Source organism: Rhineura floridana, chromosome 3, assembly GCF_030035675.1.
Source record: "Rhineura floridana isolate rRhiFlo1 chromosome 3, rRhiFlo1.hap2, whole genome shotgun sequence".
In the NCBI taxonomy this organism is placed as follows: Eukaryota; Metazoa; Chordata; class Lepidosauria; order Squamata; family Rhineuridae; genus Rhineura; species Rhineura floridana.
The window spans coordinates 216970849-217042937 of NC_084482.1; the positions used below are offsets into that span (position 1 = coordinate 216970849).

General features: G+C 45.0%; 2 protein-coding genes across 2 annotated transcripts; both read left to right on the forward strand.

Annotated features, from left to right (window-relative positions):
- The first annotated feature begins 4184 nt into the window (after positions 1-4184).
- On the forward strand, positions 4185-15654 carry LOC133378969 (vomeronasal type-2 receptor 26-like). Its single transcript, XM_061613583.1, has 5 exons — positions 4185-4276; positions 5908-6199; positions 12495-12722; positions 14230-14356; positions 14744-15654. The coding sequence occupies exons 1-5, from the start codon at positions 4185-4187 to the stop codon at positions 15652-15654; spliced, it is 1650 nt and encodes a 549-aa protein (XP_061469567.1).
- A 2709-nt stretch (positions 15655-18363) lies between these two features.
- On the forward strand, positions 18364-30808 carry LOC133378970 (vomeronasal type-2 receptor 26-like). The gene is made up of 5 exons (XM_061613584.1): positions 18364-18510; positions 21520-21759; positions 28950-29177; positions 29277-29403; positions 29898-30808. Exons 1-5 carry the CDS (start codon positions 18364-18366, stop codon positions 30806-30808), a joined length of 1653 nt encoding a protein of 550 aa, XP_061469568.1.
- The last annotated feature ends 41281 nt before the right edge of the window (positions 30809-72089 follow it).

The following is a 72089-nucleotide window of genomic DNA, read 5'->3' on the forward strand; positions in this document are numbered from 1 at the left end:
AATGCATATCCAGCGTGGCCGGTAGCCACTGATAGCTTTATACTCCATAAATTTGTCTAATCCTCTTTTGAAGCAATCCATGTTGGTGACCTTTGCTGTGGGAGCAAATTCAGTAGTTTAATTTTGCGCTTCATTAAAGACTTTCTTTTTCTCTGTCCCCTACCTTCAAACATTCCATTTCATTGGACGGCCCCAAGTTCAAACAAACAAACAAACAAATAAACAAGAGAGAGGGAGAAAACCTTCTCCTATCCAATTTCTCCACTCGGGCATAATCTGACAATCTTCTCGCATGCCCCCCCCATCAACTAGGCCCACCATGGCTGCTCTTTGCTGAACTTTGTAAAATGGGCGATTCCTCAGGCCAGGCAGGACCCAGATGGACAGGGACATCTGTGAGTTCTTGCAAACATGTTTTTCTCCTTGCAGGTTGCAGAGAAGGGGAACCTTCTTCTCCTTATAATTATGAAAATCTCTGTGATTTATTTGTCTAGTCCAGGGATTTCCCCAAAGACCCTGAGACTGAGAGCATAAACATCAGGATCACAGGCAGGATGAGGTAACATCTTGTAACGAACCTGACAGAAGAACTGGGGCATAAATACGCCTGTGCCACTGAGAACCGGGCCTGAGAGATTTGGGGCAGGCGGGGACCACGTCAGTGGGAGGTTCCCTATTGCTGCCTTTGCTTCTGAAGCTGCTGCTGGACTCCAGTTGTGCTGCTGCAGTCACTGCTGGCACAAAGGAGCCAGAATGATATTGGTGCTTCTGCTTCTGCTGATCATGCCCTATGGAGCTTGTGGGATGCTGAAAGCAAAATGCCCAGTGGATATGCTGGGGCAAACAGATCCACTGAATTATTACAGGCCAGGAGACCACCTCATTGGCGGGGTCATCGATGCAAGAAGAGCTTATTATAGACCATATGACTTTTCCCAACCCCCCTTAACCAAGATTATAGAGTAAGTGACCTTCTGCTTCCCAACCAGCACTTCTGATTTTCTGTAGTTACCAGGGACAGCCTCTCATTTACGGCCATCTCTGATAAAACACTCTCCCTCCTTTGTCCCTGTGTTGTCTTTGGAGAAAGATTTAGGGATTTAGAGGCAGCATCTGAGTGCATAGCTGGCCCCTTGGTGTCCTGCGGTTGGGGAGGGTAATTCTGAAAGAGAAGGATGGCTTTTTACCTTAACATCTGCCCTCTGTGACCTCGGTTGACTATCATCTACTAGTTCCCTAATTTTAACCACAAAGACTCCATATACATAGCCCCCATTTTCCCTTCTTGATTTGTGGTTACAAACAGTCCTCCTTTACCTCCATAGCAGATTTTACAAACAATGCTCAACTTACAAAGCATTTCTAACCAGTTTAAATGGACTTTCCCTTTGGGATTCCTGGCTCTCCCCTCTCAGAATATTGGCGGTCTGCTACGCCCTGCCCACAAAGTGTTCCTTGAGCTTAATGTTTGCCTTTTGCGGGCACCAAGTCCTTTACACACCACTGGACCTCTGTCCAAGGTTATTCTGATTTTTCTTGACTCCCACTGTGTGCCTGCTTTTATGGGCACCCATCATCCTGTCTTTGTTATTTATCATTTATGAGATCTCCTTGATTTATGACTATATGAGGAAGCCTAGACTTCAAGTCCACACTTGCTGAGCAAAATGTCATGCATTGACCAAACACTGAAGCCATCTTCCTGGAAAGTCTCTATTGTCCCTGGTTTAGCTAAGAAAACAGCAACTGTGGTTTTATGCTCAGCACATCTCCTTAGCTGGGTCTATTCCAACATCATCTGGCACGGTTTCCCCCCTACCATCTTTGTCAAATTGAACACAGTGGTACCCAGCTGGCTTCTGTGGTAATAGCTAGAATGCATTTGTTAGGTTTCCTACTACAATATGATCTGGTGAGGGTTTTTTGAAAATTTAACAAAAATTATAAAGGTGTCAAATACTCTATTAATCCTAATCCTATGCTGGGAGCGGAGGAATGAACTGGTGTTCATGAAGCCTTTCCTGCCATCTCATTTCCTTGCAGGATAACCTTCTTCTTTACTTATTTATTGGTGGGGGCCTTTCCTTATCCTTACTGATTTGAAATCCAATCCTTTCTAATTTTATATCTATAAAATCAAAATATTAAGTTTTGATAAGTGCTGCACCTAGTCTTCTCTCATTTTCAAAAACAATAGCTGGTAACCAATAAGTTGCTTAAGGGTATCCATGCACTGCTAAACATTGTGGTTTCTCTGTGTCTGGATGTCCCAGACGCTTCTAGCTAACCACAGACAGCTGTTTGCAGAATCTTTTGCAACACTGTATGAGGTGGTTTTAGCTCATCATGTAGCCTTCTGCTAGCTGACTTTTACTCATGTCAAGTTGAAAACCTATGGTTTACTGCTTAATATGCAGCCTTTCAATACCTATTGATATTAACTTAATTTATAATTTAATACCTGCCAACATAGAACCTGTCTGCTCAGAGATCGGCACTGATTGCTGATTTGTTACTGAGCAGGGTTCATGTTGGGTTTTATTAGATAAAAACAACTGTAGTTCCACCTCTTGTTGTTGTTGTTATGTGCCTTCAAGTCGACTACGACTGATGGCGACCCTATGAATCAGTGACCTCCACGTGCATCTGTCATGGACCACCCTGTTCAGGTCTTGTACTTTCAGGTCTGTGCCTTCCTTTATGGAATCAATCCAACTCTTGTTTGGCCTTCCTCTTTTTCTACTCTCTTCTGTTTTTCCCAACATTATTGTCTTTTCTAGTGAATCATGCCTCCTCATGATGTGTCCAAAGTAGGATAACCTCAGTTTCATCATTTTAGCTTCTAGTGATAGTTGTGGTTTAATCTGTTCTAACACCAAAATACTTGTCTTTTTCACAGTCCACGGTGTGCGCAAAGCTCTCCTCCAACACCACATTTTAAACGAGTTGATTTTTCTCTTATCTGCTTTTTTCAGAATACCATGGTCTCAATGAATCTGACTTTAGTGTGTAGTGATACACCTTGGCATTTGAGGACCTTTTCTAGTTCTCTCATAGCTGCCCTCCCCAGATTTCTTGACTATTGTCTCCATATTAGTTAATGACTGTGCCAAAGTATTGATAATCCTTGACAAGTAAAATTGGCGAAGCAGAATTGAGAATTAAACAGCTCACCTTCCCTGCACCAGCTGAATAAAGAAACAGTCTTCATTAGCAAAAAAAGTAGTAGTCTTTACCCACAGTGGAAGCTGGCACGGGAGGGATGTGGAGAGCCAGCAGCAATGGTTCCTGTGGCAGCTGCCACAGCAGCATCACCATCTCTGGGGAACCATGGAACATGGGGAACCTGCGGGAGATGGGAGAGGGAGGAACAACCATCACTATGAAGCCAACACCACATCCCAGAGACACGCCGAGGTGCCTGCCTCAGCATGTCTTGAGTGCCCACGGTTTTAGGGAAGCCCCTCCAGGTGATGGTAGCCACGTGCAACTCACTGCCTGGGGGCAGGCCCAGTTGGAGGGGTGGTCCTAAAGTGGTGCCAGCATGGGGATCGTCAGGTGGGCAATGGGCACCTAGGCGTGGCTTCTGTGGGTTGGGCAGGCACTGCCAGTGGGAGGGGCTATGGAACTTCCATAGCTACGTCCTGGTGCAGAGATCCCCCCTCGGGCTCTCAGGCATGGGGCGCCTGGTCCGGCTGCTCCTCAGGGACAGACTGGCACTACTCAGTGTTTTCCACCTGGAATGCTCATCTGTGCATCGCTGGGAGCTCCCTTGTGCTTGGTGGGAGGGGTCGGCTGAGGCCGCTGCACTCGGCTGCCATCAGCGGGCACCTCTAGGGCAGGTTGGACATTGGGAGCTGAAGGATGGAGGGGGGAGGGAGAGGATGGTCAGGCCTGTGCCAATGTCTCGGGCGGCCTGCCACCCTCAACCACCCACCAGCCCACTGTTGCTCATGGCCATCTGTTAGGGAACACTCCCATTCCTCAGATTGTCTCAGTTGGCAGTATTGGGGCAAAGATCTCTTCCTTTGGGGCGGGAGCCTGAGCCGTGGCCTCCTGATCTTGGCCATAGGAGAGGCAAACCAGCTGCAGTGCCGCCCCTTCCCAGCACCCGCTTCCCAGGTGCAGAGCACTGTGGGAGCATCAGCCACCACTAGCTGGTACAGGCGGGATTTTTCCTCAACATGCCAGCAGGGCTCATGCCAGCTGTGGCTGCCAGCCAGGCCATGGTCACCCACGCCAGAGTGCCTTCCACCAGCAGTCCCACAATGCCCCCGTAGGTGCCTCACATGCCTCCCACATGCAGGGTCCCAGAGGGAAGCAGAGGCCTTCCTCAGTGCTCTCAAGGCCACGGAGCCTGGCCAAAGCCAATAAGGGTGTGTGAGGAATGTGACTCTCTGCCCATTCACAGGCCGTGACTCCCATGGATCCCCTCAGGAGGCTCCCCCTCCTTCCTCAGGGTATGTCTGCGCTGACAGCCAAGGCCACTCTGGAGTGGGGGTGGTCGGAGCTGTGCTGGGGGCTGGTGTCTCATTAGGCTTCCTGGGCCTTGGAGAGCCAGCTCACTTGCCTTTCTGCTTCTCCTCATGTTCTGCCCAGGATTAGACTAGATTGCTGCAATGTCTAGGCCCAAAAGGTTAGGCACATCCGCCAGATGCAATCATAACACAGAGGCTGGCTGAGCACTACATGGGAGGGGGAGATGTTCTGCAATGCATCACAATACTGTCCTTCCTGCCTTTTCTTCTTCCATTGCAAACCCTGAGCCTTGTCAGCTCCCTCCCCCATCCATCAAGATTTGTACTCACTTCTTTCACATCTTTAACTCTTATATTTGCTGTGTTGGCTTTCCCTTGGTAACTTTGCCCTCCCCTCTCTTTGGATGCCTAAATTGTATTTCTAAATGCTCGCCTGAAGTTTTAAGTTACTGCAATGCTAGAAATTTGGGGACTGAACGAAAATTTCAACTGGGGGGGCATAATTATCATTTGAGGGGCAATGCCCTCATTTGCCCCTCTGTTGCTACAACCATGCGTTGCCAGTGCTTCCAGACTTGAAATGTGCTAGAAGTAAATAGATTTTCCTCTTTGTTCAGTAATGACACTGAAATACGACCAAAAGGCAGTGCCCACAATTGGCCTCAACCCAAAGTATCTTCCTCTAAAGTTATCCAATGTTTAGGCATTTTCATGATCATGAAACACAGTTTTCACACTTGGAAGGTGCCATAGTTTTACCCCCAACACTCTCAGGTAAGTGGGGTTAGAATCACAGCCTAAATTATTCTGCTTCCAGTGTAAGAGGCTGAGTGCTCAGGAGCAGCCCAGGGGCTCCACACGTTTTTTCAAGCTGCCAGGACCACCAAAGCTGCTGCAACCTTGGCAGCTATTTGCCAATATTCCACAAACCTTTCAATACAATGTTCTTTAAAGATTGTGTGCTTCTCCTTTCCAGAAATAATAATAATAATAATAATAACAACAACAACAACAACAACAACAACTTTATTTATACCCCGCTTTTTTTCACATTGGAACTCACAGCGACTTCCAGATAAAAAACATATACAATTAAAAACCTACCAAAGTTAAAAGCATATAATACATAAATGATAAATATAGACAAATTGTAGACATAATTAAAAATGACTCTAATTTAAAATAGCATTGGAAATAGAAATGGAGCATACATCTCCCAATTTTTGTTCTGAAGTGACACACAGATATTTATCTTGCAACAAAGGTTGGTCTCTTCCCATCCTACCCCATAGAAACATAAAGATATCATGGATATCAGCTCTTCTGATTGATGCTGCCCAGGAATGGTCCTTAAAAATGTGACACATTGTTTTCATTAAATGGAGGAAGGCAGCCGGACACCCCTGTTTTATCATTTCATTATATGCAGTTGGGCTAATAAGGAGTACTGGCAGATCCTGTCCTTCTTGTTTGCCATCCAGGAGATCAACCAGGATCCCAGGATCCTACCCAACATTACTCTCAGTTACGACATCTATGAGACCTATTTCAATGCAAGGATGACCTCCGATGCCATGCTAGACTTCTTTGCTGGTGGAGAAAACAACATTCCAAACTACCATTGTGGAAGATGGAAGTACCTGTTGGCTGTCCTTGAAGGAACGAATTCTGAAATTTCCAACCAGATTTCAATCATGTCTGGCCTTTACAAAATCCCACAGGTAGGAACAGGAGGGGAGAGGAGTCAAACTGCACATAATCTTATTATGCTGATAACAGACAACAGATCAAGGAATGTAACATATCAAGCAACTTCTCGAGAGATAGGTCCAAAAGATTAAGGAGGAAACTCAATGATAACCAGGCAATCTTTTTAACATAAAGTCAGTTAAAATAATTGCTTGTAAAAGGAACTCATTATATATGCTCTTGTGCAAAAAATCTTAAAGCATCTAGGGAATGGTGGTGGTGAATGAAATGCATAGTCATAGTCTCAGGCCTCGAGAGGTCTGCCGCACATACAGTTTAGGGCATAGCGCATGATGATATATATGCATGTTCTGAATTACAGTTAGTAAATGAACTGAAAACATATTTATTGTTATCAACAAGTTTTATGAATTCTTTAGCTATAAGCTCCCTTGGCAACAAGAACAATGCCCACAAGTAAAGTGATATCCTTAGGACGAGATATTCTGTGGATCAAGTCATTATGGAGCAATCTGGTCCATCTAAGAGCAATCTAAGATGTTCTCCAGATCCCTGTAAATGGAACCTTACCACCACCAGATGTTCTCCCAATGAGCAACACTCAAAGGGAGGAAGGAAATGAGGGGAAAGGAAATGGGTCTTTAGGACCCCAGAAACAGGGCAGAGGAGAGTAGGGAATGAGAGAGAAGCAGGGAAAGGAAGACTTTGCAGTTAACAGATAATGGGAATGAGCTCCGGGGACTGGAGCTTTTGCCTTCCCTTCCCCTCTTGTGCAGGCTCTCCAGTGAGAGTCTGCCAGGCCCATGAGGGAGGTGTGTGGGCTACCACCACTGTCTTTCTACCTCTCTCTCCTCCTTCCAGGTGCAGCTCTAGGTTTGGCACCCTCCTCAGCACCATCAGACATCAGCAGTGGGGGGTGCAAGGGCTCAATCTGCTGCTCCCCTCAAAGCCTCCTGAGGTCTCACCTTGCCTCATGGCAGGGCTGGCCCAGTCTTTTCCTCAGACTCATCTTTTATAAACACAGGTTTAGATATTTGTGCTTCTCTAATTTTTATACATCAGGGTCTATGGAACTCCCTGCCACAATAATTCAGAGTTCCTCAATGTGACCCTTTTCCGTTGCCACAAATTCCCTTAAAATGCCTTTAAAGCCTCCTAGTAGCTTCGTAGAATAGGATTACGTGTGAGATGGACACCAGCACTGGAGACAGGATAAACTATTGACTATCTTGTACATAAGGAGATACTGAGGACTCCAAAGCAAATCTTACATGTGCCTTGATGACAGTTCCTAAGGACTCTATTGCTAACTCCAGCCTCTCCTTAACTGGCCACCTCCCAATCCAGTCCAGGTCCTGGAGACAATCTGCTTCGGGCCTCAAAGCTCCTCCAGTTGAACTTCTGACTGCTTGGGCAGTCCAGTTGATTTTAAAAATGTGCAGCCTTCTTCTAGTAAGGCCTTTATACACAGCAGCCTTTCAGAACTACTCAATCAGTGGCTCCTTTTTCTGACATTCACTACAAATTAAGACACTGGGAATGAATGGCTTAATATTCAGGTCTTGGCTGTCCACTTCCCTCCAGTTTATTCTAGCCTTTGCCTCACATCTCCCTCATCAACTTAAAACAAAATTAAAACAGCTTTAAAAACATATTAAAACAAAACAGCTTTAAAAACATCTATTTAAAAAAGCTTTAAAAAGATCTTAAAAAGCAATTCCAACACAGACACAGACTGGGATAAGATCGGTACTTAAAAGGCTTGTTGAAGAAGGAAGGTCTTCAGTAGGCTCTGAAAAGATAACAGCGATGGTGCCTGACTAATATTTAAGGGGAGGTAATTCCAAGGGGTACATGCCGCTACACTGAAGGTTCACTTCCTATGCTGTGCTGAATGGACCTCCTGATAAGATGGTATCTGTAGGGGGCCCTCACCTGCAGAGTACAGTGATCAACTGGGTATATAAGGGGTAAGATGACCTTTCAGGTATTCTGGTCCCAAGCTGCATAGGGCTTTCTACACCAAAACCAAAACCTAGAACTTGGCCTCATAGCTAATAGGCAGCCAGTGTAAAACTTTCAGCAGCAGGGCGATACTCTGCCCCAGTGAACAGTTGCACCCCCACATTTTGCACCAGCTGCAGCTTCCAGACCAACCTCAAGGGCAGCCCCACATAGAGCACATTACAGTAATCCAGCCTGGAGGTTACTAGTGCGTGGACAACAGTGGTCAGGCTATCCCAGTCCAGAAATGGCTGCAGCTATCTTGCCAGCCAAAGCTGGTAAAAGGCACTCCTAGCCATTGAGGTCACCTGGGCCTCTAGTGACAAAGATGGATCCAGGAACACCCTGAGACTAGGAACCTTTCTTTCAAAGGGAGTATGACCCCATTCAAAGCACTCAACTGACCTATTATCTGAACTCAGGACCACCAACCCACAATACCTCCTTCTTGCTAGGATTCAGACTCAGTTTATTGGCCCTCATTCAGACCACCACCGAGTCCAGGAAGCGGTCTAGGGCTTGCACGGCCTCTCCTGATTCAGATGTTAGAGAAATAGAGCTGGGTATCATCAGTGTATTGGTGACACCTCACCCCAAATCTCCTGATGACAGCTCACAAAGGATTAATACAGATGTTAAACAACATGGGGGACAAGATGGCACCCTGCGGCACCCCACAGCACAACTGCCAGGGGATTGAAAGACATCCACCCAATGCTATTCTCTGAAAATGACCCTGCAGGTGGGATTGGCACCACCGTAAAACAGTGCCTCTGATACCCATCTCACCAAGTCGGCCCAGAAGGATACAATGGTCAATGCTATCAAAAACCACTGAGAGATCAAATAAGAGTAACAGGCTCGCACTCCCCCTGTCCTTCTCCCGATAAAGGTCATCCATCAGGGTGACCGAGGCCCATTCAGTCCCATAATCAGGCCAGATGCCAGATTGGAATGGGTCAAGATAATCTGTTTCACGCAAGAGTACTTTTCCAAATGACAGTTATTTCTCCCAGCTGATTGTTAACTTTCTTGCCCTTACTTCACTGACTAGAAACTCCAGATTAATCAGAATGAATTTCCCAGGACAGTCATAACGATTTTACCAGATTCATGCCCCATCTATACTTAAAACAATGTCCTCTCTCTCCTTCTTCCCACTTTCAGAGCTGGTCTCTAAACAGCTGCTACCACATAGGCCTGTTCAACACAGTAACAGAACAAGTTTTCAGACTTGGACACTTACACTCTGACGTCAACAGAGGTCATAGAAATCTATTTTTCAAAACACAAAACATAGACAGGCAGTCACAACCAATCTCTTCCTTTCCTCACTAGGTCAGTTTTGGTTTTGATACGCATATTTTTAGTGATCAAACCCAGTTTCCTTTTGTCTACCGGATGATCCCAAAGGAAGAATCCCAGTACTTGGGGATTATCACGTTGCTCCTGCATTTTGGATGGACGTGGGTTGGGCTCTTTGCTCCAGACAATGACAACGGAGAGAGGTTCATGAGTGCCATTTCACCTCCAATGATTAGCACTGGGATTTGTGTTGCTTTCTCAGAAAGAATAGAACCAAAGGCTCTATACCAAATGTCTTTACAGAGTGAACCACCTGCCACGTGGAGAAAAGCCAATGCATTTGTTTACTATGGGGACTCTGAAGACCACTTTGGCCCAATCCACACGATACAAGAAATGCTTGGAAAGGTACAAACTGGGGCAAAAGTCTGGATCACAACATTTTTTCAGGGCATCCACACTGCCTTGTTTTATAGTACTAAGGACTTTCTGGATATCCATGGTTCTTTGTCCTTTGTGATGAAGACTCCCCGAAGGACAAAACATGACAAGTATGGCTCATTTGCTTCTCTGCAGTTCTGGAGTTCAGCATTCAAATGTTCATGTTCAAAAGATGTGACGCCTGAGGAAGGCTGGACAAGATGCACAGAGAAGGAGAAGCTGGAGACTTTGCCCCAAGAGGAGCTTGAGAGAGCCTGGTCTCAAGACAGCTACAGCACTTACAAGAGTGTCCACCTCGTGGCTCAGGCTTTAAGTGCTGCATATTCATCCAGATCAAAACGGATTTTGAGGGCAAGTGAAGAAGGTGGGTTGGGACTTCAAAGTCTGCAGCCATGGCAGGTATTTCCTTTTTGGTCTTTTGCAACACCACTGCCATCTGAAATTCTTTCTAGAGCCAGTATTGATTGTATTTTATCTCATTTTGTCTTCAAGAATAACTGTTAGTTGAGAAGGAATTTATAAATCTGTAATAATACTCGTAATAATACTCTTGAAAATCCTTATCCTACATCCAGATTCAGTCCTGATCCTGGTTCTAGTCACATCATCACATGTGTTCCTTTAGGCAGGAGAAATCTCAGTGGCTCCTTCCGTCCCTTTCTTCCACCTAGCTCACCTGAAGTTGCAGATACCATGAGGGTCCACTGTGGTACTGCGATGGCTGGTGGCTGCGTGTCAGTGGGGCAGTGGAAACTGCTCTGGGAGCTGTCCATTTGCCAAACCTATTTTGACACTGGATTTTGCCTTTTTTAAAAAGTGGTTTAATCTCATGTAGACTGAACTGCTAGTGATTACGCTTGTTCCATCTGCCTGCTATTCCTGTGTGTGGTGTGGTTCCTGTGTGTGGGTTGGAAAGTCCCATATTAATTCACGATCAATAGATTTGTTCATGTTCAATTTATTCTCCAACTTGGCAAAAGATGGTAGCTTAACTTTCCATCCATCCATCCATCCATCGCAAGCGTGGCAAAGATTACATGTCAAAGAGTTCACATTCTCTAACGTGGCACAAGGTGGCAGCAAACCTTCTAATTGACCGAGACACCAATCCACCTCTCAGCAAATGCGGGAAAGATTGGTTCACATGTCAAAGATGTCACATCCTCATCTGAATGTGAAATCAAGTCCACGTGCCAGGGCAGGTATGGGTCTAATGTACCTCCGTGCCAGCATGCTGCATAGACTACGGAAGAAATTCCCAAGGAGCTCAGTTTCACTGCTCTCAGTGTCCCTCCACATTTACATTTGGATTCAGAGGTGTGTGTGTGTGTGTGAGCGCCCATGCAGATTTCCAATTCCTTAAGTCTTCATGATGACAGACTTGAAGAGGAGGGAGTCTTGGAAAAACCTCTTCCAAATCTCTTCCCCTTCCCCCTTCAAGTCTTCTGTCATGGAGAATTGAAAGGAGCATGCAGGGAGACATGGGAAAGGCTTTAAGACACCCCCCGCTCTCACATTTGAGCAAACGGGAGTGCAGACACTCTCTTAAAGCCTTTGCAAAATCCTCTTCGATGTAACATGTGCATACCAGTTGCTAAACCCTCTCCTCTTGCCCAACTGCTGATGTCACTAGGGGTGAAAATGGCCTCGGGGCCATATGGGACACCTTGAAGGGCCATGATTGACCTGGAGGCCAGAGATAACTAATCCGTCCCCTATGTTAATTTTGCCTGGTCTCAAAGTCTCTAATCAACCTGGCCAAGTTCAAGATGCTAGTCTTGGTGTACAAAGCCTTACACAGCTTGGGACCAGAATACCTGAAAGACCATCTTACTCCTTATATACCCAGTCGATCACTGCGCTCTGCAGATACCATCTTATTAGGGGGTCCATAGAGGAAACCGACCTTTAGTGTGGCGGCACCTACCCTGTGGAATTCCCTTCCCTTAAATATTAGAGAGGCGCCATCTCTGTTATCTTTTTGGCGCCTGTTGAAGACCTTCCTCTTTCAACAAGCCTTTTAAGTTGAGACCTTATCCCAGTCTGCGTCTGTGTTCAAATTGCTTTTAATATTTTTTAAACCTCTTTTTAAAAAATATGTTTTTAACCTTCCCCCCCCAGATATGACTTGAAAACTTTTTTAAAAATGTTTTTAAAGATGTTTTGTTTTAATGTTTTAAAGTGTTTTTAGCAGAGCTTGGAAAAGTCACTTTTTTGAACTACAACTCCCACCAGCCCCAGCCAGCATGGCCACTGGATTGGTCTGATGGGAGTTGTAGTTCAAAAAAGTAACTTTTCCAAGCTCTGGTTTTTAGTGCTTTTGTTTGCTGCCCTGGGCTCCATCTGGGAGGAAGGGCGAGATATAAATCAAAGAAACAAACAAAGAAACAAACCATCTCCACATGTGAGTTGCATGCTCCTTTGGACTCTGGGCCTGAGGTGCTCCACACCTTTTTTACATTGTACCCTCAGTGTCTGTGAGTGCAAAAGGACAGAAGTTTAATGCAACCCTCAGATCATGTCTTCTAAATGCTGGCGTTCTCTCTGTCACTCTAGTTTCACACGTTCTTAAGAGAAATCCGCTTTTCAAATTCTTCCATGGGCGGACTGGGTTTTGACGAGAAAGGGGAGCTGACAGACAACTTTGATATCATGAACTGGGTCCTATTTCCTAATCAATCCAATGGCATTGTGAAAGTTGGGAGCGTTGAGGGACGGACATCCTCCAGCATAAAGTTCACCATTAACCCGGAAACTATTGTGTGGCCCGGGAAGTTTAACACGGTAGGAACATAGGAAGGTGCCTGATATTACTGGTCCACCAAGTTCAGTATTATCTTCAGCAACTGATGGTGGCTCTCTGGGCTTTCATGCAGGGGACACTCCCAGCCCTACCTGGAGATGTCAGGGCTGCCCCTGGGACCTCCTGTGTGCTCAACCACTAAACTGCAGCCCTTCTGCGCTATGGAAAATAGGAAATGTGTCATGGCATTCTCTTGCTGTGACATCAGTTAAGCTCTGATAATTTGTCCATCAATACTGGCCCCAGGTTTGGGCGCCCACTAACCCTAACCCTTTGTGGGTTCCTCACAGGATGAGCTACCTTCTTCCTCACTCATTTTGACCCTGCTTCTTTGCTTGCCCTCTCCATTTGAACCCAATCCACCATCCACCCAGGCAGAGAGGGCCAAAGAGAGGAGGGGGACTTCTGAGAGCTTCAATTCCTCTCCTGATTCAAACCTAAAGCCAGTTTCCCGATACTAGTCCCCAGTTAACAGTCATCAACTCTGCACTGAGGCCTATATTTGCAGTTATCAGTCAGATCCACAGCCTTTCTCCTCTGAAGTCCCCCAGGCTTCTCTCATGACTACTGCTGCAGTCGTCATCCTGGTCCAGCAACCTGTCACCTCAGGTTCTCAGCAAACCTGCTAACCCTTGGCTGTAGAACTCTTCTCAAGGCTGCCTCTCAAGTCACCAACTTTTCCCCACAAACTTTCACAGCTCTAGCCAGTGATTCCAGCTCTTGCCTTTCTCAGGCTTTCCAAACCTGAGACTGACTACAACCTCTGAGTCTTCCTGGTTCATTTAGAGGGCCAAACTCTCTTTGTAGTTGTCCCCCCCCCTTCTTTCAGCCAGAAAGCCTGGTTGAAGGCCCCACTAGCCAATACATTCAATTTTGAATCTATATACTGCTGATATTCTGTATCTCCGCAGCTCCCAGCAGAAAGGCATGGCAGTCTACAGGTAATTAACCCTTTACATTCAACCATGTGTAGATCCCATTATACATGTTAAAAATAAAATTTTATCTGGAAAACAAGATGACTGTTCCACATAGTCCAATAACATTTGGAAGGCAACAGGTCCCCAGCTTCTGATTTACAGCTTTAAAACCTGAATTTGATTAAAACAAAACTTAAGGTACTTTTCTATTACTCAGGGTCTTCAGGTGAAATATTTTATTTATATCGATCATCAGTGTGTTTACTGCTGTCGTGTTTATTGCTGTTACCCTAAGACTGAAATTTAGTCTCTTTTGCTGTTCTGCTTTTAAGTTTGTATACTCTGACTTCTCTCTAGAAAGGTGGGATTGAAATGTTGAAACAAAGAGGATTCTCTGCCATGTTGTTCTGCACAAAAAATGATTCCCTGAAAAAAAAAAGGCCTGAGGTCACTTGGGGTCATTGGGACTAGAGATCCTGTTGGTTCCTTCCCAAACTCTAGGCATGTATTTCCTGGACGCAAACACTCCTAATACATTGCTGTTGATGCCCCTAATATTTGTTTTTAGACTGTGCCTCGTTCCAGGTGCACTGAAAGCTGTCGCCCTGGATATGCCAAGGAGATTCAGGAAGGACAGCCGGTTTGCTGCTATGCTTGTGCTCCGTGTGCGGAAGGGACCATCTCCACTCAGGAAGGTGGGTGACTCCAGAGGAAAGAACAGCCTGGCTGCTGGATATGGGCAAAGGTCTACCTAGTCCAGAGTTTGTTCTCACAGTGGTCAACCAGACGCCACTATGGAAAGTCTGCAAGCAGAACATAAGTGCAACTGCCCGCAGGGGGATGGGACAAATATTTGAGGCTTCCTGGAACATTCATAAGTGAAGGCTCTCTGCCATTGCCCCGCTACCTAAAATGAGGTTGTTGGTGACTAGGCTCCCCTGGGAGGTTCAGCAAACAGCAGTCATGTCATTCCAGTGCCATCAGAAACTGCCTTGTCCTGCTCACTCATCCTCATATTAGCACATAAACAAGTATGCATGAAAGGGTGTTGTGAATGATACTGAAGTCATTTTCCTTCTCAGATGCAGAGCATTGCACCATATGTCCAGAGGATCAACATCCCAACAAAGACCGAGATCAATGTATCCCCAAGAATGTCACCTACCTGTCCCATGAAGAATCTTTGGGGATCATCCTGGCTTCCTTTGCCCTCTTCTCGTGTTTAATAACAGGCCTTGTGTTAGGAATCTTCATTAAATACCTAGAAACTCCAATCGTCAAAGCCAACAACCGGGACCTATCATTCATCCTCCTCGTCTCTCTCTTGCTTTGCTTTTTGTCTCCCTTTCTGTTCATCGGCCGGCCCAGGAAAGTGACTTGTCTTCTCCGACAGATGGCCTTCAGCATCATCGTTTCAGTCGCTGTGTCTTCTGTCTTGGCCAAAACCATCACTGTGGTGCTGGCCTTCCTGGCCACAAAACCAGGGAACAGAATGAGAAAATGGCTGGGGAAGGGTTTGTCCAACTCCATTGTCATTTCCTGTTCCAGTGTCCAAGTTGTCATCTGCACCATCTGGCTGGGTGTCTCTCCACCATTCCCAGACTCTGACATGCACTCCCAGCCTGGACACATCATCCTGCAATGCAATGAAGGGTCTGTTGCCATGTTTTATGGTGTCCTTGGCTACATGGGCTTCCTGGCTGCTATTTGCTTCACGGTGGCTTTCCTAGCCAGGAAACTGCCTGGGGCCTTCAATGAAGCCAAGCTGATCACTTTCAGCATGCTGGTCTTCTGCAGTGTTTGGATCTCCTTTGTGCCCACCTACCTGAGCACAAAGGGGAAATACATGGTAGCCGTGCAGGTCTTCTCTATCTTGGCCTCCAGTGCTGGCCTTCTGGGCTGCATCTTCCTCCCCAAATGCTATATTATTGTACTCAGACCTGACCTGAATATGAAGGAGCATTTAACAACAAAAACGAAAGGTGGTATCTGATTCTTAAACTATAATCTTATATTTTGACTACTAATGTCCAGCAGAGCTGTAATGAAACCTTTGTGCTTTTCTTTGCAATGTAGCTCCTTAGATGCTGCAAATGTACCCGATCTCTTTTTGCACTCAGTTATGAAAGAAAGTAGTCATGAATGATGGAATGTCTAGTGACCCTGGAATGATTACAGGTCCTTCGGTGTTCAAGATTTATATGCATCATTTTATCACAGCGAGATTCCCAGTGTTTATAACTCATATTTGCTCCCAGGCCAAGTTCAAGGTTCTAGTTTTGCTATACAAAGCTTTATACAGCTTGGGACCAGGATACCTCAAAGACCGTCTTATCCCTTATATACCCAGTCAATCACTGAGCTCTGCAGGTGAGGGCCTCCTGCAGATACCATCTTATCAGGAAGTCCGTTCTGTACAACAAAGGTAACGGACCTTAGTGTGATGGCACCTACCCCGTGGAATTCCCTTCCCTTAAATATTAGACAGATGCCATCTCTGTTATCTTTTGGGAGCCTATTGAAGACCTTCCTCTTTCCACAAGCCTTTTAAGTTGAGACCTTATCCCAGTCTGCTTCTGTGTTGCTTTTCAATATGTTTTTTTTAAAAAAAATATATAAACCAATGTTTTTAACCTTTTTTTAAAAAAAAGTCTTGAAAGCATTTTAAAGAATGTTTTTAAGGATGTTTTGTTTTAATGTATTTTAAAGTCTGTTTTTATGATGTTTAAAGTGTTTTTAGTCCTTTTGATGGGCGCCCTTGGCTGCTGCTGGGAGGAAAGGCGGGATATAAATCAAATGATAAATAAATAAATAAAATATTCCATACATAGTTCTCAAAGAAGGGGGTGGAGGTCATGCATTTGTGCAGTAGAACTGGTCTTCAACCCATGATGAGCATGCTAAAACTGGTTTCTGAAAAAGTGTGCTTTGCTCAGTCTCAGATGTTTCACATTCTTTGGATTAGTGACCACATGTCACAAATGGTTTTCCCCTCACCCCATTTTCTCTTTCTTTGCATGAAGGTAAAGGTGTCCCCGCACTTGTAGTGAGAGTCGTTTCCGACTCTTAGGGTGACGTCTTGCGATGTTTACTAGGCAGACCGTATATATGGGGTGGGATTGCCAGTTCCTTCCCGGGCCTTTCTTTACCCCCCAGCGTATGCCGGGTACTCATTTTACTGACCACGGATGGATGGAAGGCTGAGTGGACCTCGGCCCCTTTTACAGGAGATTCGACTTCCTCCTACCATTGGAATCGAACTCCGGCCATGAGCAGAGCTTTGGCTGCATTACCGTCACTTACCACTCTGCACCACGGAGGATCTTTGCATAGCTGCATTAAAACTCTTACATTCCTATGTAGCAAGTTCCATTAGTCTGTTTATTATCCGCGTCCTTGTGCTTTCATGCAAAATACAATTTTTTCTGCTCACGCACTTCTCAAACACATTTCCTCTTTTGTCTCTAAAATGTCGTATGATGAGCTAGAATTCATCCATAGGGATGGCTTCCAACTTGGTATTTTGGTAGTTTATTCTGTTACGATATGGAGTTGCTATATTGAGAGCCTATAGAACTTCGGCTGTCATTTACAAACCAAGATTTTTATGAAGCCTTTATAAGCACAAGACCTAAGTGACTTTAAGAAATGGCTTGACCATATCCTCTCCAGGTTATCAATAAGCTGAAATTCAAACTGGAATATCCTGACCAGGATATATTTCTTAGCCACATACAGAAGAAAGTAAGACAAGTTCTGCTGGATCAGGTCAGCATCCTGTTCTCACAGTGGCCAACCAGATGCCTGTGGGAAACTTGCAAGCAGGACCGAAGCACAAGAGCACTCTCCCCTCCTACGATTTCCAGAAACTGGTTTTGAGAAGCAAACTGCCTCCAACCATGGAGGCCATGCATATCCAACCTGGCCGGTAGCCACTGATTGCCTTTTTCTTCATAAATTTGTCTAATCCTCTTTTGAAGCATTACACATTGGTGGCTATTGCTGTGGGAGCAAATTCAATAGTTTAACTTGCGCTTCAGGAAAGACTTTCTTTTTTTCATGTCCCCTACCTTCAAACATTCCATTTCATTGGACGGCCCCAAGTTCTAGCAAATAAATAAATAAATAAAATTAATTAATTAAATAAATAAATAAATTAGAGAGAGGGACAAAACCTTCTCCTATCCAATTTCTCCACTCGGGCATAATCCGACACACTTCTCGCATGGCCCCCATCAACCTGGCCCATCATGCCTGCTCTTTGCTGAACTTTGTAAAATGGGCGATTCCTCAGGCCTAGTAGGACCCAGATGGACAGTGACATCTGTGAGTTCTTGCAAACATGTTTTTCTCCTGCTCTGGAGGTTGAAGAGAAGGAGAACCTTTTTCTCCTTATAATTATGAAAATCTCTGTGATTTACTTGTTTACTCCTGGGATTTCTCCAGAGACCCTGAGACTGAGAGCATAAACATCAGAATCACAGGCAGGATGAGGTAACATCTTGTAACGAACCTGACAGAAGAACTGGGGCATAAATACGCCTGTGCCACTGAGAGCTGGGCCTCAGAGATTTGGGGCAGGGGGGGCACATCAGTGGGAGGTTCCCTATTGCTGCCTTTGCTTCTGAAGCTGCTGTTGGACTCCACTTGTGCTGCTACAGTCACTGCTGTCAGAAGGGGGGGCAACACTTGCATGGCCGGAATGGTGATATTGCTTCTGCTTCTGCTGCTCATGCTCCATGGAGCCTGTGGGATGCTGAAAGCAAAATGCCCAGTGTATTTATCCAGCATAGATGATCCAGTGAGTTATTACAGGCCAGGAGACCACCTCATTGGCGGGGTCATCAATGTAAGATGTGGTCATTATAGGCCACATGACCTTTCCCACTCCCCCTTAACCAGGATTATTGAGTAAGTGACTTTTCCCAACCAACACTTCTGATTTTCTGTAGTTACCAGGGACAGCCTCTCATTTATGGCCATCTCTGATAAAACACTCTCCCTCCTTTGTCCCTGTGTTGTCTTTGGAGAAAGATTTAGTGATTTAGAGGCAGCATCTGAGTGCATAGCTGGCCTCTTGGTGTCCTGTGTTTGGGGAGGTTAATTCTGAAAAAGAAGGAAGGCTTTATACCCTAACATCTGCCCTCCATGACCTAAGTTGATTATCACCTATTAGTTCCCTAATTTTAACCACAAAGACTCCATATACGTAGCCCCTGTTTCCTATGCTTGATTTGTGGTTACAAACCATGAAGCCTTCCCTGCCATCTCATTTCCTTGTAGCATGACCTACTACTTTACTTATTTATTGGTGGGGGCCTTTCCTTATCCTTATTGATTTGAAATCTAATCATTTATTCTTCTATATATCTATAAAATCAAAGTATAAAATTTTGGAAACTACTGTACCTAGTCTTCTCTCATTTTCAAAAACAATAGCTGGTGACTGACAGGTTGCTCAAAGGTATCCATGCATTGCTAAACACTGTGGTTGCCCTGTGAATGGATGTTCCAGATGCTTCTAGCTGATCACAGACAGCTGTTTGCAGAATATTTTGCAACACTGTATGAGGTGGTTTTTAGCTCATCAGGTAGCCTTCTGCTAGCTGGCTTTTACTCATGTCAAGTTGAAAACCTATGGTTTACTGCATAAGATGCAGCCTTTCAATATCTATCCATATTAACTTCATTTATAAAATGCATAAAATCCTCACACTATGATTTTTCCTGGACCAGGAGAGCTTGACCACTGTGGTTGAGGGACTGGGCAGTTCAGCACTAGATTACCGCAATGCACTCTATGTGGGGCTTCCCTTACACTTGACCCGGAAACTGCAGTTAGCGCAGAATGCTGCAGTCAGATTGGTGACAGGAGTGAATCCCTGTCAACATAGAACATAGAACCCCTCTACTTAGAGATCTGCACTGATTGCTGATTTGTTACTGGGCCAGGTTCATGTTGTGTTTATGAGATATGAACAACTGTAGTTCTATCTCTAGCAGAGTAAAATTGGCAAAACAGCACTGAGAATTAAACAGCCCACCTCTCCTTCATTAGACAAATAAAGAAACAGAGTGTTCTTTAGAGAAAAAAAATGTATAAGAGCAGTCTTTACTCACCATCTCCTATGTTCAGGAAACATAGGCTTTAGCTTGGAGAGAAAAGGGTTGAAAATAGGTAGCAGATTTCGTCCATGATTAAACATTTTTTTACAAAAAACTTTTTTAAAAAGTTATTTTTAAAGCTTTTTTCCAAAATGTTTTTAAAGATGTTTTGTTTAACTATATTTAAAGTCTGTTTTTATGATGTTTTAGTGCTTTTGTTCGCCCCCCTGGGCTCCTACTGGGAGGAAGAGCGGGATAGTAATAAATAAATAAATAAATAATATAATATAATATAATATAATATAATATAATATAATATAATATAATATAATATAATATAATATAATATAATATAATATAATATAATATTAGGAGAAATTGCTTGCAAAAATGTGTATGTTAGTCAAAACTTTCCCACGGTGAAAAATTCCCTGGGAATGCAGTAATTATTGAACTATTGCCTTAATATCCCGTGCAAATAAAGTAATGCTCAAGATTTTACAACAAAGGCTCTTACCATATATGGAGTGAGAAAAGCCAGAAGTCCAAGCTGGATTTAGAAAGGAAAGAGGCACCAGAGATCATATCACAAACATACATTGGATTATGGAACGGACCAAGGAATTTCAGAAGGAAATCACCCTGTGCTTTATACATTACAGCAAAGCCTTTGATTGTATAGATGTGAAAGCTGGACAGTGAAAAAAGGGAATAAGAGAAAAAGATGAAACTGTGCTTATCATACTTTGGACACACCATGAGAAGACATGATTCACTAAAAAAGACCATAATGCTGGGAAAAACAGAAGGGAGCAGAAAAAGGGGAAGGCCAAACAAGAGATGGATTGATTCCATAAAGGAAGCTACAGACCTGTACTTACAAGATCTGAACAGGGTGGTTCATAACAGATGCTCTTGGAGGTCACTGATTCATAGGGTCACCATAAGTCGTAGTTGACTTGAAGGCACATAACAACAACAGTCAAAACTGCAGAGAAAAATGTGTTCATTAAGAGAAATTCACACCGGCAGAGCAGTTCAACTCAGTGGAAGTCAGTGGAACTGTAGCTGGAGGAAGAGGAGCCTGCGGAAAGGTCCGCTGCATCCAACTGCCATTCAGGAGCCTCTGGGCTAGCTGAACTCCAGCTCAACCAGCATTTTCATTGTCATGAAATACAGCTGTTGCAGTTGCAAAGCGTCCTAGTATATTGCTAAGTTTGGCAATCCCCCTCTCCCTGTTCAGGTTATGTGTTGCGAGCTTTACTTCCATACTCTGAGATAACTGGGGTTAGAACTGTAGCTTCAATTATTATCGTTCCATTGTACAAGGCTGAATGCTCAGTTTCAGCACAGGGGCTCCACATTTTTTAAAACCAGCCAGGGCCAGGAAAGCTACTGCAACCTTTGCAGTGATTTCCCAGTACTCCATAAACCTTTAAATACAATGTTTATTCTTTGTAGATTGTGTGCTGTTTTCCAACAATGGAACCTACGTCTCCCAAATTTTGTTCTGAAGCGACACATAATATTCACCTTGCAACGGGGCAGGTCTTTTCCCACCCTACCCCACACAAACATACAGACCATGATCTTGTGACATTTACGTTGCCCTGAAATGGGTCCTTAAGAATGTGACATGTTGTTTCATTGAATGGAGGATGGCAGTCTGATAACTTTGTTTTGTTATTTCATTATATGCAGTTGGGTTAATAAGGAGTACTGGCAGATGTTGTCCTTCTTGTTTGCCATCCAGCAGATCAACCAGGATCCCAGGATCCTGCCCAACGTTACCCTCGGTTACAACGTCTATGAGACCTGTTTCAATGCAAGGATGACCTCCGATGCCATGCTAGACTTCTTTGCTGGTGGAGAAAACAACATTCCAAACTACCGTTGTGGAAGATGGAAGTACCTGTTGGCTGTTCTTGAAGGAACTAATTCTGAAATTTCCAACCAGATTTCAATCATGTCTGGCCTTTACAAAATCCCACAGGTAGGAGTTGGGAGGGGAAAGGAGTCAAACTGCAAATAATTGTATTATGCTGATAACAACAGGTCAAGGAATGTAACATATCAAACAACTTCTCGAGAGATAGGTCCAAAAGATTAAGGAGGAAACTCAATGATATCCTGGCAATCTTTTTAACATTAAGTCAGTTAAAATAATTGCTTGTAAAAGGAATTCATTATATATGCTCTTGTGCAAAAAATCTTAAAGCATCTAGGGAATGGTGGTGGTGAATGAAATGCATAGTCATAATCTCAGGGCTCTAGAGGTCTGCCGCACATGCAGTTTAGGGCATAGCGCATGATGTAATATATGCATGTTTTGAATTACAGTTAGTAAATGAACTGAAAACATATTTATTGTTATCAACAAGTTTTATGAATTCTTTAACTATAAGCTCCCTTGGCAACAAGAACAATGCCCACAAGTGATATCCTTAGGATGAGATATTCTGTGGATCAAGTCATTATGGAGCAATCTGGTCCATCTAAGAGCAATCTAAGATGTTCTCCAGATCCCTGTAAATGGAACCTTACCACAACCAGATGTTCTCCCAATGAGCAACAATCAAAGGGAGGAAGGAAATGAGGGAAAGGGAAATGGGTCTTTAGGACCCCAGAAACAGGGCAGACAAGAGTAGGGAATGAGAGAGAAGCAGGGAAAGTATGACTTCGCAGTTAACAGATAATGGGAATGAGCTCCGGGGACTGGAGCTTTTGCCTTCCCTTCCCCTCTTGCGCAGGCTCTCCAGTGAGAGTCTGCCAGGCCCATGAGGGAGGTGTGTGGGCTACCACCACTGTCTTTCCACCTCTCTCTCCTCCTTCAAGGTGCAGCTCTAGCTGTGGCAGTAACTGCGGCACCCCCCTTGGCAATGTCAGACATCAGCAGTGGGGGTGCAAGGGCTTGATCTGCTGCTCCCCTCAAACCCTCCATCAGAGATCTCACCTTGCATCATGGCAGGGCTGGCCCAGTCTTTTCCTTGGACTCATCTTTTATAAACACAAGTTCAGGTATTGGTGCTTCTCTATTTTTTATATGTCAGGGTCTATGGAACTCCCTGCCACAATAATTCAAAGTTTCTCAATGTGACCCTTTTCCGTTGCCACCTATTCCCTTAAAATGCCTTTACAGCCTCCTAGTAGCTTCGTAGAATGGGATTAGGTAGAGAGGGACCCCAACTCTGCAGACAGGATCAACTATTAGCTATCTTGTACAGAAGGAGATACTGATATTTGCTTTGGAGTCTTAAATGTGCCTTGATGATAGTTTCTAAGGACTCAAGAGATGCTATTGCTAACTCCAGCCTCTCCTTAAGTGGCTGTTTCCTTAGGCCAAATTCCCTCAACCTCCACCCTGGCCAAATTCACCTCCCAACCCAGTCCAGGTCCTGGAGACAATCTGTTTCAGCACTCAAAGCTTCTCCAGTTGAATCTCTGAATCTTTGGGCAGTCCAGTTGATTTTAAAAATGTGCAACCTCCTTCTGGTAAGGCCTTTATACACAGCAACCTTTCAGAACTACTCAACCAGTGGCTCCATTTTTCTGATCTTCCCTACAAATTAAGACACTGGGAATGAATGGCTTAATATTCAGGTCTTGGGTGTCCACTCCACCCCGAGTTTACTCTGGCCTTTGCCCCACATCTCTCTCATCAACTTCTTCTTCTTCTTCTTGCTGATTATTAGTATTAGTATTAGTATTAGTATTATATCCAACCCTTCCTCCCAGTAGGAACCCAGGGTGGCAAACAAAAACACTAAAAACACTAAAACATCTTAAAATATATTAAAATAAATATATAAATAAAACAAAACAGCTTTAAAAGCATCTTTTAAAAAAAGCCTTAAAAACATATTTTAATAAAAGCTTTAAAAACATCTTAAAAGCAATTCCAACATAGACACAGACTGGGATAAGGTCTCTACATAAAAGGCTTGTTGAAAAAGGACAGACTTGCTTCACTAGGTGCCAAAAAGACAAAAGAGATGGTGCCTGTCTAATATTTAAGCGGAGGGAATTCCAAAGGGTAGGAGCCACTACACTGAAGGTCCGCTTCCTATGCTGTGCAGAGTGGACATCCTGATAAGATGGTATCTGTAGGAGCCCTCACCTGCAGAGAGCAATGATTGACTGGGTATCTAAGGGGTAAGATGATATTGACTGGGTATATAAGAGGTAAGATGATCTTTCAGGTATTCAGGTATTCTGGTCCCAAGCTGCATAGAGCTTTGTACACCAAATCCAAAACCTTGAACCTGATCCAATAGCTAATGGGCAGCCAGTGCAATTCTTTCAGCAGTGGTAAAGCAATTGCACCCCTGCATTTGGCACCAGCTGCAGCTTCCAGACCAACCTCAAGGACAGCTCCACATAGAGTGCATTACAGTAATCCAGCCTAGAGGTTACCAGTGCATGGACAACTGTGGTCAGGCTCTCCCAGTCCAGAAACAGCTGCAGCTGTCTTACCAGCCGAAGCTGGTAAAAGGCACTCCTAGGCACTGAGGTCACCTGGGCCTCTAGCGACAAAGATGGGTCCAGGAGCACCCCCAGACTATGACCCTGCTGTTTCAGAGGGAGTACAACCCTATCCAAAGCAGTCAACTGATCAAGTATCTGAACTCGGGAACCACCAACCCTATGTCTTGCTAGGATTCAGACTCAGTTTATTGGCCATCATTGAGCCCACCACCATCCAGGCACTGGTCCAGGGCTTGCATGGCCTCTCCCGATTCAGATGTTACAGAGAAATAGAGTTGGGTATCATCAGCGTATTGCTGACACCTCACCCCAAATCTCCTGATGACTGCTCCCAAGGGCTTCATATAGATGTTTAACAGCATGGGGGACAAGATGGTACCCTGCAGCACCCCACGGCACAACTGCTAGGGGGCTGAAAGACAGTCCCCGATGCTATTCTCTGAAAATGACCCTGAAGATAGTATTGGAACCACAGTAAAACAGTGCCTCCGATACCCATCTCACCAAGTTGGCCCAGAGAGATACCATGGTCAATGGTATCAAAAGCCATTGAGAGATCAAGTAAGAATAACAGGGTCACACTCCCCCTGTCCTTCTCTCAATAAACATCATCAATCAGGACAATCAAGGCCAATTCAGTCCCAAAATCAGGCCCAAACCCAGATTGGAATGGGCAGATATAATCATTTCATGCAAGAGTACTTTCCCAACTAACAGTTATTTCTCCCAACTGATTGTCATCTTTCTTACCCTTACTGCACTGACTAGAAACTCCAGATTAATCAGAATGAATTTCCCACTACAATCATAATGATTTTACCAGATTCATGCCCCATCTATACTTACTCAAAACAATGTCCCTTCTCTCCATCTCCCCACTTTCAGAGCTTGTCTCTACACAGCTGCTACTAGACACGCCTGCTAAACACAGTAACCGAACAAGGTTTCAGACTTTGACACACTCCGACCTGAACAGAGGTCACAGAAATCTTTTTTTTTTCCAAAACACAAAACATAAACAGGCAGGCAGACAGACAGCCACAACCAATCTCTTCCTTTCCTCACCAGGTCAGTTTTGGTTTTGATACTCTTAGTGATCAAACCCAGTTCCCTTTTGTCTACCGGATGGTCCCGAAGGAAGGAACCCAGTACTTGGGGATTATCAAGTTGCTTCTGCATTTTGGATGGACGTGGATTGGCCTCTTTGCTCCAGACAATGATAATGGAGAGAGGTTCATGACAGCCTTCATACCTCTGATGATTAGCAGTGGGATCTGTGTTGCCTTCTCAGAAAGAGTAGAACGAGAGACTCTGTACAGAATGTCTTTACAGGGTGAACCACCTGCCACGTGGAGAAAAGCCAATGCATTTGTTTACTATGGGGACTCTGAAGACCACTTTGGTCCAATCCACACGATACAAAGAATGCTTGGAAAGATACAAACTGGGGCAAAAGTCTGGGTCACAACATTTTTTCAGGGCATCTACACTACCTTGTTTTATGATACTAAGTACTTTCTGGATATCCATGGTTCTTTGTCCTTTGTGATGAAGACTCCCCGAAGGACAAAACATGACAAGTATGGCTCATTTGCTTCTCTGCAGTTCTGGAGGAAAGCATTCAAATGTTCATGTTCAAAATATGTGATGACTGAGGAAGGTTGGACAAGATGCACAGAGAAGGAGAACCTAGAGACTTTACCCCAAGAGGAGCTTGAGAGGGTCTGGTCTCAAGACAGCTACAGCACTTACAAGAGTGTCCACCTCGTGGCTCAGGCCTTAAGTGCTGCATATTCATCCAGATCAAAACGGATTTTGACAGCAGGTGAAGAAAGTGGGTTGGGACTTCAAAGGTTACAGCCATGGCAGGTATTTCCTTTTTGGTCTTTTGCAACACCACTGCAATCTGGAATCCTTTTTAGAGCCAGTATGGGATTATATTTTATCTCATTTTATCTTCAGTAACTATGAATGTAGAAGCCATTTATAAATCATAAGAGATGGATGGATTCCATCAAGGAAGCCACAGACCTGGATTTACAAGATCTGAACAGGGTGGTTCATGACAGATGCTCTTGGAGGTCACTGATTCAAAGGGTCGCCATAAGTCGTAATTGACTTGAAGGCACATAACAACAACAACAAATAATAATAATAATAACAATACTACTTGAAAGTCCTTATCCTAGATCCAGACTCAGCCCTTGTCCTGGATCCAGTAGTGAGGTGAAATTTTCCCTCTTCCTGATACAAATCCAATTTGTGAGGCTCTTGGTGGTGTCACCAAGCATGGCTCCCCCAGCCATGGGGATATGTAGTGCTGTCCAATGGTTGTTCCCCCATATTCTCAGAGAGATTCAGGTGCCTTATCTAAAGTTGGACTTCCTCATCACCAGAGCTTAGAAAAGTTACTTTTTTTGAACTACAACTCCCATCAGCCCAATCCAGTGGCCATGCTGGCTGGGCCTGATAGGAGTTGTAGTTTTAAAAAGTAACTTTTCCAAGCTCTGCTCACACCCACTCTGTCTCTGCTGGGTCATAAGAAGAGCCTGGCTGCCGCATTTGGCCAAAGGCTGATCTAGAGCAGCCTCCTCTCCTCACAGATCAACAAGATGCCCCGATGGGAAGCCCGCAAGCAGGATCGGAGTACAACAGCCCTCTCTCCTCCTGCAGTTTCTGTGGGTATTGGATTGCAGCCTCAGTCCTCGAGACAGTAGAATATAAGAAGACCCTGCTGAATTAGATCACAAGCCCATGTAGTCCAGTCTCTTCTCACTGTGGCCAACCAGATGCCTCTAGAGGCCCTAAGCAGAACCTGAGTGCAATGACACACTCCCCATTTCTGATTTCCAGTGATTCCAATTCCAAAGGTTCTTTTCTACCCCTCCCCCGAAGAGAGGTAGGCTGCATGCTCACATGTGTTCTTTTAGGCAGGGGAGATCTCAGTGGCTCTTTCTGTCACTTTCATCCTTCTAGCTCACCTGCAGCTGCAGACACTATGAGGGTCCTCTGTGGTACTGTGATGGCTGCTGGCTGCATGTCAGTGGGGCAGTGGAATCTGCTCTGGGAGCTGTCCAAGGGGCCAAACTTATTTTGACACTGGATTTCGCCTTTTTAAAAAAGTGGTTTAACCTTATGTAGATTGAACTGCTAGTGATGTTTATTTATTTATTTATTATACTTGTATACCGCCCCATAGCCAAAGCTCTCTGGGCAGTTTACAGTATGTTTGTTCCAATCTGCCTACTATTCCTGTGCATGGTTTGGAAAGTCCCATATTAATACACGATCAATATATAGGTTTTCATAATGAGAAGACACCATTTACTAGAAAAGACAATAATGCTGGGAAAAGCAGAAGGGAGTAGAAAAAGAGGAAGACCAAACAAGAGATGGATTGATTCCATAAAGGAAGCCACAGACCTGAACTTACAAGATCTGAACAGGGTGGTTTGCAGCTATTGAAGGTTACTGGTTCATAGGGTTGCCATAAGTCATGATCAACTTGAAGGTACATAACATACACATGTTGAAATTATTCTCCAACTTGGCCCAAGGTGGCAGCTTAACTTTCTAATCCATCCATCCATCCATCCATCCATCCATCCATCCATCCATCCATCCATCCATCCATCCATCCATCCATCCATCCATCCATCCATCCATCCATCCACCCACCCACCCATGCACCCATGCACCCATGCACCCACGCACCTATCCATCCATCCATCCATCCATCCATCCATCCATCCATCCATCCATCCATCCATCCATCCATCCATCCATCCATCCATCCATCCATCCATCCATCCATCCATCCATTGCAAGCGTGGGAAAGATTACATGTCAAAGAGATCACATTCACATCTGAATGTGAAACCAAGTCCACATGCCAGGGTGGGTATGGGTCTCTCTACCAGAAGGATGCTGCAACCTAACATTTGCCTTAGCAGAGAAATGCAAATTCCCTCCCATTAAAGTCTAATGTACCTCCGTACCAGCACTCTGCGTAGACTAGACAGAATAAATTCCCAAGGAGGTCAGTTTCACTGCTCTCAGTGTCCCTCCACATTTCCATTTGGACTCAGAGGTGTGTGTGTGTGTGCGTCAAAAGATTTCTAGTCCCTTGAGCACCTCTTAAGTCTTCATGATGACAGACTTGAAGAGGGCGAAACTTGGAAAAACCTCTTCCAAATCTCTCCCCCCTCCCCCTTGAAGTCTTCTATCGTGGAGAATTAAAAGGAACATGCAGGGAGACATTTGAAAGGCTTTAAGACACACACACCCCGCTCTCACATTTGAGCATGCAGGAGCTCTCTTAAACGCTTTGAAAAGCCTCTTCAAAGTAGCATATGCGTACAAGTTGCTAAACCCTCTTCACTTGCCCAACTGCTGATGTCACAAGGGTGAAAATGGCCTCAGGGCCATATGGGACTCCTTGAAGGGCCATAGTTGGCCTGGAGGCCAGAGGTAACCAATCCCTGCCCTTTGTTAATTTTTCCTGGTCTCAAAGTCTCAAATCTCCACATTTGAGTTGCATGCTCCTTTTGCCACTGGGCCGGAGTTGCCCCACACCTTGTTTATATTGTGCCCTCAGTGTGAGTGGTGGTGGTGCTCTGTGGAGTGCAAAAGGACAGGATTTTTATGCAACCCTATCATCAAGTTTTCTAAATGCTGGCTTTCTCTCTGTCACTCTAGTTTCACACTTTCTTAAGACAAATTCGTGCTTCAAATTCTTCCATGGGTGGATTGGATTTTGAAGAGAAAGGAGAGCTGATAGGCAACTTTGATATCATGAACTGGGTCCTATTTCCCAATAAATCTCATGGCATTGTGAAAGTTGGGAGCATTGAGGGACGGACATCCTCCGACATCAAGTTCACCATTAGCCCAGAAGCCATTGTGTGGCCCAGGAAGTTTAACAAGGTAGGAATATAGGATGTTGCCTAAGACTCTAGGCATGAATTCCTTGGATGCAAATGCTTGTAACGCATTGCTGTTGATGCCCCTTATCTTTGTTTTTAGACTGTGCCTCGTTCAAGGTGCACTGAAAGCTGTCGCCCTGGATATGCCAAGGAGATTCAGGAAGGACAGCCGATTTGCTGCTATGCTTGTGCTCCGTGTGCAGAAGGGACCATCTCCACTCAGGAAGGTGGGTGACTCCAGAGGAAAGAACAGCCTGGCTGCTGGAACAGGCCAAACTTCTATCTAGTCTGGTATTTGTTCCCACAGTGGTCAGCCCAATGCTGCTATGGAAAGTCTGCAACTGCCCGCAGGGGGATGGGACAAATATTTGAGGCTTCCTGGAACATTCATAAGTGAAGGCTCTCTGCCATTGCCCCGCTACCTAAAATGAGGTTGTTGGTGACTAGGCTCCCCTGAGAGGTTCAGCAAACAGCAGTGATGTCATTCCAGTGTCATCAGAAACTGCCTTGTCCTGCTCACTCATCCTCATATTAGGACCAGAGCTTGGAAAAGTTACTTTTTTGAACTCCAACTCCCATCAGACCAATCCAGTGGCCATGCTGGCTGGGGCTGATGGGAGTTGTAGTTCAAAAAAGTAACTTTTCCAAGCTCTGATTAGGACATAAACAAGTATGCATGAAAGGGTGTTGTCAATGATACTGAAGTCATTTTCCTTCTCAGATGCAGAGCATTGCACCATATGTCCAGAGGATCAACATGCCAACACAGACCGAGATCAATGTATCCCCAAGAATGTCACCTACTTCTCCCATGCAGAATCTTTGGGGATCATCGTGGCTTCCTTTGCCCTCTTCTCGTGTTTAATAACAGGCCTTGTGTTAGGAATCTTCATTAAATACCTAGAAACTCCAATCGTCAAAGCCAACAACCGGGACCTATCATTCATCCTCCTCGTCTCTCTCTTGCTTTGCTTTTTGTCTCCCTTTCTGTTCATCGGCCGGCCCAGGAAAGTGACCTGCCTTCTCCAACAAATGGCCTTCAGCATCATCTTTTCAGTCGCTGTGTCTTCTGTCTTGGCCAAAACCATCACTGTGGTGCTGGCCTTCCTGGCCACAAAACCAGGGAACAGAATGAGAAAATGGCTGGGGAAGGGTTTGTCCAACTCCATTGTCATTTCCTGTTCCAGTGTCCAAGTTGTCATCTGCACCATCTGGCTGGGTGTCTCTCCACCATTCCCAGACTCTGACATGCACTCCCAGCCTGGACACATCATCCTGCAATGCAATGAAGGGTCTGTTGCCATGTTTTATGGTGTCCTTGGCTACATGGGCTTCCTGGCTGCTATTTGCTTCACGGTGGCTTTCCTAGCCAGGAAACTGCCTGGGGCCTTCAATGAAGCCAAGCTGATCACCTTCAGCATGCTGGTCTTCTGCAGTGTTTGGATCTCCTTTGTGCCCACCTACCTGAGCACAAAGGGGAAATACATGGTAGCCGTGCAGGTCTTCTCTATCTTGGCCTCCAGCGCTGGCCTTCTGGGCTGCATCTTCCTCCCCAAATGCTATATTATTGTACTCAGACCTGACCTGAATATGAAGGAGCATTTAACAACAAAAACGAAAGGTGGTATCTGATTCTTAAACTATAATCTTATATTTTGACTACTAATGTCCAGCAGAGCTGTAATGAAACCTTTGTGCTTTTCTTTGGAATGTAGCTCCTTAGATGCTGCAAATGTACCAGATCTCTTTTTGCACTCAGTTATGAAAGAAAGTAGTCATGAATGATGGAATGTCTAGTGACCCTGGAATGATTACAGGTCCTTCGGTGTTCAAGATTTATATGCATCATTTTATCACAGCGAGATTCCCAGTGTTTATAACTCATATTTGCTCCCAGGCCAAGTTCAAGGTTCTAGTTTTGCTATACAAAGCTTTATACAGCTTGGGACCAGGATACCTGAAAGACTGTCTTACCCCTTCTATATCCAGTCGATCACTGAGCTCTGCAGGTGAGGGCCTCCTGCAGATACCATCTTATCAGGAAGTCTGTTCTGTACAACAAAGGAAACAGACCTTAGTGTGATGGCACCTACCCCGTGGAATTCCCTTCCCTTAAATATTAGACAGGTGGCATCTCTGTTATCTTTTGGGAGCCTATTGAAGACCTTCCTCTTTCCACAAGCCTTTTAAGTTGAGACCTTATCCAAGTCTGCTTCTGTGTTGCTTTTCAATATGTTTTTTTTTAAAAAAAATAAACCAATGTTTTTAACCTTTTTTAAAAAAAAAGTCTTGAAAGTGTTTTAAATAATGTTTTTAAAGATGTTTTGTTTTAATGTATTTTAAAGTCTGTTTTTATGATGTTTAAAGTGTTTTTTGTCCTTTTGATTGGCGCCCTGGGCTCCTGCTGGGAGGAAGGGCAGGATATAAATCAAATGATAAATAAATAAATAAAATATTCCACACATAGTTCTCAAAGAAGGGGGTGGAGATCATGCATTTGTGCAGCAGAACTGGGCTTCAACCCATGATGAACATGCTAAAACTGGTTTCTGAAAAAGTGTGCTTTGCTCATTCTCAGATCTGTTTCACGTTCTTTGGATTAGTGACCACATGTCACAAATGGTTTTCCCCTCACCCCATTTTCTCTTTCTTTACCCCCAGCATATGCCGGGTACTCATTTTACTGACCAAGGATGGATGGAAGGCTGAGTGGACCTCGGCCCCTTTTACAGGAGATTCGACTTCCTCCTACCATTGGAATCGAACTCCGGCCATGAGCAGAGCTTTGGCTGCATTACCGCCACTTACCACTCTGCACCACGGAGGATCTTTGCATAGCTGCATTAAAACTCTTACATTCCTATGTAGCAAGTTCCATTAGTCTGTTTTTTATGCTTGTGCTTGTGCTTTCATGCAAAATGCAATTTTTTCTGCTCAAGCACTTCTCAAACACATTTCCTCTTTTGTCTCTAAAATGTCGTATGATGAGCTAGAATTCATCCATAGGGAGGCTCCATCACAGAATAGATGTGAGTTGGTGATACTAGGCTCTAAGAGTTCTGGAGACATGCTATCCTTCCCTGACCAAAATGCTCAAGGAGATCTTGAGATGGAGAATGAGATCAAGGAGGCATCCAAAAGAGGAATGCTGTAGTAATAGGTGACTTCAGCTACCCTCACATAGACACAGTGCAGGCATGTTTCTGTCTTGACAAAGAGGTGAACATTTCTAGATACCCTGATTGTTTGTGCCTTCAACTGTTGATCATGGAACTGATCAGAGGGGCTTTTGAACCATTTGGGGTGAGGACAGTCTGATCACATTGAATAAATATGTAAATAGGCCATTTCCCCCTAAGTCTAATATATCACATGTGATTTGCAAAGATTAAATTGTCCCCAAATTAGGGGTTTATTTAACAAAAATTGAATAGGAAAATCAAGATGGTAAAACAAGTCCTTGAATTGATGGCAGCCTGTTAGGTTGATGCAATGCTTTTGAAGAGGCACCGGCAGGATGAGGTAACTTGTTGTCACAAGTCTGAAAGAACTGGGACAGAAATACCTCCAGTGGCATTGACAGCCTGGCTTGAGAAATTTGAGACAGGCAGGGGCCACGTCAGTGGGACGTTTCCTGCTGCTGCCTTTGTTTCTGAAGCTATTGCGGCCTCCAGTTGTGCTACTCAAGGATGATGCTGAAAGCAGGAAAATCAATGAAGAAATAATGGCAGATATCCTAGCTAAATTTGGAGCTGAGCATAAAACCACAGTTGTTGTGGCTGTATGTGGGGCTGCCCTTGAGGTTGGTTTGGAAGCAGCAGCTGGTGCAAAATGCGGCGGCGGGACTGCTCACTGGAGCAGGGTATTGTCAAGATATCACCCCGCTGCTGAAAAAAACCGCATTGGCTTCCCATTTGCTACTGGGCCAAGTTCAAGGTTCTGGTTTTTGGTGTACACAGCCCTATACAACTTGGGACCAGGATATCTGAAAGACTGTCTTATGCCTTATATGCCCAGATGTTCACGGTGCTCTGTAGGTGAGGTCCCCCTGCAGATACCATCTTATTAGGAAGCCCGTTCTGCACAACATAAGATATGGACCTTTAGTGTGGTGGCAACTACCATGTGGAATTCCCTCCCCTTAAATATTAGGCAGGCGCCGTCTCTGCTATCTTTTCAGCGCCTACTGAAGACCTTCCTCTTTCAACAAGCCTTTAAAGTAGAGACTTTATTTTAGTCTGCGTCTGTGGTGGAATTGCTTTTTAATATGTTAAACTTTTTTTAAAATGCTCTTTAATATTAGAAGATCTTTTGAAAGCTTTTTAAAGAAATGTTGTTAAAGATGTTTTGCTTTAATGTATTTTAAAATTTGTTTTTATGATGTTTTAAAGTGTTTTTAGTGCTTTTGTTTGCTGCCCTGGGCTCCTGCTGGGAGGAAGGGCGGGATATAAATCAAATAATAAATAAATAAATAATAACATGAAATTAAAACTGGAGTATCCTGACTAGGATATATTTCTTAACCACATACATAAGAACATAGGAAGAGTCTTCCTGCATCAGGCCAGAGGCCCATCTAGTCCACCTTCCTGTTCTCACAGTGGCCAGCTAGATGCCTGTGGGAAGCTTGCAAGCAGGATCTAAGCACAAGAGCACTCTCCACTCCTACGATTTCGGAAGACTGGTTTTGAGAAGCAAACTGCCTCCAACCACGGAGGCAATGCATATCCAGCGTGGCCGGTAGCCACTGATAGCTTTATACTCCATAAATTTGTCTAATCCTCTTTTGAAGCAATCCATGTTGGTGACCTTTGCTGTGGGAGCAAATTCAGTAGTTTAATTTTGCGCTTCATGAAAGACTTTCTTTTTCTCTGTCCCCTACCTTCAAACATTCCATTTCATTGGACGGCCCCAAGTTCAAACAAACAAATAAACAAGAGAGAGGGAGAAAACCTTCTCCTATCCAATTTCTCCACTCGGGTGTAATCTGACAATCTTCTCGCATGCCCCCCCCATCAACTAGGCCCACCATGGCTGCTCTTTGCTGAACTTTGTAAAATGGGCGATTCCTCAGGCCTAGCAGGACCCAGATGGACAGGGACATCTGTGAGTTCTTGCAAACATGTTTTTCTACTTGCAGGTTGCAGAGAAGGGGAACCTTCTTCTCCTTATAATTATGAAAATCTCTGTGATTTATTTGTCTAGTCCAGGGATTTCCCCAAAGACCCTGAGACTGAGAGCATAAACATCAGGATCACAGGCAGGATGAGGTAACATCTTGTAACGAACCTGACAGAAGAACTGGGGCATAAATACGCCTGTGCCACTGAGAGCCGGGCCTCAGAGATTTGGGGCAGGCGGGGACCACGTCAGTGGGAGGTTCCCTATTGCTGCCTTTGCTTCTGAAGCTGCTGCTGGACTCCAGTTGTGCTGCTATAGTCACTGCTGTCAGAAGTGGGGGCAACACTTGCATGGCCAGAATGATATTGCTTCTGCTGCTCATGCCCCATGGAGCCTGTGGGATGCTGAAAGCAAAATGCCCAGTGGATTTATTCGGTCAAAAAGATCCATTTAATTATTACAGGCCAGGAGACCACCTCATTGGCGGAGTCATCGATGCAAGAAGAGCTTATTATAGACCATATGACTTTTCCCAACCCCCCTTAACCAGGATTATAGAGTAAGTGACCTTCTGCTTCCCAACCAGCACTTCTGATTTTCTGTAGTTACCAGGGACAGCCTCTCATTTATGGCCATCTCTGATAAAACACTCTCCCTCCTTTGTCCCTGTGTTGTCTTTGGAGAAAGATTTGGGGAATTAGAGGCAGCATCTGAGTGCATAGCTGGCCCCTTGGTGTCCTGCGGTTGGGGAGAGTAATTCTGAAAGAGAAGGATGGCTTTTTACCTTAACATCTGCCCTCTGTGACCTTGGTTGACTATCACCTACTAATTCCCTAATTTTAACCACAAAGACTCCATATACATAGCCCCCATTTTCCCTTCTTGATTTGTGGTTACAAACGGTCCTCCTTTACCTCCATAGCAGATTTTACAAACAATGCTCAACTTACAAAGCATTTCTAACCAGTTTAATTGTACTTTCCCTTTGGGATTCCTGGTTTTCCTCTCTCAGAATATTGGCGGTCGGCTATGTCCTGCCCACAAACTGCTCCTTGAGCATAATGTTTGCCCCTTGTGGTCACCAAGTCATTCAGACACCACTGGACCTCCGTCCAAGGTTGGGTTGATTTTTCTTGACTCCCAATATGTGCCTGCTTTTATTGGCACCCATCATCCTGTCTTTGTTATTTATCATTTATGAGATCTCCTTGATTTATGGCTATCTGAGAAAGCCTGTATCTTTGAGTCCACACTTGCTAAGCAAAATGTCATGCATTGACCAAACACCTAAGCCATCTTCATGGAAAGTCCCTATTTTCCCTGGTTTAGCTAAGAAAACAGCAACTGTGGTTTTATGCTCAGCACATCTTTATTTATTTATTTATTAAATTTATTAGTCGCCCATCTGGCTGGCTGTCCAGCCACTCTGGGTGACGTACAAAATAAAAACATACAAACATCTCCTTAGCGGGTCTATTCCAACATCATCTGGCACGGTTTCCCCCCTACCATCTTTGTCAAATTGAATACAATGGTACCCTGTTGGCTTCTGTGGTAATAGCTGGAATGTATTTGTTATATTTCCTACTATAATATGACTAGGGGTATTTTGTGAAAATGTTATTTATTTATTTTATTTATATCCCACCCTACCTCCCAGAATTCTATATCTATAAAATCAAAGCATAAAATTTTGGAAAGTACCTAGCATCTTCTCATTTGCAAAACAATAGTTGTTCACCTACAAGTTGCTCAAGGGTATCCATGCATTGCTAAATACTGTAGTTTCTCTGTGTCTGGATGTTCCAGATGCTGCCAGATGTTCCAGACCTCACTGTATGAGGTGGTTTTAGCTCATCACATAGTCTTCTGCTAGCTGGCTTTTACTCATGTCAAGTTGAAAACCTATGGTTTACTGCATAATATGCGGCCTTTCAATACCTATCAATATTAACTTAATTTATAAAATGCATAAAATCCTCACACTATGACCATTCCTAGACTGGGAGAGCTTGACCACCGTGGTTGAGGCATTGGAGACTTCAACACTGGATTACTGCAATGCACTCTATGTGGGGCTTCTGTGATGCGTCCCTCCCTGGCTCTCCCTGTCAGGTTCCTACCTGCGCGTGGTTACTGCCTGTCTCTAGGCACCACCAGGGACTCCACCAGTCCGGACTGCACTCTCTTATGGTTTACCTATCCGCTCTAGCACAGATCTCAACAGATCCCCCTGCTAGGCAACCACCAGTAACGTCCCAATACTAGTATTCCCAGAGACTCTGAATACTGGTATTGTTATTCTCTTCACCGCTGCCACCATTTGTTACAGTTCCTCTTCAGCCTTGGTCATTACCTTACCCTCCCTTCTGGTCTGTGAAACCCCAGCCAAGGATCAGGCCTTTGGTAAACCAAATTAAGTATTTATTAAATATAACAAAGCTAACAAGATTAACAAGATTTCTTCTTAAGGCACATAAGCATATGGTTTTACTCAATACTAATCCGAACTCCACCTCCCTCCTGGTAAACAACTCTCTCAAACCCCACCAAGCAATCCACTCTTTCTCTTCTCCCCCCAGATTCCACAATTCACCACCTCACATTCACAGATTTACCTGTCATCCTTTCATTTATACTGTCAGCCATTTTAAACATTCAGCCAATCATCAAGCATTCTATTGCCCATTCACTCCCCCTCCTCTTTCACTACTTACCATGTATACTCTAAACAACCAGCACTTACCATATATACACTAATATATAGGAACATCACATTTCCACCCCCTTAAACAACGGCAGAGTATTATTCCTGTTCCAGGATTTATATGTCGTGTTAACAAATAAAAGTCCCTATGGGGAAAATGTCTTTCTTTGTTCCTCTGTCTGGTCACGTCACTGCAGTCCCAGCCACTTGCCTGGAAAGTCCATCGGCCAGTACATTGTCCTTGCCTTTGATGAACTGGAAGTCCACTTGATAGTCCTGTAGGGCCCAGGACCACCTCTGCAGCATAGTGTTATGGTTTTTCATAGTCTGCAACCATAACAAGGCCCGATGATCCGTAGTCACTGTGAATCTTCGTCCCCACACGTATGGGCGCAACTTGTTCAGTCCCCACACAACCGCTAGGCACTCCTTCTGGACCGACGAATAGTTTTTCTCCCTCGGTGTCAGCTTGCGACTCAGGTACGCCACTGGATGTCTGGTGCCTTCTCTCTCCTGCAGCAAGACGACTCCCAGCCCGAGGTCTGACGCATCTGTAGCCACGATGAATGGTTTCTCATAGTCTGGTGCTATTAATATGGGTCCTTGGCACAAGGCTTGCTTCAGTAGATCAAAAGCCTTCTGACATTCATCCGTCCATACCACACGCTCAGAACACTTCTTCTTTGTTAATTCATGCAAGGGGGTTGCTATTTCCCCAAAATTTCTCACAAACTTCCTATAAAATCCAGCCACACCCAGAAATGCCCTTACTTGTTTTTTGGTTAAGGGGATCGGCCACGCTTGTATTGCCTCCACCTTGCTCCATAAGGGGGTGATTTTCCCACTCCCCACCTTATGTCCTAAATAGATTACTTCCTTTAGTCCAAACTGGCATTTCTTAGCTTTTATTGTGAGGCCTGCTTTTCTTAAGGCCTCCAATACTGTTGTCAGGTGTTGGACATGCTCAGGCACCGACTTGCTAAAAATGGCCACGTCATCGATATAGGCCACTGCAAAATCTGACATGCCTCGCAACACAGTATTGATTAGCCTCTGAAATGAACTTGGTGATTTCCTTAGTCCCATGGGTAAGGTCACAAACTCATATAACCCATCTGGAGTACTGAAGGCAGTTTTGGCTCTGGATTGCTCGTCTAGTTCCATTTGCCAAAATCCTTTACAGAGATCTAGTGTAGAGATAATGGTTGCTGCCCCCAATAACTCTAACATAGCGTCTACCCTAGGCATAGGATACACATCTGGGACAGTAATTTTATTGATTAGCCGATAATCAATGCAAAACCTTGTCGTTCCATCTTTTTTCGGAACCAGGACAATACTTGAGGCCCAGGGACTGATGGATTCCCTGATCACTCCTAATTCCAGCATCTCTTCCACCTCCTTTTTGATCTCATTCAAAACTTTCCCATTCACACAGTACGGAACAGATCTGATTGGGGCATGATCTCCAGTATCAATGGAATGTATAACTATACTGGTTCGGCCAGGTTTGTTGCTAAAGAGATTCCTATAGGTTTTCAAAACTCTCAGAATCTCCTCTTTTACTTCCTCCTTCACCTCCTCTGACCATTCCACTTGATCTACCCCTCCTTTGTCTTTGCTTTCCTGTACCAAATCTGGAAGTTCAGGCCCACTTCCCTCAGGGAATAAGGTAACTTGCAACACCTTTGCATCCCTGGTATGGTAAGGCTTTAACATATTTACATGAACCACTTTGCTTTTGTTTAATTGGTCTGTGGTGATTACATATGTCACTGTGTCAAGCCTTTCTCTGATGGTATATGGTCCTTCCCAGTTAGCCTGTAATTTGTCATGTTTCCTGGGTATGAACGCCATAACCATATCTCCCACATCATACACACGTTCTCTGGCTGTTCTGTCATACCAGTAACTTTGCTTCTCCTGTGCATGACTCAAATTCTCTTTCACTACTTCCATCATTGATGTTAATTTATTGCGGAATTCCAATACAAAATCTACTACAGAAGTTTTGTACTCTCCCAGAGTTCCTTCCCATGAATTTTTTAGCAGTTCCAAAGGTCCCCTCACTTTTCTAGTGAACATGAGTTCAAAGGGTGAGAAGCCTGTTGACTCCTGAGGCACTTCTCTGTATGCAAATAAGAAGCATCCCAACTGTTCATCCCAGTCTTGTGGGTGATCTTGAACATAGCTTCTTATCATGCCCTTCAAAACGCCATTGAATCTCTCAGTTAGCCCATTAGTGGCGGGATGGTAAGTAGTGGTCTTTAGATGTTTTAGACCACAACATTTCCACATACATTGCATCACTTCTCCCATGAATACACTGCCTTGATCTGTCAGCACTTCATGAGGGAAACCCAGCCTCATAAAGATTTTTAATAAAGCCTCTGCCACTACAGGGGCTTCTACAGATCTCAGTGCTTCTGCGTCTGGGTACCTGGTGGCAAAATCCACCACCACCACTAGATATTTCTTGCCATGCCTTGTGGGTTTGGAAAAAGGGCCCACCAAATCTATTCCCACTCTATAAAAGGGTTGTCCAATTATAGGAAGGAGCTTTAAGGGTGCCTTGGTCTTTACTCCACTCTTTCCCACCTTTTGGCATATTCCACAAGATAGACAATGTTGTTTTACATCCTTGGAGATATTTGGCCAATAATAATGTGCAGCCAATCTCCTCTTGGTCTTTTTTATTCCCAGATGTCCTGCACATGGGACATCGTGGGCTACCTCTAGCAATCTGGTTCTGTATTTGCTAGGTACTATCAATTGCTTCACTGGTTCACATTCATCCTTTCTCTCAGCAGGCATCCACAGTCTATATAAAATCCCATTCTCACACACAACTTGATTCCTCAGTTTGTCAGTGAAAGGAATCTGTTGGGTCAGCGCTTGTTCCTTTATCTGCTTCAGACTTATATCTTTATGCAGCTCTTCCCTGAATTGATCTGCTTCTTCCCCAGAGACCACTTGATACAGTTTGTCTTCTTCAGCAGGCCTGCTAGTGGTTGCTATGGTGACCTGAGGCTGGTTAACAGATTCCACCCTGTTTGTTTCAGCCCCCCTTAATATGGCTTCTTTTTCTCTGCCAATTTGCTGTCTGGTCACTACATATATTTTCCCCTGTGCCCCCATAACATCTCTTCCCAGTATTACTGGTTCTTGTTGCTGGGCATTAATACCAACTTTATATTGGCCCTTTCGGTCTCTCCATTCCATTTTCACTAGGGCCACAGGCAAACTCTCTGGTTGACCCCTCACTCCTTGGATAGTCACTGTTTCCTGAGGTAATATTTCTTCAGATTTTATTAAATCTGACCTCAGTAACGTCTGAGTGGCACCAGTGTCAAGCAATGCCCAATAAGTTGCCCCTTGTACACTCACTTCCTCTCTCAGACTTGAATCCAGGTCTGTTACTTCTGTCCAGTTTATCTGGCAAAACTGAACCTTTTTCGCTGCTTCTAAAGCCTTGGGCTCTGTTTTCACTGCCCTTGTCTGAGCAGGATTACTAATGGGGTTGGCAACCTCATATTGAAAACGTAGGTGCCCCGGTCTACCACATTTGTAGCATAATTTCTCCTCACTTTTAGGGTACACAGATCCACTCTGGGGTGTCCTGTGCCCTTCAGATTTTAATGGAGGACTCACTCGCTGTGGTACCACATCCCTTCTGCCAGCACTATATGGTCTGGGTTTAAACTCTCTTGATGTTTTCCCCACCCAGCCAGTTCTATTGGAGGCGAAGTGATCCGCCATCTCTGCGGCCTCCTGCACAGATGTAGGGGAACGGTCTTTGACCAGGAGCCTTATTTCTGGTGGTAACTGATGGTATAATTGATCCAGTATCATGAGGCTTTTCACCTCTTCCACTGACTGAGCTTTGGCACTACTCATCCACTTTCCAAATATATCCATCAACTTTGCTCCCAGTTCCACAAAAGACCTCCCTGTCTGTATCTGGCAGTTTCTGAAAAGCTTTCTAAAATAATCAGGCCCCAGTCTGAATCTTTTAAACACTGCTTCTTTGAAATCAGCATAGGTGACGGGCCTGTCTGAGGGGAAATATTGGTATACCTCAGCCAATTCCCCTTTAATCAGGTTTGATAAATACTGCATGTATTTATCTTCAGGTAGCCCCCACAACTGAGCTGCTTTTTCAAAGGTGCTGAGGTAAATTTGAGGATCTTGACCAGGCTCATACACAGCAAAGTCCTTTGGAGTAATTTTTATTTTTGCTCCATCTCTCTCCTTCCTTGTCTCCTCAGAGTGAAATTTCTCTCTATCAAATTTTAACTTTTCTACTTGTAATTCAGCATCCAATGCTCGTTGCTTCTCCCTCTCCTCAAACCCCAATCTCATTCTCTCAATTTCCAACTCCCTCTGTTTTTCCTTCTCTGCACCTTCCATCCTCAATCTCTCAGCTTCCATCTTCAATCTCTCAGCTTCCAACTCCCTCTGCTTGTCTTTTTCCTCAGCCTCACATCTTAACTTCTCTCTCAAGTACTCTATATAAGCGGGATTGCTTAAATATCCTTCTGGGGTCTCTTCCCTGACAGGTTGTTTTTGCTGGGCAGTAGCAAATCCTATAAGTGCTACCCTCAATTCATCTACCCCTTTACCCTCGTGAGGTAAATTGAATGTTATGCACTTCTCCACCAGCTCCTCTCTTTTCATTTTTATGTATTCAGCCATGGTGTTTGAGTTCACTCACTCTTTGCCACACACTCTTTGCCAGTCACTCTCACAAGAAATCTTGTTTTGTTATTTCTGTTTGCCACACCACTGTTCTGGATTCTCTAGTATTCGTATCTGGATTCTCTGTTGTTCGTATCCCACCGCTACTGCCACCACCTGTGATGCGTCCCTCCCTGGCTCTCCCTGTCAGGTTCCTACCTGCGCGTGGTTACTGCCTGTCTCTAGGCACCACCAGGGACTCCACCAGTCCGGACCGCACTCTCTTATGGTTTACCTATCCGCTCTAGCACAGATCTCAACAGATCCCCCTGCTAGGCAACCACCAGTAACGTCCCAATACTAGTATTCCCAGAGACTCTGAATACTGGTATTGTTATTCTCTTCACCGCTGCCACCATTTGTTACAGTTCCTCTTCAGCCTTGGTCATTACCTTACCCTCCCTTCTGGTCTGTGAAACCCCAGCCAAGGATCAGGCCTTTGGTAAACCAAATTAAGTATTTATTAAATATAACAAAGCTAGATAGAGCTAGATAGAGAAAAGTTCTTCTCCCTCTCTCATAATACTAGAACTCGTGGACATTCAAAGAAGCTGAATGTTGGAAGATTCAGGACAGACAAAAGGAAGTACTTCTTTACTCAGCGCATAGTTAAACTATGGAATTTGCTCCCACAAGATGCAGTAATGGCCACCAGCTTGGATGGCTTTAAAAGAAGATTAGACAAATTCATGGAGGACAGGGCTATCAATGGCTACTAGCCATGACGGCTGTGCTCTGCCACCCTAGTCAGAGGCAGCATGCTTCTGAAAACCAGTTGCCGGAAGCCTCAGGAGGGGAGAGTGTTCTTGCACTTGGGTCCTGCTTGCGGGCTTCCCCCAGGCACCTGGTAGGCCACTGTGAGAACAGGATGCTGGACTAGATGGGCCACTGGCCTGATCCAGCAGGCTCTTCTTATGTTCTTATGTTAACAAGATTAACAAGATTTCTTCTTAAGGCACATAAGCATATGGTTTTACTCAATACTAATCCGAACTCCACCTCCCTCCTGGTAAACAACTCTCTAAACCCCACCAAGCAATCCACTCTTTCTCTTCTCCCCCCAGATTCCACAATTCACCACCTCACATTCACCCAGATTTACCTGTCATCCTTTCATTTATACTGTCAGCCATTTTAAACATTCAGCCAATCATCAAGCATTCTATTGCCCATTCACTCCCCCTCCTCTTTCACTACTTACCATGTATACTCTAAACAACCAGCACTTACCATATATACACTAATATATAGGAACATCACAGCTTCCCTTACACTTGACCTGGAAACTGCAGTTGATGCAGAATGCGCAGTCAGATTGCTGACAGGAGTGAGTCCCTGCCAAGATATAACCCCTCTGCTAAGAGATCTGCAGTGATTGCTGATTTGTTCCTGGGCCAGGTTCATGTTGGGTTTGATGAGATAAAAACAACTGTAGTTCTATCTGTAGCACAGTAAAATTGGCAAAACAGAATTGAGAATGAAACAGCCCACCTCCCCCGCATTAGCTGAATAAAGAAACGGTGTCTTCTTTAGCAGACATAAGTATAAAAGTAGGCTTTACTCACCACCTCCTATGTTCAGGAAATACAGGGTTTAGCTTGGAGAGAAAAGGGTAGAAGGTAGGTAGCAAATTTAGTACATGATTTGAAATCCTGTTGTTGGAGCAGCTGGTTCAGGGGATAGGTCCATCTCCATAGGTTAAACAAGAAATGGATAGATTTGAAGTCTGAACTGTGTTCCAACAGTCTTTCAACAGGGCAACCAGCTCGCCCTTGTTGCACGTGTATGCCCCAGGCTAGAAAACAAACATTGCACACACCTTGCAGGTCACCACCACTGGAGGGTCCTTTCTGCCCCAGTCTCTATTACCCTTTCTGTCTATCTTCTAATTGTATTGGAATGGCCTGTGCTTTGTCTTGTCCTCCTTGAAGGTGAACAAGAGAGTCCCAGTGGTATATAATATCTGCTATAGTTTACCCCCTTGACCTCCCCCCACTGTATTCTGCTGTAAAATCTCTGTTAGCTCTCACTGTTCACTTACTCTCTCAGAGCTGGCTCACTTGTATACCCTCTGGATCAGCTGAGACAGCTTCCTCTGCTCTGCTTAGTTAGGAGTCAGGAAGCAGAATCAATCTCCTCCCAACTTGATGCTTCGCTGGGTAGTGGCAACCAGAGCTTGGAAAAGTTATTTTTCTGAACTGCAACTCCCATCAGCCCAATCCAGTGGCCATGCTGGCTGGGGCTGATGGGAGTTGTAGTTTAAAAAAGTAACTTTTCCAAGCTCTGGTGGCAACCTTGCGAGATAGGAGAGGCATAGAGATGACACACCTTTGTTGGTTCGCAATGAGCATCTGGGAGCCATTTCTGGCATCTGATGTGGTTCTGTAGCATCGTCCAGCCCAGTCATCTTGACATCCTCATCTGTACTGCTCTCAGTCTCTGTTTCATCCTTTTGCTCAAAGAACATTTCATTTTGTGCAGATGTCTGTGGTGTCCCATATATGGGCACTGGCATATCTATGAGGGGTTGGACTTGATGCCCTTGCTCTTTTGAGAAATCTAGCACAGTCCCTCTTTTGTGAGCTCTGCTTTGCTCATCAAAGTAGACAAACAAGTCCTTTGCTTGGATTGCTTTAGAAGAGGATGAGCCAAATGTATGGAGGCAGTGTGCTTCTCAATGCCAGTTGCTCGAAACCACAGGAGGGGAGAGAGCTCTTGTGCACAGGTCCCGCTTTCAATCTTCCCACAGGTATCTAGTTGGCCACTGTGAGAACAGGATGCTGGACTAGATGGGCCTCTGGCCTGACCCAGCAGAACTCTTCTTACACTCTTATGTACTTGGCTAAGAAATGTATCCTGGTCAGGTCACCACCACTGTGCTCCTGGTCATCTTCTAAGACAGTGTTAATATTCTCCTCCATTGCTGTGCCCTTCTCTAGTTTGATTTGATCCAGCTTTCTCAGCAGAAATAATCATGTTCATTCAGATTAACACGTTCACACAGTCTTTGAAGTCCATTTCACATCCCCTTTGCTTGGTTTCTTTCAATGCTCTGTACACCTTCTATAGATTCAGCATCTATACACCTTCTGTTCATGGGCATCCACAGCTTGGGGCAGGGGAGGCATTTGCCCCTCTGGATGAACCATAATCTCCTGTATGAATGGGAGAGGAATTCATTTCAGTTTGCATTTACAGCCAAATTCTTTGAACTTTGCAATTCTCCAGCCAAACAATGTTTACAAAAATGCATACATTAGGAGAAGGTGTATATAAACAAATGAATATAGGTATATGATTGGGCTCTACTGGTCAGACTAGTTGCATTCATAAGATAATGGATTCCACCAAGTCTGTCAAGTGACCTCATTAACATGCATAAGGATGGTCTAGGAGAGTAATGTGGGTCATAAGAACTCTGTCAGGAGAGAGGTCCTTTCCTCCCATCTCCTGGCTGTAGGCCTCCTTATGCTGGATCCAGGTAGTGGTCTGTGTTAGTGTGAGATGAAGGAAAGGCTGGGAACTGAAAACAGACAGAGAGACTCTTTGTGTTTGAACCCACAGACCTGTGGGCTTTGGGGAGAAAGATCTGCTGGGCTGTTAATGCAGAGAAGCCCCCCATTTTATGCTCAGTTTGTATATGAAAACCATACATCCTATAAGACACCACAGTCTCCACTGACCTTGTTTCCAAGGAAATCAAACCCTCAGTAACCACTGGAACCCCTGGAAGTCTCACACCGCTCGGAGACTGGGGTGCGTGCAACAATATATTAGTGAAAATAACATATCTAAATGCATTATATTCTGAGAAATTACAGACCAGAAGGGAGGGCAGAGCAAATATCAAAGCTGGGAACAGTATCAATGATGGCAGCAGTGAAGGGATAGTGTAACAGCAGCAGGTATCCAAAGCCACCCAGGGCTGTAATCTTTAAAGGCAGAAAGATACAGAGGGGGGTTGTGGCCTCTAAGTGCACCCAGACACCATAGCAATCTGAGGAGGAGACTAAGGCACAGTCTCAGGGCAGTATTGCATTACAGAGTGTCAGGTGGTGGTGCCTATTAGTGGGATCGTGAGAGGCCTGTGCTGGGGCCAGTGTGAGAGATCCATTACGAGACCAGACCAGAGTAGAGGTCTGACACACTCACCAAAGGAGAAGCCAGGAGGTAGAAGGTGTTGGAATAAGCAAACTTGCATGTACCTGTTTACCAGTGATGTAACTTCCTAAAGGGTGGGGTTACCTGGCTTTCTCTTCCTTTTCCTTTGCCTGGTAGTTTTTTTTGCATATTCTCCATTAAGCATGCACATGCTCCTCTCCAAGATGACCATTATCATGGACTGAGACTTCTACTTTTCTATCTAAGCTAGAGCCTATGTTTCCTGAACATATGAAAGGTCATGAGTAAACATTCTTTATCTTAAGAACATAAGAACATAAGAACATAAGAAGAGCCTGCTGGATCAGGCCAGTGGCCCATCTAGTCCAGCATCCTGTTCTCACAGTGGCCAACCAGGTGCCTGGGGGAAGCCCGCAAGCAGGACCCGAGTGCAAGAACACTCTCCCCTCCTGAGGCTTCCGGCAACTGGTTTTCAGAAGCATGCTGCCTCTGACTAGGGTGGCAGAGCACAGCCATCATGGCTAGTAGCCATTGATAGCCCTGTCCTCCATGAATTGGTCTAATCTTCTTTTAAAGCCATCCAAGCTGGTGGCCATTACTGCATCTTGTGGGAGCAAATTCCATAGTTTAACTATGCGCTGAGTAAAGAAGTACTTCCTTTTGTCTGTCCTGAATCTTCCAACATTCAGCTTCTTTGAATGTCCACGAGTACTAGTATTATGAGAGAGGGAGAAGAACTTTTCTCTATCCACTTTCTCAATGCCATGCATAATTTTATACACTTCTATCATGTCTCCTCTGACCCGCCTTTTCTCTAAACTAAAAAGCCCCAAATGCTGCAACCTTTCCTCGTAAGGGAGTCGCTCCATCCCCTTGATCATTCTGGTTGCCCTCTTCTGAACCTTTTCCAACTCTATAATATCCTTTTTGAGATGAGGCGACCAGAACGGTACACAGTATTCCAAATGCGGCCGCACCATAGATTTATACAACGGCATTATGATATCGGCTGTTTTATTTTCAATACCTTTCCTAATTATCCCTAGCATGGAATTTGCCTTTTTCACAGCTGCCGCACACTGGGTCGACATTTTCATCGTGCTGTCCACTACAACCCCGAGGTCTCTCTCCTGGTCAGTCATCGCCAGTTCAGACCCCATGAGCGTATATGTGAAATTAAGATTTTTTGCTCCAATATGCATAATTTTACACTTGTTTATATTGAATTGCATTTGCCATTTTTCCGCCCATTCACTCAGTTTGGAGAGGTCTTTTTGGAGCTCTTCGCAATCCCTTTTTGTTTTAACAACCCTGAACAATTTAGTGTCGTCAGCAAACTTGGCCACTTCACTGCTCACTCCTAATTCTAGGTCATTAATGAATAAGTTGAAAAGTACAGGTCCCAATACCGATCCTTGAGGGACTCCACTTTCTACAGCCCTCCATTGGGAGAACTGTCCATTTATTCCTACTCTCTGCTTTCTGCTTCTTAACCAATTCCTTATCCACAAGAGGACCTCTCCTCTTATTCCATGACTGCTAAGCTTCCTCAGAAGCCTTTGGTGAGGTACCTTGTCAAATGCTTTTTGAAAGTCTAAGTACACTATGTCCACTGGATCACCTCTATCTATATGCTTGTTGACACTCTCAAAGAATTCTAATAGGTTACTGAGACAGGACTTTCCCTTGCAGAAGCCATGCTGGCTCTGCTTCAGCAAGGCTTGTTCTTCTATGTGCTTAGTTAATCTAGCTTTAATCATACTTTCTACCAGTTTTCCAGGGACAGAAGTTAAGCTAACTGGCCTGTAATTTCCGGGATCCCCTCTGGATCCCTTTTTGAAGATTGGCGTTACATTGGCCACTTTCCAGTCCTCAGGCATGGAGGAGGACCCAGGGACAAGTTATATATTTTAGTTAGCAGATCAGCAATTTCACCTTTGAGTTCTTTGAGAACTCTCGGGTGGATGCCATCCGGGCCCGGTGATTTGTCAGTTTTTATATTGTCCATTAAGCTTAGAACTTCCTCTCTCGTTACCACTATTTGTCTTAGTTCCTCAGAATCCCTTCCTGCAAATGTTAGTTCAGGTTCAGGGATCTGCCCTATATCTTCCACTGTGAAGACAGATGCAAAGAATTCATTTAGCTTCTCTGCAATCTCCTTATCGTTCTTTAGTACACCTTTGACTCCGTTATCATCCAAGGGTCCAATTTTCTCCCTAGATGGTCTCCTGCTTTGAATGTATTTATAGATTTTTTTGTTGTTGGTTTTTATGTTCTTAGCAATGTGCTCCTCAAATTCTTTTTTAGCATCCCTTATTGTCTTCTTGCATTTCTTTTGCTAGAGTTTGTGTTCTTTTTTATTTTCTTCATTCGGACAAGACTTCCATTTTCTGAAGGAAGACTTTTTGCCTCTAAGAGCTTCCTTGACTTTGCTCGTTAACCATGCTGGCATCTTCTTGGCCCTGGCGGTACCTTTTCTGATCTGCGGTATGCACTCCAGTTGAGCTTCTAATATAGTGTTTTTAAACAACTTCCAAGCATTTTCGAGTGATGTGACCCTCTGGACTTTGTTTTTCAGCTTTCTTTTTACCAATCCCCTCATTTTTGTGAAGTTTCCTCTTTTGAAGTCAAATGTGACCATGTTGGATTTTCTTGGCAATTGGCTAGTTACATGTATGTTTAATTTAATAGCACTGTGGTCACTGCTCCCAATCGGTTCAACAACACTTACATATCTTTTACATAAGAAGATTGTGTCTGTAATTATTTGTGTCTGAGGGAAAGGGTGGACTGGTTGATTCTCATCCCGCTGCTTGCATTTGTATCTCTGCTAAGAAATAGGACCATGAAACTATTCCTATTTCATACACATTCTTAGAATACCAAACAGAAGAGTAGTGGGAGCTGTCACAGGGGTGACATGGAAAGTTTGCGGCAGTGGTTCCTGGGGCAGCTGCAGCATCAGCATTGCCACCTCTGGAAGCCATAGAGCACCAGGGAACCTGGGGGGGTAGGAGGAACAATTTTATTTATTTATTTATTTATTTATTCGATTTATTAGTCACCCATCTGGCTGGATTAACCAGCCACTCTGAGCGACGTACAAAGCAAAAACATAAAACATCAAAACATCGTAGGGCTAAACAGCAAAAACTAAACAATAAGTGAACAATAAGGTAGAGGCAACTCAATTTCAATAAATAGGGCTTCTCGCCTGTATAGTCCGAAAGGTGTAACTTCAGATGGAAGCTCTTGGTGTAAGTCTTCCCACCCTGGCATAGAAACCAGTGTGGGTGATAGTCCGTTTGCGAGATCAAAAGCGGCAGCCCCTCTTGATCTGAACGTCCAGCAGCTCCAACAGGGAGGAGGGCAGGATAAACTGGCCCCTCGAAGTCAAAACTAACAGGGAAGTTCTTCTCAAAGAAGCTGAGGTGAAGGAGCCAGGGTGTGAGCGCGGCCGATATCAAGGCGAAATGGACAAAGGCCAGATGGTAGGACGGCGGCAGCTGCAGGGGCGCTTCCCAGCCCTCAGAAGCTGCCGAAAGATCATCACAACAAAGTGGCATCTCCCAAGGACAGGCCGCAGCACCAGGCCCACCAAAAGGCCTCAGCCCATCTCCATCTCCAGTCCAGCTTGGCGCTCTCCACCGTGAGAGGCGGCAGCGGTGGCGGCGGCGGTGGCCTGGCGTAGATGGAATATCAAGTCGCATCCCCTGGATCATACCAACAGCTGGCATCCAGGTCCAGGCCAAATACGACGGAGGCAGCATAGGAAGCAGGGAGGGGGGGCTCCCCTGTATTTCCGTTGCGTTGTAGCTTCCGGCCAAGGGGGACTTACCCTGTAAAAGCCATTGCTGGTGGGGCTCCATTGCCCATAGCTGTTGCCTCTACTGCCATCTTGCAACCCCACAAGGGGAAGAACCATCACCATGGAGCCAGCAGCAATTAACAGACTTGTGCCCAGGCACCCAGCATGGTCAGCGGAGGTGTGAGTGCCCACTGTCCAGGAAAGGTCCCCTCTGGAGTGACCGCCACATGCAACTCACTGCCTGGGGTCAGCTGGAGGGGCGGTCTGAAACTGATGCAAGCAGGTGGATCCTCAGCATGCTGATGGACAATGGGTGCCTCAGGTGTGGCTTCCTCCGCTTGAGCAGGTGCTTCCAGTGGGAATTCCGTTGCCACGGCCTGGCTCTCAGATTCCCCTTCAGGTCTTTGGCACAGGGCACCTGGCTCGGCTGCTCCTTGGGGATAGCCATAGCTGCCTGGAGTCAGTATGGCTGCCAGCCAGGCAATGGTCATCCATGACCATGCAAATCCTTCAGAAACATGGAGAATTGAAGATTGGAAAAATGAGAAATGAGGAGAACCAAAATGGACCGATCCCAAATCGATCCCTAATCCTCAGATTACCAACTTTTTTGGGGTCATTTCCTTTTTAAAAAAGAGTAAGGCTTTCTGTGTTTTTCCATTTACCCCCCTCCCCCCAGGTTAAGGTTACTTGTCTGTTTTATGTAGATCATTTTATTGATATTTTCACAATATATAAAGCCAAAATAAAAAAAGCCCCACAAAACAAGCCATCCTCATAAACCATAAAGGAAGGAGTAACAGCACAAAGTGTTACAAAGTTTGTACATATGCAAGTAAAGAGTTCCAGATCTCCTGAGATGCGGGCGGGAGTTGCTGTTGTAAATGATGCTCAAAGGTGTATTAACTAAAATCCCATTGGATGGCATGAAAAGCATTGTGTTTGGTCTGTCCTTGGAGCACTTGGAGCGTAACTTTCTCAAAAATGGCAGTGTTCCCTCTTTGGAGGGATACATAAGCCGGCTGGCTGAGGTGGCCTGGGAGACCCAGTGCCTGCAGGAAGAAGAGACCATCGCCTCAAGGGAAGGAGAGGTTGCTGCTGCTGCTGCTGCTGTGGGACCACCACCTCTACCACCCTTCCCTGTAGGACTTCTGCCTGGCAGGACCAGGCCCCAGGTACCCAGCCAGCTAGGATTGATTTTGACCACCTGTCCCTCTTTGGAGGGATACATAAGCCGGCTGGCTGAGGTGGGCTGGGAGACCCAGTGCCTGCAGGAAGAAGAAACCATTGCCCAAGGGAAGGAGAGGCTGCTGCTCTTGCTGCTGTTTTCGTTTTTTGCTTCTGTTTGTGTAGCATTTAACTCGTGTGTATGGTTCTAATTAAGGTCTGTGTGGAGTATGCATGGAGTTTGAGTGTTATGAATGGTGTTTGTTGAGTTGTTGTACTTAATTTATATATTGTTGAGGGTGATTGAAACTGAATGTGTATAGAGTGTGTGATTGTGAATTTTATATATTTTTACTATGTGCCTGGGAGAGAGGAATCTGCTCTGATTGGGGGGACTTTTGGGGGGCCCAATTAATGTAGTGATGGGTAAAGGGAGGTATGGTGTTGTGAGAAGGACAGGCCAGATAAGGGGAACTCGCCACAGACAAGTCGTGCCTGTGTCTTGTTCCGGTCCTCCCCACACCCGCAGGAATGTTGGTTGTCCTATCAGCTAGCCCTCGGATCTCCAAGTGTTGCTTTTAAATGCCAGGTCGGTATCTAATAAAATCTCCCTCGTCCACGATTTGATTGTAGACGAGGGTGCCAAACTGGCATGTGTAACCGAGACCTGGGTGGGTGATCAGGGAGGAGTTGCTCTTTCCCAGATGTGCCCACCTGGATATACGGTTCAACACTGTGGTAGATCCGAGGGTCGGGGAGGCTGTGGCCTATCGGAGTTCTCTCTTGGTCATCAAGCACCCTGTCCAGTTGACGACTGGTCTGGAGTGTCTTCACCTTGTGCTGGGCCAAGGAGACAGACTGGGAATCCTGTTAGTGTACCGCCCACCCTGCTGCCCAACAGCTTCCCTAATTGAGCTGACTGAGGTAGTCTTGGAGATATTGTTGAGGTCTCCCAGACTATTGGTACTGGGAGACTTCAACATTCATGCCGAGACTGCTCTTACAGGGGCAGCTCAGGACTTCATGGCCTCCATGGCAACCATGGGGCTGTCTCAATTTGTTACTGGCCCAACGCATGTGTCAGGGCATACTCTTGATTTGATCTTCGCCACTGGACATGGAGATAGTGATCTGGAGGTGGGGAGTCTCTCTACAACCCCATTGTCATGGACAGATCACTGCTTGCTGAAGTTTAGGCTTACAGCACCCATTTGCCTCCGCAAGGGTGGGGGACCTATTAAGTTGGTCCGTCCCCGGAGACTAATGGATCCACAGGGTTTCCAGAGGGTTTTTCCGGCTGATAAGACTGGCGCTCCTGTCGAAGCCCTGGTCGAATTATGGAACACCGAAATGACCCAGGCCGTGGACACGATCGCTCCTGCGCACCCTCTCCCTTACAGAGCTCATGCAGCTCCGTGGTATACCCCGGAGCTGAGAGTGATGAAGCAAGAGAGGAGGAGGCTTGAGTGCAGATGGAGGCGGACTCCCGATGGATGCAATTATGCCTTGGTAAGTGCATCCACTAAACGGTATATAGAAGCGGTGAGGGCAGCAAAAAAGCGTTATTTTGCTGCCACTATTAAATCATCTCTTAACCGCCCAGCGGAGCTTTTTAAAGTTGTACGAGGGCTTCTCCACTCTAGCCCTCTGGACATCTTAGAACCATCTCAAACCCGCTGTAATGACTTTGCTGGGCACTTCCAAGATAAAATCGCATGCATCCGCCGGGACTTAGACTCCAATATTATGGCAGTTGAACCTAATGAGGTATCTGAAGCACGGTCTTGTCCTCAGTTATTGGATGAATTTCAGTTGGTACAGTTTGAGGACGTTGACAAGGTACTTGGATTGGTTCGGGCAACCACTTCTGTTCTGGATCCTTGCCCCTCTTGGCTAGTGAAAGCTGCGAGGGCTGGAACAGCCGGCTGGGCCAGGGAAGTGATAAATGCCTCCTTGAGAGAGGGAGTGGTCCCCTGCTGTCTGAAAGAGGCGGTGGTGAGACCACTCCTGAAGAAGTCCTCCCTGGACCCAGATAATCTGAACAACTATAGACCGGTTACAAACATCCCATTTTTGGGCAAGGTTTTAGAGCGTGTGGTTGCCAACCAGCTCCAGGTACTCTTGGATGAAACCGATTATCTGGATCCATTTCAATCCGGTTTTAGACTCAGTTTCGGCACTGAAACAGCCTTGGTCGCCCTGTATGATGACCTATGTCGGGAGAGAGACGGGGGGAGTGTAACCCTGTTGATTCTGCTTGACCTCTCAGCTGCTTTTGATACCATCGACCATGGTATCCTTCTGGAGAGACTTGCGGAATTGGGAGTTGGAGGCTTGGCGGTGGTTCCGCTCCTATTTGGCGGGTCGTCTCCAGAAGGTAGGGCTTTGGGAACATTACTTGATGCCCTGGACTCTCCATTGTGGAGTCCTGCAGGGATCGGTCCTGTCCCCTATGCTCTTTAACATCTATATGAAGCCGCTGGGAGTGGTCATCAGGAGCTTTGGAGTGCGTTGTCACCAGTATGCTGATGACACGCAACTCTATTTCTCCTTTTCATCTTCTTCAGGTGAGGCTGTTAACATGCTGAACCGTTGCCTAGCCGCGATAATGGACTGGATGAGAGCTAACAAACTGAAGCTCAATCCTGACTAGACTGAGATGCTGTTGGTGGGTTCCTTCTCAACCCAGGTGGTGGATGTTCAACCTGTTCTGGATGGGGTTACACTCCCCCTGAAGGAACATGTTCGTAGCTTGGGGGTCCTTTTCGATCCATTCCTGTCTCTTGAGGCTCAAGTGGCCTCGGTGGCATGGAATGCGTTCTACCATCTTCGGCTAGTAGCCCAGCTATGCCCCTATCTGGATAATGTTGACCTCGCCTCAGTCGTTCATGCTCTGGTAACCTCGAGATTGGACTACTGCAATGCACTCTATGTGGGGCTGCCTTTGAAGACGATTCGGAAACTACAGCTAGTGCAAAACGCAGCAGCTAGACTGCTGACGAGGACCAGACGGTCAGCACATATAACACCTGTCTTGGTGCATTTGCACTGGCTACCTATTTGTTTCCGGGCCAGATTCAAAGTGCTAGTTTTGACTTATAAAGCCTTACACGGTGCGGGACCACAATACCTTGTGGAACACCTCACTTGCTATGAACCTACCCGCTCACTACGTTCAACATCTAAGGCCCTCCTCCGAGTCCCGTCTCATGCGGAAGCTCGGAGGGCTGTTACTAGATCTAGGGCCTTTTCAGTAGTGGCCCCCGAATTATGGAATATGTCTCTATGGAATAGTCTCCCCGATGAGGTGTGCCTGGCGCCTATTCTTCTATCTTTTCGGCGCCAGGTCAAAAACTTTTTATTCTCCCAGGCATTTTAATTGTGTTATGTTAGTTACTTTATTTCATGTTGTTAAATGCTTAAGTTGTCTGTTTTAGGGATTTTATCTGATTTTTACTGTATTGTGTATTATTCCTTGCTGTGAACCGCCCAGAGAGCCATTGGCTAAGGGCGGTATAGAAATGGAATGAAATAAATAAATAAATAAAAATATTTATACCAGAGAGGTCCAAGCCTTGTGCTCTTTTCCATTTGTGGGCATGCTGCTCAAAACAGGTAAGCCACAAGGTCTTGACACAAAATCTCCAAAGTCAACACTCGAGGGCGAAGTCCGTTGTGGCAGAGCCTGGATGATGGACTGATATGGGACATTTCCTTAAATACATCAGACCAGAAGTGTTGCAAATGAGGGAAATCCCACCAGAGATGGAAGTATGTACTCCAATAGCCACATCCGCACCAAACCAGCTACTGCAACCTTTGCAGGGATTTCGCAGTATTCCATAAACCTTTAAATATAATTCACTAGCAGGCAAAAAACCCTTATGGTTTAGGAACATACCTATAGCCCTCAGATATTTCTGTCAACGTCACATGTTACCAAATTCTTCCAAGCTACACAGCGAGTGGATTGGACTGTGAAAGATGAACCCAAATTGTGTTTGCATTTTGACAAATTTGTAGGGCAGTACAATATCTCAGAGAGGAGGTGAGGTCTCCTGCTCCCCTGGTGCATTCACTATAGCTGCCCAATTTCCCTGCTTTTTAAAGTTTGATAGAAATACCTGTGGGCTATATGTACATTCTTAAACTGCAAGGGTTTTTTTGCCTATTAGTGATTTTCTCTGCTTTTTAATCTGGGAGGTAAGAAATGGGATCCTGTACAAGCTTGCTGAGAACAGATTGATCATCTGTATGCTTATTGAGTTCAGAGGGAGTTACTCCCTGGCAATCATGCTTAGGATAGGTGAAACTGACCACAGGGGATGGGGAGAGGAGGAGAAGGGAGAGGAGGAAGGGCAGAGGGGAGGAGGGGGGTGAGAGCAAGAAGGAGGGGGAGGGGAGGAGAAGGACAGGTTTGATCATTTGCATGTTTATTGAGTTCAGTGCGATTTACTCCCATGGAATCATGCTTAGGATAGGTAAAACTGACAGGAGAGAGGGATGGCTAAAATAGGCAGGGAAGGAGGAGGAAGGAAGAGGAGAGGGGAGGAAGGGCAGAGGGGAGGAGGGGGATGGGAACAAGAAGGAGGGGGAGGGGAGGAGAAAGGCAGATATGATCATTTGCATGCTTATTGATTTCAATGGGATTTATTCCTATGTAATCATGGTTAGGATAGGTAAAACTGACCATGGGGGAAGAGCAGGGGGAGGGGAGAGGAGAGGGAAGGAGAAAGGGAAAGGAGAGGCAGGTTTGATCATTTGCATGCTTATTGAGTTCAATGGTATTTACTTCCATGCAATGATGCTTAAGATAGGTAAAAGTGACATGGGAAGGGGAGAGGAGAGGGAAGGAGGGAGGAATGGGAGAGGGGAGCGGAAGGAGGGAGAGGGGGAAGGAGGGGATTGGAGGGGGAAGGGAGGGAAGGGGCAAGAGGGAGGGGATAGGAGGGAGGAGAAGGGAGGGTGGGTTTGATCATTTGTATACTTTTTGAGTTCATTGGGATTTATTTCTGTGCAATCATGTTTGAAAATGGAAATGGACTGCCTTCTAGTCGATCCCGACTTATGGTGACCCTATGAATATGGTTTTCATGGTAAACAGTATTCAGTGGTGGTTTTACCATTTATTATTTATTTATTTAAAACATTTATAACCCGCTCTATTTTCAGAGAACTCAGAGCGGCGTACAAAGAACAATTATAAAAAAATAAAATTGACAAAATAATAACTATATTAAAATACACATAATCAACATAGTAAAATTATGAGGCATCCTATATATTAATTAATTGAACGCTTGGCAAAATAGAAATGTTTTGACCTGGCGATGAAATATGCCAAGGGAAGTGGACAACCGCACCTCCACTGGCAAAGAGTTCCAGAGATCAGGGGCAACAACAGAAAAGGCCCTATTTCTGGTCCCCATTAGATGAACTTGAGATGTTGATGGAATCACAAGGCGGGGGTCAGTAGAAGACCTCAAAGGCTGAGCAGGTTCAAAAGAGGACATGCAATCAGATAGATAACGAGGGCCCAGGCCATGCAGAGCTTTAAAGGTTAGGACCAGTACCTTGAATTGAGCCGGGAAGCGGATCGGCAGCCAATGCAATTGTTGCAGAAGTGGAGTTGTATGGGCCCATAAGCCAGCTCCTGTTAGCATTCTGGCTGCCACTCTCTGAACTAGTTTAAGCTTCCGGGCTGTCTTCAACGGCAGCCCTACATAAAGCACATTGCAATAGTCCAGTCGGGAAGTAACTAAGGCATGTGTTACCTTCGTTAGATCAGATGTTTCCAGAAACGGGCGCAGTTGGCGAACCAGTCTTAACTGGGCAAAAGCACTCCTGGAGACCGCCGAAACCTGGGCATCCAGGCTTAAAGCTGAATCCAACAGTACTCCCAAACTGCGAACCTGAGTCTTCAGGGGGAGTGCAACCCCATTCAACATAGGTAAATTCCCTATTTCTAGGTCAATCTTATGGCTAACGAGGAGCACCTCTGTTTTATCCGGATTTAATTTCAGCTTGTTCATATTCATCCAGTCCATCACTGAGATCAGGCACTGGTTCAGAGGCCAGATGGCTTCCTTAGCATCTGGAGGGAAGGAGAAGTAAAGTTGGGTGTCATCTGCATATTGGTGGTAACGCACTCCAAACCTCCGGATGACCTCACCCAGCGGCTTCATATAAATGTTAAATAACATTGGAGACAACACTGAGCCCTGAGGAACCCCGCATGTTAGGGGCCAGGGATTCGAGTAGAAGTCCCCGAGTTGAACCTTCTGCATTCTACCCTCCAGGAAGGAACGAAGCCACTGCAAAGCAGTACCTTGTAGTCCCATCCCAGAGAGGCGATCTAGAAGGATATCATGATCAATAGTGTCAAAGGCCGCTGAGAGATCGAGGAGAACCAACAGGGACGCACTCCCCCTGTCTAATTCCCATTGCCTTCCTCTCAAGCTGAGAGGCAGTGACTGGCCCAAGGTCACCCAGTGAGCTTCATGGCTGTGTGGGGATTTGAACCCTGGTCTACCAGGTCATAGTCCAACACTGACCTGGGGGAGGGGCAGGGAGGGTTGGAGGAGGGGGAAGGGAGGAGATTGGATAGGTGGGCACTGGGCACAGAGGAAGCCCCTTTCCTTTCCAAAAGGAAAACATTGTGAACAGTATCATTGCTTTTCAGTGTTTCTCCCACCTTTTTATTCTACAGCAGGCACATGTAGTCTTCCAACCAAATTTAAACCAAAATTGTCCCTGGCCACACCAGACCTTTATTCCACTGTAGTCAGTCATGGCATCTCCCAAAGAATCCTGGGAAGTGTAGTTAGTGAAGGGTGCTGAGAGTTGCTAGGAGATGCCCTATTCCCCTCACAGAGCTTCAATCAGAGCGGCTGACTGTTAAACTACTCTGGCCACTGGAGCTCTGTCAGGGGAATAGCAGTCTCCTCTCAGCACCCTTCACAAACTACACTTCCCAGGATTCTCTGAGGGAAGCCATGACTGTCTCAAGTGAAATCAAAGTCTGGTGTGGGTGTGGCCCCCTGAGTAGGCAAGCTCAGCAGCTGTGAATCTGGCTTATAGAACACTGACTGTTGGTTCTTGCTAAGCATGCCTGATATTGTCATTCAGTTCAATGCAAAATTTATTAAATTAATTAAATTAATTAAACATCAGGAAGGCATATTTTTAACTGCAGAAAATGAAGGTCAGAGTATGGAGCAAGGTCAGTAACAGGATTACAGGTCCTCTGTGAACGTGGCTGATTTTTAATGAATTTCAACAGATTATGAGAACTGTCAGAGAAAAAAGTCCAAAAGGGGCTTGGGTTTCTCTCTCTCTCTTTAGACTTTGAACTCCCAATTCTTTCTGACTATTTTGATTATTGCCATGAAAATTGAGAGGGTTGTTGAGCAAGTGTTTCTGAGTTCAGGCCTATATGCTTTATAAGATTTTGTTTTGAAATGAGCTTATGGGAAGCATCATGGCATGGGGGTATTTTCAATTTAACATTGCGGAATGTGAAAAATCCACGCTGGCTATAGTATACAGCCACTCTTGTGGCTGTATAATGTTTGTTCTTTGAAGACTGTGTGCTTCTTTCCAGCAATGGAGCCTACGTCTCCCAACCTTTGCTCTGAAGCAGCACATATTCACCTTGCAACCGGGGCAGGTGTCTTCCGTTTTCATTGAATGGAGGATGGCAGTCTGATACCAGTGTTTTATTATTTCATTATATGCAGACGGGACTTAAAGCGCTACTGGCAGATCTTGTCCTCCTTGTTTGTGATCCACGAGATCAACCAGGATCCCAGGATCCTACCCAACATTACCCTCGGTTACAACATCTATGAGACCTATTTCAATGCAAGGATGACCTCTGATGCCATGCTAGACCTCCTTGCTGGTGGAGAAAACAATATTCCAAACTACCGTTGTGGAAGATGGAACAACCTGTTGGCTGTTCTTGAAGGAACGAATTCTGAAATTTCCAACCAGATTTCAATCATGTCTGGCCTTTACAAAATCCCACAGGTAGGAACAGGAGGGGAGAGGAGTCAAACTGCACATAATTTTATTATGCTGATAGCAGACTGTCCTCTTTCAACAAGCCGTGAAGCCTGTCCCAGTCTGTGTCTGTGTTGGAATTGCTTTTTAATATGTTCTTAAACCTTCTTCTTAAAATGTTTTTAATCTTAGATGTTTTGAAAGCTATATTTAAGTAACAATTTTGAAGATGTTTTGTTTTAATGTGTCTTAAAGTTTGATGTTATGATGTTTTAATGTTTTTGGTCCTTTTGTTTGCCACGCTGGGCTCCTACTGGGAGGAATGCTGGCATATAAATATAGATATAACAACAACAACAACAATAATAGTAAACAGACAATAGATCAAGAATTGTAACGTATCAGACAACCTAGTTCCAAAAGTCTAAGAGGGGAAAATCAATGATAGGGCAATTTTACAGAAAAACAGACAAATCTGTCATTCAAACCCCAATGTGTCAAGGACTTCATTTTATGCATCTGAAATACTACTGTTTTTAACAATGTCAGTTAAATAATTCCTTTGAAAAGGAATTGATCATATATGCTCTAGTGCAAGAAATCTTAAAGCATCTAGGGAATGGTGGTGTTAAGTGCATAGGCATACTCTCCAGGTTCAAGAAGTCTTCCCCACACAGTTTAGGGCATGGACACGTGATGATATATATGCATATTCTGAATTACAGTTAGTAAATGAACTGAAAGCATTTTTAGAGTTATCAAGTTTTATGAATTCCTTTAACTGTAAGCTGAATGTAAGAACAATGCCCACAGGTGAAATGTCCTCTCGTATCCTGAGGATGAGAAGTTCTATGGATCAAGTCAGTACGGACCAATCTGGCGGATAAATAAAATGTTCTCCAGATCCCAGAAATGGAACGATACCACAACCAGACGTTGTCCCAATGAGCAACACTTAAAGGAAGGAGGGAAATGGGGGAACAGCAAATGGGTCTTTAGGGCAGGGCAGAGGAGGCCTAGGAAATGAGACAGAAGCAGGGAAGGTAAAGACTTGGCTGTTAGCAGACAACGGGAATGAGCTCCAGGGGGTGCAGCTTTTGCCTTCCCTTCCCTCTTGGGCAGGCTCTCCAGTGAGAGTCCGCCAGGCCCATGAGGGAGATGTGTGGGCTGCCACCACCATCTTTCCAGCTCTCTCTCCTCCTTCAAGGTGCAGCTCTAGCTGTAGCAGTAACTGCGGCACCCCCCTTGGCAATGTCAGACATCAGCAGTGGGGGTGCAAAGGCTCGATCTGCTGCTCCCCTCAAATCCTCCATCCTCTGGTCTCACCTTGCCTCATGGCCAGAGCTTGGAAGATTACTTTTAAAAAGTAATAAATTACATTTACAATTACTTGGCCCAAAAAAGTAGTAATTACCGTTACAATTACAATAACTCTGAAAGTAACTGATTACTTTACTTTTTCTCAAAAGTAATCACTACAATTACATTTCAGTTACTTTTCTAAAAAAACTCCTACAAGGTGCTGGCCTTGGCTGCTGCACATCTAAGAAGCCTAAAACAATATTAAAAATACACACACACAGGGGGTAGTAGAATAAAAAAATTTATCCATAAGATTAACATAATGGCATAACAGAATCTCACATCCCCCCAAGCAATGAAGATACCCCAACTCTTGAAATCAAATTTTACACTTGAAATGCTTTTATAATATGTTTCTGTTATGTCTCAAAAGAACAAGATGCTCAAAGAGCATGTCAGACAAGGAATGTCTTTTTACAGTCATTACGTTGCCACCAGTACTGAACAGGCGTTCTACTGCGGCGCTTGAAGGCATGCCTGTGTTGTGCTGCAAAAAACACCGCAGCACACGTGGAAAGCCATGGAGTGATGACACTTCCCTGCTGGGAGACCTCAGGTACCTCACCAGTTCCTCCTCAGCAGTGTCCACTGCTGACTTCTTGCCCTGGGGCAGAAAGTTAAAGAAGTCATCTTCTAAGTCATCTCCTTCCTGGTCTTTATCTGAAGACTGATCGCTGTCCTCATTAAGTACACCCATCTTTATTTCAGCTTTCAACAAGGCTTCCATTGTGTATCTAAGAAAGAGAGAGGATATGTTAACACATATATGTTAGGAAACCATCATCTGCTCTTCATTTCCTGATGCTTGTCATGTCCCCTGGTTCAGGGTCCAGCCTGAGCCTGTGGATGATGACATGGAAGGTAGGAAGGTGACCAAGTCACCACACTCATGGGGCAGCACAGCAGACCCTTAAGGATTACCTGCAGCAACCCAAGGTTGTGATGAGGAGCCCCAGGAAGAAAAGGACCAGCCCCTGCCTACCACCTTAAGCCCTCTGATGCCTCCCTTGAGACAACATTTCCCTTGGAGTAATCCACCCAAAGGGTTTCCCTAATGTTCTTACTTGTTGGTATGGGTGGTGGCCTGACACAATTCCAGCCAATGTAGTTTGAAGCGAGGGTGTAGGCAGGCTGCCAGAAGAAGCCTCTTGTCCTCCCAGATAGCTGCAAACCGCTTTCTTAGGGCTTCGCGCACACCTCTCAGCAGCTGAAAACAGTATGTGTACCTCTCAGGTTTGTTTTCCAGTCCTTCTAACTTGCGGTCCAGATTGCAGAGCGTTGGTAGCAAATACCCCATGAACATGCCGTTCTCCCATTGCAGGATATCTAGGGACTGGGCTAGTGGCTCCATAATCTCTGTGTATTCCTGCACCACTTCAATCTCAGCAGCTGTGATCCTGGACAAGGAGCAGCGGTCCATTATGGCATGCATTTTTAGTGGCACAGTTGACAGGAGCTCATGTAGTTGCTTCAATGCATCAAAGGAGGAATTCCACCTGGTCTTACTCGGTACCTTCAGATACACACCACATTGCGCATGGATACACTCAGCAATCTGGGCTGACTGGTTCTGCTTGGACCACAACTTGCTGCACTTTCCCATCAAGGAACGAAACTGTTTCTTGAAAGGACCAAGAAGACTACTTTTGGAGGAGTCAGAAAGCATGGCCTCTATGTCTTGTGTTGCCACAAGGTTGAGGGTGTGGCTAGCACATCTCTGGTGTGGTGGTAAAACAAAATCCTCTCCTGAGTCTGCAGCTTCTTCCTCTGCCTCAGGTCCTGTGTCCAGGATCTCACAGATAGGCACAAACTCCACCTCAGCCTCCTCCTCCTCCTGGTTATCACCATCATCGTCACTGGTGCCTGCAGCTTCCACTGGTTCTTTGGCCATGAAAACTCTGAACGCTTTCACAAAGTTGGAGCCATTGTCTGTAGTAGTGCACATAACTTTGTTGTGGATCCTGTACTGCACATGTACATCATGCAGTGCTTTTGAAAGGACATCGTATGTATGGCGCCCCTTCAGACGCTTACAAGCCAAGGCCCTGACCTCACGTTTCAGGGTAGTTGGGTTGATCCAGTGGGCTGTTACCCCAAAGTAACTCTTCTTGCCATTGGTCCAACAATCTGCAGTGGTTGCTATATATGCCACAGCACCCATTCGGTTTGCAAGAGTTTATCTCATGTGGCATGCTCTCTTCTCAATTCTGTCTCTCAGAGTCTTGGCACATATGATGGTGAGATCTTTGGGGAGTCCAATGCGAACCAGATTAATGAATGATGGTTTGTCCACAGTCTGAAGAGGTAATGTCTCCTCTACAATGAAATCAATGATTCTCCTGTCGAGATTGCTCTGGGTGACAGGCTCCCTGCCAGATCCCCACCTCTCAAGGGTTGTCTGCTGCTGCTTCAGCATTTTGGGAGGAGGGGTGTCATGCATTGGTTCAGGAAGGCCACGTCTCCTTGCCTTTATTGCTTCTTCAATTGCTCTCAGCTTCTCAGGGTGTGCCCTCTGAGGAAGAAGAACAAAGCATGAATCCAAGAAAAAATGGAAGAGGAACTTCACAATTTAAACATAAATAGACAATGGACACTCTTTGAGGACCAGCATGACAAAGCTTACCTCAAAATGTTTCTTCACATTGGATGAGGAGGAAACAGCTGATCTCAGATTTTTGATCCTTGGAAGGCAGTAATTGCATCGTACCACAACATTTTTCCCACTCTGGCTCACAAATGTACAAGCTTTCTCAAAGCCAAACCATGGCACTTGCTGTTTTGCAGATGTGGCTGTGGGCAACTGGCACTGCTTCATGCCCTCCTCCTCCTCGTGCACAGGGCCTCCTTTCTGAACCTCACTTTCTAGTTTTGCCTCCTCAGGATCAACAAGCTGTGACTCAAGTGGCCGCACTAACTGACTGCTGCTCTCAGCAGCAAAACCTGCAACAGGCGTCTCTGTAATAAACAAGAGATAATGCTCCTATATGGGTGAACTTCAGCTGTGATGTGCCCCCATCTCTTCCCCATGCTGCAAGATGCCCCAGTCAGAGTGGAAGTAAGCAGGTAGATAGCACAATTAAAAGAGATCCTATTTGCATCATTTTTGCTCACTGAATAACCCTGCCTGGGCCAGTCTAACCTACTATCTCACAGGGTTGTTGTGAGAACAAAATGAGACTAGGGTTCAAATCCTCACATAGCCATGAAGCTCACTGGGTGACCTTGGGCCAGTCACTGCCGCTCAGCCTCATGAAAACCCTATTCATAGGGTCACCATAAGTTGGAATCAACTTGAAGGCGGTACATATATTTTTTATTTTGAATATGATGATTATGATAATAAATATGCAGCATTTCAAATTAATTCTGTATGAGAAGCATTCCATGCCAAGCTTGGAAAACCAAGGATGAGGTATTAAATGTAGACAAAAATACTTTTGACAAAATGCCGTTTATCTTTTATATCTATATCTATATCTATAATTAGCAATACAGCTGAATGATGTATGTAAAGTATTTTTTCTTTCCCTTTTCTTTTTTATTAATATTTTAGTACTACTGCTGAAGTTCTGATGAAAGAATAAAGCATTCATTAGCCAAATTCAAATGATTAGAACACATCACATAAATTCCACTGAAGTTGGAGTTTTTGCCATAGAAAATGAAAAAAACATATAACCTATGATAGCCCAATAGACAATCAGAACTAATATAAAACCCTATTGCTTCTCATTTGCAAATCTTGCAAGTTCTAAGGTAACTCTAGATCATGTGAGTTCAGGTGATGCATGTTATGTACATTTGTATAGATATTAGCAGAGATTGTCAACAGTCTATCTCTCTCTGGGACTGGGAATCTCTCTCTCACAGAACATGAGTTTGAGAGCTGGGGGACTGAGAGGAGGAGCTGCAAGGACCCTACTTCTCACCTCATCTCTGCCAAGAACAAAAATATCAGCCTTAAGCCATTTATTATACGCCTAATGATTTTTTATTTTTATTATTATTACTGAGACAGTTTTTGTCCCACATACAATTCAGTCTTGTGATTAAACAGGACAAAAATACAAATAAAAAGAAAGATGGAGTTCAAATAAATATACAATAAAAAGCTAGCCGGCATTTTAAAAGGCAGGAGTGCTCTGTCTGGATAAATACAGCACACAAGTATGCATGGGAACAAGGGGGAGAGTTCAAAAAGGGGGGGAAGGAAGAGAAGTAGGCCAGAGCTTGGAAAAGTTACTTTTTTGAACTACAGCTCCCATCAGCCTAATCCAGTGGCCATGTTGCCTAGGGCTGATGGGAGTTGTAGTTCAAAAAAGTAACTTTTCCAAGCTCTGATAGGCCGAAGTTTCGGAAGTGCCTTGTGATTGATGGAGGGGGCGGCAGAGGCAAGGAGAGGCAGTGGGGGGGCAGAACGGTGCCGTGGGGGGGCAGGGGGCAGAACGGTGCCACGGGGGGGCACACACACACACACACACACACACACACACAAATCATTGTCACTCACCTCCACAGCTCTTCACCATTCTGCTGCTGCCTTCTCCTCCATTGTCCTTGCCCTGGCTTTTTCCTCCGGCGTCCATTTTTTCCTCTCAGACGCTAGCAGGCCCTGCCTATTCACCTCTTCCCTCGTGCCTCCTAACACAGATCATGAGGGAAGAGACAGTCTGCGCAGAGATCCAATCAGTGTGAGGCACATGTCTTGTGTTAACCAATCACAGCCAGGAGCTGACTTCCCCTTGTTCCCGCCCCCAAGTAACATCCAACCTAACGTGGAAACGTTAAAGTTGCAGCTGAAAAGTAGGGAAATTACTAGTCTTTCTGTTACTTGCCAAATGTAATGAAATTACCCACTCGTTATTTAAAATTGTAACTAATTACAAGTAACTCGTTAAAAATAACGAGTTACTTCCAAGCTCTGCTCATGGCAGGGCTGGCCCAGTTTTTTCCTCACACTCATCTTCTATAAACACAAGTTTAGGTATTGGTGCTTCTCTATATTTATATGTCAAGGTCTATGGAACTCCCTGCCACAATAATTCAGAGTTCCTTAATGTGGCCCTTTCCCACTGCGAGCAATTTCCAGGCCTGCAAAACACGGTAGCAGCACAAGGTTTCAGACTTTGACATACACTCTAACATCAATAGAGGTCACAGAAATCATTTTTTCAATGAGGCAGACAGACAGACTCAACCAATCTCTTCCTTTCCTCACTAGGTCAGTTTTGGTTTTAATGCTAACATCGTTAGCGATCAAACCCAGTTCCCTTTTCTCTACCGGATGGTCCCAAAGGAAGAAACCCAGTACCCGGGGATTGTCAAGTTGCTCCTGCATTTTGGATGGACATGGGTTGGGCTCTTCGCTCCAGACAGTGACAATGGAGAGAGGTTTGTGAATGCCTTCACACCTCTGATGATCAGCAGTGGGATTTGTGTTGCTTTCTCAGACAGAGTAGAACCAAGGGCTCTGTACGAAATGTCTTTACAGAGTGGACCACCTGCCATGTGGAGACAAGCCAATGTATTTGTTTACTATGGAGATGCTAATAACAACTTTAATTCACTCAACACGATACAAAACATGCTTGAATCCATACAAACTGGGGCAAATGTCTGGATCACAACGTATTTTCAGGACATCCGCCATAACTTGTTTTATAGTAATGTGAACTTCCTGATCATTCAAGGTTCTTTGTCCTTTGTAATGAAGTCTCCCCAAAGGACAAAACATGACAACTATTACTCATTTGCTGCTATGCAGTTCTGGATGACAGCATTCAACTGTTCATGTTCAAAAGATGTGATGCCTGAGGAAGGTTGGACAAGATGCACAGAGAAGGAGAACCTAGAGACTTTGCCCCAAGAGGAGCTTGAGAGAGCCTGGTCTCAAGACAGCTACAGCACTTACAACAGTATCCACCTCATGGCTCAGGCCTTAAGTGCTGCATATTCATCCAGGTCCAAGTGGATTTTGATGGCAGGTGGAGAAGACAGGGTGGGACTTCAAAGTCTACGGCCATGGCAGGTACTGCTATCTGGAATCCTTTTGAGAGCCAGTATCAATTGTAGTTTATCTCTTTTTATCTTCAATAGCTATCAGTGGAGAAGCCATTTATAAATCTGTGTAACAGCAACAACAATAGAAAGTCTTTATCCTAGATCCAGACTCAGTCATCCTGGATCCAATAGTGAGGTGAAATTTTCCCTATTCCTGAAGCAAACCCAATTTGTGAGGCTCTTGGTGGTGTCACCGTCGCTCCCCCAGCCATGGCGACATGTGGTGCTGTCTGGTGGTTGTTCCCCATATTGTCAGAGAGATTCAGGTGCCTTCTCTAATGCTGGACTCTTCTCATCACCCACTCTATCTCTGCTGGGTCAGAAGAAGAGCCTGGCTGCTGCATTAGGCCAAAGGCTGATCTAGAGCAGCCTCCTCTCCTCACAGATCAACAAGATGCCCCAATGGGAAGCCCACAAGCAGGATCGGAGTGCAACAGCCCTCTCTCCTCCTGCAGTTTCTGTGGGTATTGGATTGCAGCCTCAGTCCTTGAGACAGTAGAATATAAGAAGACCCTGCTGAATTAGATCACAGGCCCATCTAGTCCAGCCTCTTCTTCTCATCGTGGCCAACCAGATGCCTCTAGAAGCCCATAAGCAGAACCGGAGTGCAAAGGCACTCTCCCCATTTCTGATTCCCAGTGATTCCAATTCCATGGGTTCCTTGCCTCCACCACCATCACCCCAAATACAGGCAGGGTGAATCGTCGCATGAGTTCCTTCAGGCAGGGGAGATCTCAGTGGTTCATTTTATTCTTCCTCCTATAGCTCACCTGCAGCTGCTGACACCATGAGTGCCCACTGTGGTACAGTGGTGGCTGGTGGCTGCATGTCAGTGGGTCAGTGGAATCCGCTCTGGGTTTTAGTCCAAACTTTCAAGCAGTTGTCCAAAGTGACAAACATATTATGACACTGGATTATGCCTTTTTTAAAAAAGGGCTGTATCTAATGAAAATTAAATCGTTCATGATTATGTTTGTTCCATATGTCTGCTATTCCTATGTGTGATTTCGAACATCCCATATTAATACTTGATCTATACACAGGTTTTTATTTTCAGTTTATTCTCTAGCTTGGCACAAGGTGGCAGCTAACCCTTCTAATCAACCTTTCCATCCATCCCCCCCTCTCCACTGCAAGCTTGGGAAAGATTTGTTTACATGTCAAAGAGATCACAGTCACATCTGATTGTGAAAATAAGTCCACCAGCCGGGGCAGGTATGGGTTTCTCTGCCATGAGGATGCTGCAATCTAACATTTGCCTTAGCAGAGAAATGCAAATTCCCTGCCATTAAAGTCTAATGTAACTCCGTGCCAGCATGCTGCATAGACTAGACAGAAGAAATTCCCAAGGGGGTCAAGTCTTATTGCTCTCATTGTCCCTCCATATTTACATTCGGACTCAGAGACCTGTGTGTGTGTGTGTGTGTGTGTGTGTGTGTGTGTGTGTGTGTGTGTGTGTGAATGCCAGGAAGTTTGCAATCCCTTGTGCTTCTCTTAAGTCATCATGATGGGAGACTTAAAGAAGGGGGAGAACTGGAAAAGCCTCTTTCAAATCTCTGCTCCATCCTCCTTTAAGTCTTCTGTCATGGAGAATGAAAAGGAACATGCAGGGAGATATGGGAAAGGCTTTAAGAAAGCCCCTGCTCTCCCATTGAAGCAAACGGGAGTGCAGGAGCTCCCTTAAAGCCTTTGCAAAAGCCTCTTCAAAGTAGCCTGTGCAGACAAGTTGCTCAACCTTCTCCTCTTGCCCAACTGTTGATGTCACAAGGGGTGAAAATGACCTTGGTATCCATGTGGGACTCCTTGAAGGGCCATGATTGGCCTGGAGGCCAGAGATAACCAATCCCTGCCCTATGTTAATTTTTACTGGTCTCAAAATCTCCAGTCTCCACATGTGAGTTGCATGCTCCTTTGGCCTCTGGGCCTGAGGTGCCCCACACCTTTTTTATATTGTACCCTCAGTGTGTGTGGTGGGGGTGATCTGTGGAGTGCAAAAGGACAAAATTATTATGCAACTCTGACATGTTTTCTAAATGCTGGTGTTCTCTCTCTGTCACTCTAGTTTCACATGTTCTTAAGAGAAATCCACTTTTCAAATTCTTCCATGGGCAGATTGTATTTTGATGAGAGAGGGGAGCTGACAGGCAACTTTGATATCATGAACTGGGTCCTATTTCCGAATAAATCTCATGGCATTGTAAAAGTTGGGAGCATTGCGGGACGGACATCCTCCGACATAAAGTTCACCATTAGCCCGGAAGCCATTGTGTGGCCCAGGAAGTTTAATAAGGTAGGAATATAGGATGTTGCCTAAGACCGAGTCAGACCACTGGTGCATCTAGAGCAGCATTATCTACAGCAAGTGATAGTGGCTCTCTGGGCTTTCATGCAGGGGGCATTCCCAGCCATACCTGGATGCCAAGGACTGACTCTTGGACCTTCTGTATGCTCTCCTCCTAAGTTGCTGCCCTTCTGAACTAGGAGGAATGGGAAATGCTTTGTGTCATTCTTTGGCTGTGACATTGGTTAAGCTCTAAGAATTTGCCCATTTGGGTGGCCCCAAGTTTAGCCACCCACTAACCCTAACCCTTAGTGGGTTCCTCCCAGGATGAGCCTACTTTATTCCTCACATATTTTGCAACTGCTTCTTTGCTTGCCCTCTCCATTTGGACCCAATCCACCCAGGCAGAGAGCGGCAAGGAGAGGAGGGGCACTTCTGAGAGCTTCACTTTCTCCTCCTATTCAGACCGACTATTTTTCCTGTTAACACTCATCAACTAGGCACTGAGGCCTATTGTTGCAGCCTTCGGACAGGTCACAACTTTCCCCTCTGAAGTCCCCCAGGCTTCTCTCAAGACGACTGTTGCAGTCTTCATCCTGGTCCAGCAACCGGTTGCCTCAGTTTTTCAGCAATCTCACTATCTCTTGGCTGTAGAACCCTTCTCAGGGCTGCCTCTCCAGTCACCAGCTTTTCCCAACAAACATTAACAGCTCTAGTCAGTGATTTCTTCTCTTCTCTGAGGCTTCCCACACCTGAGACTGACTACTTGTTCAAGCTCTTCCTGGTTCCTTTATCGAACCAGACTCTCTTAGTACTCTCTCTCTCTCTCTCTCAGCCACAAAGCCTGAGAGAAGACCCCACTTCCCAATACATTCAATGTTTAATTGATATGCTGAATCTCCACAGCTTCCAGCAAAAACCCATGACAGTTTACAGGCAGTTAAGCCTTTAGATTCAACTATCTGTAAATCCCATTATATGTTTTAAAAATAAAACTTTATCTTGGAAACAAGATGACTTTTCAACATAGTCCAACAACATTTGGAAAGCTATAGGTCCCCATGCCTTCTGATTTAAAACCAGCATTTGATTAAATTAAGGGACGTTTCTATTAGTCAGGGTCTTCAGGTGAAATGTTTTCTTGGTATTGATCATCAGTGTGTTTATTGCTATTGTGTTTATTATTCTAAGAATTTAGTCTCTTTTGCTCTTCTACCCGACATCTTTTAATGTTGAACTCTGACTTTCCTTCTGTCTAGACTCTAGGAAGATGGGATTAAAATGTTGAAACAAAGAGGTTTCCCTGCCATGATGTTCTGCATCAAAAATAATTCCCTGAAAAAAGGGGGGCTGAGGTCACTTGGGGTCTTTGCTACAAGAGATCCTGTTGGTTCATTTCCAAACTCTGTGATTTCCCTAGACACAAATGCTCCTTTTACTGCTTTTGATGCCCCTTATCTTTCTTTTTAGACTGTGCCTCGTTCCAGGTGCACTGAAAGCTGTCGCCCTGGATATGCCAAGGAGATTCAGGAAGGCCAGCCGGTTTGCTGCTATGCTTGTGCTCTGTGTGCGGAAGGGACCATCTCCACTCAGGGAGGTGGGTGACTCCAGAGGAAAGAACAGCCTGGCTGCTGGATCAGGCAAAACATAGATGCCACTATGGAAAGTCATAGAATCATAGAATAGTAGAGTTGGAAGGGGCCTATAAGGCCATCAAGTCCAATCCCCCGTGCAATGCAGTAATCCAAATCAAAGCATTCCCGACAGATGGCTGTCCAGCTGCCTCTTGGATGCCTCGTGTCGGAAAGCCCACTACCTCTCTAGGTCATTGGTGCCATTGTCATATGGCCCTAACAGTTAGGAAGATTTTCCTGATGTCTAGTCGAAATCTGGCTTCCTGCAACTTGAGCCCATTATTCCATGTCCTGCACTCTAGGACGATTGAGAAGAGATCCCGGCCCTCCTCTATGTGACAACGTTTCATGTACTTGAAGAGTGCTATCATATCTCCCCTCAGTCTTCTCTTCTCCAGGCTAAGTATGCCCAGTTCTTTCAGTCTCTCCTCATAGGGCTTTGCAACTGCCCCCAGGGGGATAGGACAAATATTTGAGGCTTCTTGTACATTCATAACTGAAGACGGTCTTCCATTATTCCTGCCATCTGAAATTAGGTTGTTGGTGACATGGCTCCCCAGGGAGGTTCGCCAGCAAACAGCAGTGATGTCATTCCAGTGCCATCAGAAACTCCTTTATCCAGTAGTAGGTCACTACTGTCAGCGGGAGAAGTTCTCCTGCAAGTTCCAAAGATATCAGAAGCCCTCTCCTGCTGTAAATGCCTGTTTCTTGACTTTTGCCACATTTCCATATTTTCACAAGTATATTAGGACACAGACATTTATGCATGCAATATTATTGTGAATGATACTGAAGTCATATTCCTTCTTCTCAGATACAGACCACTGCACCATATGTCCACAGGATCAACATCCCAATAAAGGCCGAGATCAATGTATCCCGAAGAATATCACCTACCTGTCCCATGAAGAATATTTAGGGATCATTCTAGCTTCCTTTGCCCTCTTCTTGTCCTTTACCACAGGCTTTGTATTAGGAATTTTTGTTAAATACAAAGAAACCCCAATAGTCAAAGCCAACAACAGGGACCTCTCCTATATCCTACTCATGTCCCTCCTGCTTTCATTTTGTTCCTGCTTCCTGTTCATCGGCCGGCCAAGGAAAGCAACCTGCCTTCTCCGACAAACAGCCTTCAGCATCATCTTCTCACTTGCTGTCTCTTCTGTCTTGGCAAAAACCATAACTGTTGTGCTGGCCTTCCTGGCCACAAAACCAGGGAACAGGGTGAGGAGATGGCTGGGGAAGAGTCTGGCCAACTCTATTGTCATTTCCTGTTCCAGTGTCCAAGTTGTCATCTGCATCATCTGGCTGGGAATCTCTCCCGCATTCCCAGACTCTGACATGCATTCCCAGCCTGGAGAGATCATCCTACAATGCAACGAAGGGTCTGTTGCCATGTTTTATGGTTCCCTTGGCTACATGGGCTTCCTGGCTGCCATCTGCTTCACAGTGGCTTTCCTTGCCAGGAAGCTGCCTGGGGCCTTCAATGAAGCCAAGCTGATCACCTTCAGCATGCTGGTCTTCTGCAGTGTTTGGATCTCCTTTGTGCCCACCTACCTGAGCACAAAGGGGAAATACATGGTAGCCGTGCAGGTCTTCTCTATCTTGGCCTCCAGTGCTGGCCTTCTGGGCTGCATCTTCATTCCCAAGTGCTATATTATAGCGCTCAGGCCTGATCTGAATACAAAGGAACATCTGACGACAAAAACTAAAGATGGTGTCTGATTCTTAAAATACGATTTTAATAATTTTGACAATTAATGTCCAGCAAAGCTGTAATGAACCCCCATGCTTGTATTGGGAATTAGATCCTTAGATGCTGCTACCATACCAAACCTCTCTTCCCTTCACATAAATGAGGAAAAGAAGTAGTCATGAATGACGAACCTGAATGCATAATGACACTGCAA

What these genes read in the sequence shown, in the direction of transcription:
- LOC133378969 (XM_061613583.1), top strand. Translation starts at nt 4,185, where the DNA reads ATGCCAGCAGGGCTCATGCCAGCTGTGGCTGCCAGCCAGGCCATGGTC. An exon ending in AGCAGTCCCACAATGCCCCC is followed by an intron (nt 4,277 to 5,907) that starts GTAGGTGCCTCA and finishes CATTATATGCAG; the next exon opens with TTGGGCTAATAAGGAGTACT. An exon ending in GGCCCGGGAAGTTTAACACG is followed by an intron (nt 12,723 to 14,229) that starts GTAGGAACATAG and finishes ATTTGTTTTTAG; the next exon opens with ACTGTGCCTCGTTCCAGGTG.
- LOC133378970 (XM_061613584.1), top strand. Translation starts at nt 18,364, where the DNA reads ATGGTGATATTGCTTCTGCTTCTGCTGCTCATGCTCCATGGAGCCTGT. An exon ending in GCCTTTACAAAATCCCACAG is followed by an intron (nt 21,760 to 28,949) that starts GTAGGAGTTGGG and finishes CTGTCACTCTAG; the next exon opens with TTTCACACTTTCTTAAGACA. An exon ending in GACCATCTCCACTCAGGAAG is followed by an intron (nt 29,404 to 29,897) that starts GTGGGTGACTCC and finishes TTTCCTTCTCAG; the next exon opens with ATGCAGAGCATTGCACCATA.